Source organism: Schistocerca serialis, chromosome 7 (assembly GCF_023864345.2).
Source record: "Schistocerca serialis cubense isolate TAMUIC-IGC-003099 chromosome 7, iqSchSeri2.2, whole genome shotgun sequence".
Classification (NCBI taxonomy): Eukaryota; Metazoa; Arthropoda; class Insecta; order Orthoptera; family Acrididae; genus Schistocerca; species Schistocerca serialis.
Genome location: NC_064644.1, coordinates 460,843,836 through 460,915,924, shown reverse-complemented (window position 1 = coordinate 460,915,924; position 72,089 = coordinate 460,843,836).

Sequence of the window (72,089 nt, the reverse complement as noted above, 5' to 3'; positions counted from 1 at the left end):
AACAAGCATATCTTTGTCTCGTAACTTTCCTTTTGTTATGTTTCGAACTAACAAGATTTGGGCTTTTCCTGTGGGTACTGCAGAAAGGTCCATTCGGAAAGAACGGCCATAGCATACAGCTGGTTTTAGAAGCCGCACGATTAAAGGACCCCGTAAACGATCAAACGTGCTTGACAAAATCGCTCTTTTCTAGCCAAGGATTTGCCAAGAAAGCCCGCCCACATTCAAACAACGTTTGTCAGTTTAACCTCACTTTGAAGCAGACGCTGTCCGTAATTACTTTGACAGTAGTGAGAACGGTCACAAATGCAGACAAACCAGTCCTGGCATTGACTTTGGCACTGTGTTTAAAGAAGAAGAAGAAAACAAGACTGTGATCCAGGGAACGGCTTAAATGAGAGATTTGCTCATGAATATCTGCTAGAGGAAATATTATTCTCTGAACCCGATGATTACATCAACTTTCTTCGAATGGATATTTGGCCGTTTCCTGTGGGTAGTCCAGAAACGTCTATTCGGAAATAAATTTTTAAAATCTTGTTAAAGCCCTCCTAAAGTAGCAAACTTGTCTGTAGAGTTACTCTTACCCAGCCACGGATGTGTCAAACAAGCCTGTATACGTACCACGAAAGCTTGTCAATTTAACCTTACTTTTGAAGCAGAAGCTTTTCGTGTATGCTTTATTTTGGCGCTAGTGCAGATAAATGCAGATAAAGCATTTGTAGTAGCATGGAGAGCTGCGTCAAACCATTCTTCAGACTGGAGACCACAAAAACAACGTCTCTGGCCCTGTGTTCAAAGAAGAAGAAAACAAGACGCTGGTGCAGGGAATGGTTTAAAATGTGAGAGAAATATACTACTGAAAACCTGTTAATGGAAATGTTACATTCAGAACCTGATGATTACATAAACTTTAGACGGATGGACTGTGAAATGTTGAGTAACTTGTTTAGCGTTACTTCGTTCTCACATTGAAAAGAAGTACACAAGTACGAGGGCAGTTCAATAAGTAATGCAACACTTTTTTTTCTGAAGCAGGGGTTGGTTTATTCAGCATTGAAATACACCAGGTTATTCCCCAATCTTTTAGCTACACAACACTATTTTTCAACGTAATCTCCATTCAATGCTACGGCCTTATGCCACCTTGAAATGAGGGCCTGTATGCCTGCACGGTACCATTCCACTGGTCGATGTCGGAGCCAACGTCGTACTGCATCAATAACTTCTTCATCATCCGCGTAGTGCCTCCCACGGATTGCGTCCTTCATTGGGCCAAACATACGGAAATCCGACGGTGCGAGATCGGGGCTGTAGGGTGCATGAGGAAGAACAGTCCACTGAAGTTTTGTGAGCTCCTCTCGGGTGCGAAGACTTGTGTGAGGTCTTGCGTTGTCATGAAGAAGGAGAAGTTCGTTCAGATTTTTGTAACTACGAACACGCTGAAGTCGTTTCTTCAATTTCTGAAGAGTAGCACAATACACTTCAGAGTTGATCGTTTGACCATGGGGAAGGACATCGAACAGAATAACCCCTTCAGCGTCCCAGAAGACTGTAACCATGACTTTACCGGCTGAGGGTATGGCTTTAAACTTTTTCTTGGTAGGGGAGTGGGTGTGGCGCCACTCCATTGATTGACGTTTTGTTTCAACTTCGAAGTCATGAACCCATGTTTCATCGCCTGTAACAATCTTTGACAAGAAATTGTCACCCTCAGCCACATGACGAGCAAGCAATTCCGCACAGATAGTTCTCCTTTGTTCTTTATGGTGTTCGGTTAGACAACGAGGGACCCAGCGGGAACAAACTTTTGAATATCCCAACTGGTGAACAATTGTGACAGCACTACCAACAGAGATGTCAAGTTGAGCACTGAGTTGTTTGATGGTGATCCGTCGATCATCTCGAACGAGTGTGTTCGCACGCTCCGCCATTGCAGGAGTCACAGCTGTGCACGGCCGGCCCGCACGCGGGAGATCAGACAGTCTTGCTTGACCTTGCGGCGATGATGACACACGCTTTGCCCAATGACTCACCGTGCTTTCGTCCACTGCCAGATCACCGTAGACATTCTGCACGCGCCTATGAATATCTGAGATGCCCTGGTTTTCTGCCAAAAGAAACTCGATCACTGCCCGTTGTTTGCAACGCACATCCGTTACAGACGCCATTTTAACAGCTCCGTACAGCGCTGCCACCTGTCGGAGGTCAATGAAACTATACGAGACGAAGCGGGAATGTTTGAAAATATTCCACAAGGTTTTTTCAACCAAAATTGGCCGAGAAAAAAAATGTGTTGCATTACTTATTGAACTGCCCTCGTATGCCAAAATATATTCTCTTCTGCTTATTCCTCTAAGTCAGTTCATTGACATATCACAACGTAGGGATATAAAGCCCACATCGTCCCTAGAAGAACCGGAAAACTCCGATGTCCCTTGTGTATCGTTGTGTGCGTAAAATACTGATTTTGTTCATGACCTTTTCATGCGTAAAATATGGCTAGGAACGGTGCTATATCTCTACCATTTTGGTAATTGTCAGTGCTATTTCATTTTTATACTTGACCGCACTTTCCATGGTTGTGGAAACTCACTATATAATGAGACTAATTGCAATAAAACAATTTTTCACTAAACATATGCGGCGAAACGTCGTCACAAATTACATCCCCCATTTTGTCGAACTTAACGCCAATCAAAATTTCTGGCAAACGCATCAAACACGATCTATGCTTGACAAGCACGTCAATCAGCACCGTACACGGTCAAATATTTGGCAAGCATAGTTAAGTTTGACCAAATGTTTGATCGTTTACGGGGGTCTAAAGATGCGAGCTGCGCGCCGTGTAGAATGACCTTAAATAATTGAGAGTCTGCGAGCATAGGAGGTCAGAGTATAGAAACTTATCTGTAACTGTAATTTATACGATGAATTTAATGTACTAGCATCGTAAGAGTAATATATGTGAACTGTCGAATGTGTGACTTCGCAAGGGTACGTTTGTGAAATGCCTTGTCAGCAGATTATGGCTTTAGCTACTACATATGTGATAAAAAAATAAGAAAAAGACATTGACATTCCAGTTAACTATGTAAATTCATTTTGTAGCGTGGAGCCTTAGACAGCTTACTAGTAAATTTCACGGTTCCACATCAAGACCACCCTATCTCCAACTTCTGTGCAGGACAAGGACGTCTTTAGATGATACGAGGCGTGTTTTTTTAAATAGGTACCGTTTTGAAACTAAAAAAAGACGTGCTAAGATATCTCAATATTTTTATTTTTACATGAAAGCCTGTACCGTAATCTACTTTTCTACATAATTTCCGTCAATATTGAGGCACTTGTCATAACGCTGTACCAGTTTTTAATACCCTCCTCATAGAGGTGTGCCGCCTGACTTGTTAACCACTGCATCACCTCTGTTTTGACTTCGTGATAGTCTTGAAGACGCCCAAGTGTTTCTTCAAGTACAGGAACAGATGGTAGTCACTGGGCGCAAGATCTGGGCTGTACGGAGGATGATCTAGAGTTTCCCATTGAAAAGATGTGATGAGATCTTTGGTCTGATTCACCACATGCTGACGGGCATTGTCTTGCAGCGAAATGACGCCCTTGCTCAACTTGCCACGTCCTTTGCTCTGAACTGAACGACGCAGACTGTGCAATGTCTTACAGTAAGCTGCTGCATTGATTGTCTCATTACCAGGCAGAAATTCCACAAGCAATACTCCTGTCCCAAAAAACTGTGCACATGATTTTCCGGGCAGAAATTGTTTGCTTAAACTTCACTTCTCTGTGTGAATCTGAATGCCGTCATTCCATGGACTGTTGCTTTGATTCTGGTGTGACGTAGGCCACCCATATTTCATCGCCCGTAACAATTTGACTCAAGAAATCATCACCGTCGTTGTGGTACCGCTCAAGAAAAGTCAAAGCACTGTCTAAACGTTTAGTTTTGTGCACACCCGTCAGCACTTTCGGTACCCAACGTGCGCACAATTTTCGATAATTCAACTGCTCGGTCACAACGCCATACAAAACACTACGAGAAACATTAGGAAAGCCATTCCCCAAGGAGGAAATCGTAAAGCGCCCGTTTTCTCTCACCTTATTGTCCACTTCCCGTGCCAAACTTTCATTAACGACCGAAGGACGCCCACTCCGTTGTCCATCATGCACATTTGTGCGGCTCATAATGTTTTCTCCGTAAACTGCACTCATCTCACGATGAATATCGATCGCTTTTAGGCCTTTAGCACAAAGAAATCTTACAACAGCCCGTACTTCACAGTCGGTGGGACTCACGATTATCGGAGACATCTTAAACACTCTGTACACAACGTAAGCAAGGAAGAATCAGACTGTAATGGCGTCAGTGCTTTGACTAAGGTACAGGCTTTAATGTAAAAATAAAATTACTGAGATATCTTAGCACGTCTTTTTTTAATTTCAAAACGGTACTTACTTAAAAAAACACGCCTCGTATTAGGTGCATAGACAGTTAAAGAATTTCAATGGCCTGCTTTGACGCGACAGAATACAAACAGGCTCCTCACATGACCTGCATTCCCTGTGCTTATGGCAGCAGTTCCATGCTGTCTGCGGTAACACGGAGCTAGGAATGAATACGCAGAGTGCATGTTTCTCTGAACACTGACGTCACGTTAGGTTGCTAGCGTTGTGTCGCTTTTTTTCTTTTCAATCGCGTTAATCGCAGGCGTAAAAGTAATTTCAGCAGTGACCTAAGGAAGTGTGATAGTGTCATCAGTGTGTACAATATAGGTAAATGACATAGTGGGTAGCGTCGAAGACCTGAGACTGTTCAGAGGCGATGAAGCTGTTTGAAGGAAATAAGATGTACAATCAATGTAATGTATTGCGCATAAACAGGCGAAGATCTGCTATTACGAAATAACACTATTGGCAACAAATCACTGACTGCAAACAGTAATATCGTAGAATACCTATGAGCAACCGCCCATAGCGGCCTAAAGTGGAATGATCGCATAATACGAAATTTCGGAGAAGCAGAGGCCAAATTCACTGGCAGAGTGTTAATGACACGTAATTCATATACAAAAAAGTAGGCTACCTTACAAGACATTTGTTTCATAGATTTCTGAGTACTGCTCATCACACTGGGGAACCTTACCTTGTTGGACTAAGAAAATAGATAGAGAACATCCAAAGTAGAGCGGTGTGTTTAATCACGAGATCGTTTATTCGTTGGGATACCCTCACAAAAATACTCAATATATCACTGTGATGTTTATTCTATCAGACACGTCCGAAAGAACAGAAACTACACATACAGGGTGACAATTATAGAACTATATGACAAAGAAACACAAATCAGTTACAAACTACGGCGTGTACACACTTTATTCAACATGTAAACGTCACTACAGATATTCGGATTTAGGTTATCTACATCTACATGGATACTTTGCAAATCACATTTAAGTGCCTGGCAGAGCAGGTTATGACATGTTCGATATGCTTGCTATCGTTGGCGATGATATGGCGCAGACGAATAACGAAATTCTGCATGACCCGCTGAAATGTCGGAACATCGATGCTGTCTGTGATCTCCTGAATTTCTGTTTTTCGCTTTGCAGTGGTTTTGTGGTTGTTACTGTACATCATGTCTTTAATACAGCCCCATAAAAAGAAGTCGCATATGTTTAGATCCGGAGAATAAGATGGCCAATCGAGGCCCATGGCAGTGGCCTCTGGGTACCCCAGAGCCAGAATGCGGTCCCCAAAGTGTTCCTCCAGGACATCACTCTCCTGCTTCGATGGGGCCGGTCTCCGTCTTGCATGAACCACATCTTGTCGAATGCAGGGTCAGTTTGGATAATAGGAATGAAATCATCTTTCAAAACCTTCACGTACCGCTCGGTAACACCGTGCCATCAAGGAAAATCGCACCGATTATTTCGTGACTGGACATTGCACACCATACTGGGTGAACAGACTTCGCGATTGTGAAGTGCGGATTCTCAGTCCCCCAAAGTGGGCTTCGTCGCTTAACCAAACCACATACTAATTCGCACCATGCCTCGCAGCCAACCGTGTAGTTGGAACCTCCTAACGCAAACCGTTCCAAAGTTAAGACTATTTTATTTCATTGTTGTCGTCTTCAGTCCAGAGACTGGTTTGATACAGCTCTCCATGCTACTCTGTTCTGTGCAAGCTTCTTCACCTCTGAGTAACTGCTGCAACCTACACCCTTCTGCTTAGTGTATTCATCTCTTGGTCTCCCTCGACGGTTTTTAGAATCCACGCTTCCCTCCAATACTAAATTAGTGATCCCATGTTGCCTCAAAACGTGTCCTACCAACCGATCCCTTCTTTTAGTCTGGTTGTGCCACAAATTCCTCTTCTCCACAATTCTGTTCAGCACATCCTCAATAGTTACGTGATCTACTCATCTAATTTTCAGCACTCTTCTGTAGCACCACATTTCGAAAGCTTCTATTCTCTTCCTTTCCAAACTATTTATCATCCATGTTTCAATTCCATACATGGCTATGCTCCATACAAATAGTTTCAGAAAAGACTTCAATCTGTACTCGATGTCAACAAATTTCTTTTCTTCAGAAACGCTTTCCTTGCCGTAGCCCGACTACATTTTATGTCCTGTCTACTTCGACCATCATCAGTTATTTACTCCCAAAATAGCAAAACTCATCTACTACTTTAAGTGGCTCGTTTCCTAGTCTAATTCCTTCAGCATCACCTGATTTAATTCCACTACATTCCATTATCCGCGTTTTGCTTTTCTTGATGTTCACCTTATATCCTCCTTTCAAGACATTTTCCATTCTGTTCAACTGCCCTTCCAGGTCCTTTGTTGTCTCTCCCCCAGAATTACAATGTCGTCGACAAACCTCAAAGTTTTTATTTGTTCTCCACGGATTGTAATTCTTACTCCAAATTTTTCTTTTGTTTCCTTTACTGCTTGCTCAATATGCAGACTGAATAACATCGGTGATAGGCTACAATCCTGTCTCACTCCCTTCGCAACCACTGCTTCTCTTTCGTGCCCCTCAACTCTTATAACTGCCATCTGGTTTCCGTACAGCCTTTCGATCCCTGTATTTTACCCCTGCTACCTTCAGAATTTGAAAGAGAGTATTCCAGTCAACACTGTCAGAAGCTTTCTCTACCCCTAAAAACGCTAGAAACGTGGTTTGCCTTTCCATAATCTACATTGTAAGATAAGTCGTAGGGTGAGTGTTGCCTCGTGTGTTCCAACATTTCTACGTAATCCAAACTGATATTCTCCAAGGTCGGCTTTACCAGTTTTTGCATTGGTCTGTAAAGAACTCGTGTTAGTATTTTGCAGTCGTGACTTATTAAACTGATAGTTTGGTAATTTTTTCGAGCAGATGCGCGTTAAGTTTGGACTCTTAACGAGAATCGGCGAGATGTCTCGAGTAATGAGGCTAGTGAGAAGGGACGCTACATCAGTAGTTGTTGTACAATTTGAGAATTTGGGTCTGACGGGAGGCGTGGTAGGGTAGTGCTTGCTGTCGTGGTAAGCATTCTGTCCAAACGGCATAGGCAAAAAATTTAAAAGAATAAAAATCACTCCCCAAATGTTAAAGCTAATAATATTCTTATGAAAACAATGGCCGTGCGGTTCTAGGCGCTACAGTCTAGAACCGCGAGACGGCTACGGTCGCAGGTTCGAATCCTGCCTCAGGCATGGATGTGTGTGATGTCCTTAGGTTAGTTAGGTTTAAGTGGTTCTAAGTTCTAGGGGACTGATGACCTCAGATGTTAAGTCCCATAGTGCTCAGAGCCATTTGATCCATTTGAACCAAACGGCATAGTGATCAGCGCATCTGCCTTGTAAGTAGGAGTCGCGGGTCCGAATACTGGTGCTACACAAATTTCCATCTTGCTCCATTGATGTAAAGCAACGATAACTAGCAGTTAATATCCTTAATTCCCTTGTGTCTTCAAATATTCAATAAACTCTTGTGTCAGGCACTGAAAGTGAGGTGTTACGCATCACAGATGGTTTAGTATTGAAATTCCTGTAGAGTACGTTCTGTGACGAGTCGGCAAATGTATCACTTCTTCCCACATACGTCTGGTCAAATGTCCACAACGATAAAATAAGCAAAACTAGACGTCGGAAGAAGGGTTGCGGGAAGTCATTCGTCCCACACGCCATTCGCTTATGAGACAGGGGAGGGGAAAAGGCAGTACGACCAGACTGACGATACACACCGTAGAGTCACTTACGTGACATCCCACTGACAGCGGAACAGGTGGCTGAGAAATGCGCATAGTCATCCCCCTCCTCCCCCCCCCCCCCTCCTGTGATCGAGGAATGCCGACCCACGCTCTGTGGATGCCCCCTAGCCGCTCACAGCGCGGCTGCTTCACCCATCGGTCGCATCACGTGACGCAGCAGCCTGCGTGTGTCGCTGCATCAGCAAGTCAGCGCGGCCCGTCATACTCAGGGATAGGCGCGTGGGCGCCCAGCTGGTGTGTCGTAAATCATCTCACTCGCTTACACGCCCAAATCCGCCCCTAAGCCTATCTGCACGTTAAGTGCCTACCTGTTGACACTACATGTTCATCGCGTCTCTCAGTTTCACTAGTATACTAAATCACTTGAACGGGTACCATAAAGCTATATCTACTCTCCTCTTTCTCCTCTCTTACTCGTTCATATTTTAGTTTCTTTTGTTTATAATCCCACATTACGATCGGCAGAAGTGCTCGGGTTACACGGGGAGTAAGGCTGGGATATACAAAAGCACAGAGACGTTAAGAAACTGGATTAAATGTACAGACGGAAGGATATTTGCCTGTATAACAAGATTCGGTCATGACATTACTGTCATCTGTGAAATTGACATAGAGTTATTGGATGAAATAGACAGTCTGCTGATGGGATAGACGTAAGAGTAGAGGAGCAGCAGAATTAAGATTGGTGGTAACTCTGAAGTGTAAAAATTGGGAACCACGTAGCATATTAATTGAAGGAAACCGAATAAACGTTGGACCTTGACCCAAAATGGTCATAAAGAGATGACTAGGATAGGCAGAGAGATTTTTGGGCAAGAAACATCTACTAGTATCCAAATGTCTTCTTTTCCAGTATTTATCTCGCTGGATGGGGTACGCTCTTTTCTTACTTTGGCAAATTTTGTATTGCTTTATGACAGCATGTCATTCTTGTCTCCAGTCACCACGTATACTAAAGAGGTCCTCACAAGCGCAATACTGAGTACTGCACAGTAATATTGACCATCTGAGAGTGGTATTGACGGCCTGCGCAGTTTACTGAAGGAGACTGCAGAGCTTTAAAAATATTGAGGCTCGCTCAGTAGATTGCGCTATATATTGCACTGTGTAAGGGTGATAATGCGCAATACGCGGCACCTCTCTCGTGGTTTGCGGACACGCCAACAACTGATACAGCGACGCCATGTGATTATTAATAGATTAGGAAAGGCATAAGGGGAATCATCTGTTGAAATGCATCCGGGGGAGTATCTTGATTACATATTTAACACTTATTCAGTAATTAGCTGTAGAAATATCCGAGAAAAGTGTTTAAGTGGAGGGAAATAACAATACAACTGCTTATTTGTTCGTTTCAGAAGCTTGAATTAATACTGCAGAAATGAATAACACCACTGCCTTACCGATCCTTTACAATAATGTATCTTCCTTTTCAGGTTTATTGGTGGTTTGTGGCATTGTGCAAAGTGAAATGAACAATAACCGTTTTGTGATTCTTGAGTTTCTCCCGGCGTATTTGATAATCAAAGTATCCACGGGTGTGCTGCCGGTCTATAGTGTCCAACGGGCACAATATTTCAGCGATCATACATGTCGCCATCATCAAGGGAACTGACGGACTGAGCTCCTGTGAACGTGCCGGCACGGAGATCAGTACGCCATGGCTGCTCAGAGGGAACTGGGTTCGGTCACGGCGGCGGCCGATTTAAATACCCTCCGCCCGCGGTGCACTCCCTCCGCCGTCCGCGCCCCGCGCCACGGTCGCGCGGTGGAACAGATTGCGACGGCGTCTGAGATGACGTCGGTGTGATGGCTCTGTCCGCCGTGGTCGTCACAACTATACGTTTGCTCGATTTACTCTTGATTAACCCAATCGCTGGTTCCCAAGCCTTGCTAAGATTGTAGCCACAGTCACAGTTTATGAGGTCATCATTGGTGCGAATTTCAATGGCCTCTCTAACAACGCTGTCCCAGTATCTCGACGTCTGTACCAGAATCCTCGTGCGGTCATACTCCATGGCGTGATTTTCCGACAAGCAATGATCAGCTACCGCCGACTTGCTCGGATACATCAGTCGTGTGTGCCTCTGGTGTTCACGGCATCGATCCTCGACGGTACGCATCGTCTGACCAATATACGACTTGCCACATTGACACGGAATCTGGTACACGCCGGCCCTTCTCAAACCGAGGTCATCTTTGGCGCTCCCCACCAGTGCACGAGTTTTATTTGGAGGACAAAACACAGTTACGACCCGGTGTTTCTTCAGAATGGGGGCGATTTTCCCCGAGAGTGCGCCTGTGTATGGAATAAATGCAGTACCTACTTCCTCCCTCGTGACTTCATCCATCTCAACAGGTTGTGCTGCAGTGGTTGGGCGGAGAGCACGTTGAATCTGCCACTCTGACTACCCATTTTTTCGAAATACAGTTCTCAGATGTTCCAATTCCTGGGGTAGACTCTCTGCGTCAGAGATAGTGCGCGCCCTATGTACTAGAGTTTTAAGTACCCCATTCCTCTGTGAAGGGTGGTGGCAGCTGTCTGCGTGCAAATACAGATCAGTGTGCGTTGTCTTCCGATACACCCCATGACCTAGGGTGCCGTCAGCCCTTCTCTTGACCAAGACGTCAAGGAAAGGTAATTTACCCTCCGTTTCAGTCTCCATAGTGAATTTGATGTTGGGGTGTATGGAGTTTAGATGTGTAAGGAAGTCAAGGAGTTTATCCATACCATGTGGCCAGATGACGAACGTGTCGTCCACGTAACGGAAAAAGCAAGTAGGTTTCCATACGGATGACGACAGGGCTTCCTCCTCGAAGTTCTCCATGTACAAATTCGCTACCACCGGTGAGAGTGGGCTACCCATGGCGACTCCCTCCGTTTGTTCGTAGTATTCCCCATTAAAAAGAAAATACGTGGAAGTCAAGACATGCCTAAAAAGTTCAGTGGTCTTCTCGTCAAACTTCTGACTAATCAATTCTAGTGACTCTCGCAGGGCTACCCTCGTAAACAAGGAAACGACGTCAAAACTCACCATGATATCTGACTCATCCAACCTGAAGCTTTCAAGGCGTTTAACAAAATCCACGGAATTACGGATGTGATGAGGGCATTTACCCACATAAGGACTTAATATTCCCGTCAGGTATTTGGCCAACAAATATGTAGGTGCCCTAATGTTGCTGACAATGGGGCGTAATGGTACCCCCTCTTTGTGAACCTTCGGGAGTCCATATAGTCTAGGTGGTACCGGACCTTGGGGTAACAATTTCTTAGCGTCACCCTCCGGTAAATCTGCGTCCTTGAGAAGCGCCCTCGTCTTGTTCTCCACCTTCTTTGTAGGGTCAACGCTGATCTTCCGATAGGAATCGTCATTTAGCAGGCTCTGCATCTTATCAGTGTAGTCCTTATGGGAGACAAAAACTGTAGCATTGCCTTTGTGAGTCGGTAAGACAACAATTTCAGAGCGCTCCCTCAGATCACGAATGGCCGCCCTCTCTTTACTGCTGATATTTGACTTCATCGGCTTGGATTTCGTCAACGCACGACAAGTTTCACGACGTATTTTCTCGGCTGATTCTGGCGGAAGTCGAGCTGCAACCTGTTCAACAGTACTAACAATTTCTGCGACCGGACTGAACTTTGGGATGGGAGCGAAGTTGAGACCTTTCTGCAAAACCGAGACCGCAACATCACTCAACACCATGCCACTCAAATTGATGACAGTCTTGCACGGAACCTGCAGAGATGGTTTGTCAAGGAGACGTGAGAACTTAGCTGTTTGACGTCCCGTAGCCATCTTATGGGCGGAATCAGCTGACACCCAGGTGACACCATCAATCCAATCCCAGGAACAAGAAATGAACTTACTAGCCAGTTGCAAATGTAGTTTGAGTAATTCCTGTGAGATAAACTCAAGGCTCCGGCGGGTGAATTGCACTCTCTCACGTACCAATGCGAGGCTGGCTCGTTTCTTGATTCTCTTAGCTGCTGCAGAATCGATGTGATGCATAACCTTAGCAAAATTTGGAACAACATTCTCGGAACGATATCTCTTTAGAAAAGCAAGAGTACTTAGCAAACGACATCTACGGTGGCGCAACTTTTCAAATTTCTTCATGCTGCGATACATCTTTTTAATGGAGAATACTACGAACAAACGGAGGGAGTCGCCATGGGTAGCCCACTCTCACCGGTGGTAGCGAATTTGTACATGGAGAACTTCGAGGAGGAAGCCCTGTCGTCATCCGTATGGAAACCTACTTGCTTTTTCCGTTACGTGGACGACACGTTCGTCATCTGGCCACATGGTATGGATAAACTCCTTGACTTCCTTACACATCTAAACTCCATACACCCCAACATCAAATTCACTATGGAGACTGAAACGGAGGGTAAATTACCTTTCCTTGACGTCTTGGTCAAGAGAAGGGCTGACGGCACCCTAGGTCATGGGGTGTATCGGAAGACAACGCACACTGATCTGTATTTGCACGCAGACAGCTGCCACCACCCTTCACAGAGGAATGGGGTACTTAAAACTCTAGTACATAGGGCGCGCACTATCTCTGGCGCAGAGAGTCTACCCCAGGAATTGGAACATCTGAGAACTGTATTTCGAAAAAATGGGTAGTCAGAGTGGCAGATTCAACGTGCTCTCCGCCCAACCACTGCAGCACAACCTGTTGAGATGGATGAAGTCACGAGGGAGGAGGTAGGCACTGCATTTATTCCATACACAGGCGCACTCTCGGGGAAAATCGCCCCCATTCTGAAGAAACACCGGGTCGTAACTGTGTTTTGTCCTCCAAATAAAACTCGTGTACTGGTGGGGAGCGCCAAAGATGACCTCGGTTTGAGGAAGGCCGGCGTGTACCGGATTCCGTGTCAATGTGGCAAGTCGTATATTGGTCAGACGATGCGTACCGTCGAGGATCGATGCCGTGAACACCAGAGGCACACACGACTGATGTATCCGAGCAAGTCGGCGGTAGCTGAACATTGCTTGTCGGAAAATCACGCCATGGAGTATGACCGCACGCGGATTCTGGTACAGACTGTAAGTAGGCTGTTTAGGTTTTTTTATTGGTAACGCCATCTCTGTATGAAAATCACTGGCTGTGCTGTGTGCAGTCTGTGGCTGCTTTGCATTGTTGTAATACTCGCCATTGTAGTGTTGGGCAGCGGCAGCTGGATGTGAACAGCGCGTAGCGTTGCGCAGTTGGAGGTGAGCCTCCAGCAGTGGTGGATGGGGGGAGAGAGATGGCGGAGTTTTGAAATTTGTCATGAACTGCTATATTTATATATGATGATATCAAGGTAAATACATTGTTTGTTCTCTATTAATATCTTTCATTTGCTAACTATCCCTATCAGTAGTTAGTGCCTTCCATAGTTTGAATCTTTTATTTAGCTGGCAGTAGTGGCGCTCGCTGTATTGCAGTAGCTTGAGCAGCGAAGATTTTTGTGAGGTAAGTGATTTGTGAAAGGTATAGTTTAATGTTAGTCAGGGCCATTCTTTTGTAGGGAATTTTGAAAGTCAGTTTGCGTTGCGCTAACAAAATATTGTGTGTCAGTTTAAGCACAGTCATGTATAATTGTTCAAAGGGGAAGTTTCATATGTCGACCCTTAGCCGAGGATACCTCACTGGAATCTATTTTTTCTTGTAGTTTGTGTAATTAGTGTAGCTATTGTTTATTGCTAGCTCGTAATTGTAGAGAAAATCTCCTTTGTAGTTGCAGTCTTTCATTGTTGTACAGTAAAACAGTTGTGGCATGCATGTAGATTTGCACCAAGTATTTCGCAGCTGCAATTAACTAGATATTATTTTCAGTGCTATGTTAATGTGTTCTTTTATTTTTGATCTTCAAATTGTGTTTTTCTGTGTTGTCGTGTGAAATACTGTGACAATAATGGCGTGTGAAAAACGTAATACTAGGCTCAAAGTAAACTGAGAAATGACAGTGAAGACGAAAGCAGTGTGTTAGCGCCGCAGAGTAATGAATTAACAGACATTCAAAGTAGTAATTTGGTAACTGTGCATAGGGAAATGGAGCGGGCGGCAAACAATGGCGTGGACAGTGAAACAGGTAGTGAACAGGGAAGCATTATCGATCGATCGGTCGGCAACAGCTCGCCTCAGGAATCCGAAATGACAGGACACAATTTCGCAAATACTGTAGATTCAGGTTTTGGGTCATCACCGTTTTCTCAAATAAGTCAAGACACATTTTTCTGCTTGTCAAAATGTGAATGTTGCCGGTGCAAATGCACTGCCGAAAAGCGTAGAGAAACAGATTCCAGACACTAATACATTATTATTGCAATTAATGCAACAAATGGAACAAAATCAGAGACAAATGGGACAAAATCTTAAAAAGTTAGACACAGTGGAACAAAATCTTAAAAAGTTAGACACAATGGAACAAAATCTTCAAAAGTTAGACACCACACTTGAACAAACACGTGAAGATTTAACTACTGAGTTACATAACATTGAATCGAAATGTCAAAAAGTCTGTAATGACGTAAAAACACAAATTTGTGAGCATTTTCAACCTATTTTTTTGCGGCATGCATTACAGAATCACGAAGCTGCCATAAAAGAACTGCAAACCATTGTTCATGAAAATCATGAGACCTTGTGGGTTAAAATTGACTCAGTTGCATCTACCGATTCGGTTAAGCAACTTGCAAAAACTCAGGAAAACTTAAAGGACACAGTAGATTCGATTTCAACACAAATGGACACTCTGAAACTTGGTTCAGAAAAACACACTGAGGAAATGTGTTCACTATCGGAGAAAGTAGCCGAACTTTCGGATCAGGTCACTAACTTATCTACAAAGGTAGATGATGATCTGAATGACACAAGACCTGTAGCCTTCACTGACACAGAAGAGTATGAACAAATTAGAAAATTCAAACAGAATCAAAATCAAATCAATACACAGTACAAAAGAGAAATCCAGGAAGTACAAGATCAGCTGACACAGGTAATACAAGAATTACGTATTTCAGAGGATACTCGCGCCCCAATACGGGAAGAGGGACACAGAAATACGGAACAGCCACAAAATAATAACACAGGGCATTTCGGAAGTTATGAAAGAAATTGGCAAGGTGCACCGAATTTTGAGATGGAACAGCCGACACGACCTAACAATGACCGATATGCGACTCGCCGACATGATGATTTTGACTATAAGCTGTTCATTACTACACGTAAATTCAAAACATTTAAGAATTCTGGCAACGACATTCATCCACAAGCATGGCTCCACCAATTCTCGCATTGTTTTCCTCTCAACTGGTCGTTAGAACACAGATTAGAATTTATGTGTGGCTACTTGGAGAATGAACCAGCTGTAAGAATGCGAACGGTAATTCACGATTGCCACAGTGAGGGAGAGTTTTACCATGCCTTCCTCTCAGCATATTGGTCTCAAGCCACACAAGACCGAGTAAAACATAGCATCATAATGATGAAACGTTTCGAACAATCTGAATTTTCCAGTCTTATGAAATATTTTGAAGACATGTTGCATAAGAATCAGTATCTTTCAAACCCATACAGCCCTTCAGAACTCATCCGCATTTGCTTAATCAAATTGCCTGAACATTTACGACATATTATTTTGGCAGGACGTTGCAAAGACGACATTGAAGCTTTTCAGGGACTCCTACAAGAATTAGAAATTGACACAGACAGTCGCCGGATGCGAAAACAGGAAAACAATCACTACAGGTCACATACGTCACAATTCCGTGATGACAGAAACAATAACTGGACACGAAAAGGCTATTCTTACAACGCAAATCGTGACCAAAACAGACACCATATGACAACCGCTGGCAGAGTAATAATAGTTACAGAGAAAGATCGCATTTCCGTAGTAATGAATATGACAGAGATAACCACAGAAACAGACAATATGAGAACCAAAACAATTATTACCAGGGGAGACAGAATAACTTCAGACGCAACAGTTCAGCGCGGAGTTACCACTCAGGGAGAAATTCTCCACCACGTGATCGACAAGGAAGAAACTACGGAATCTACCGACATGACGACTGACGATATAATCATAACGACAGACGTCAATTTCATCAGAACTGGCGGGATTCTAACACGGCTGGGCCCTCTCGGCTAGGCGAATTTGTAGAAGTTATGTCTCCTAATCCCAATAACGACGCGCGCCAACAAAGGGACAGACAATGACTCGCACCGCAGGCAGCCACTTGCGCCGGCTGGCTCAGAGAAAAATGACATAGACGCTAACCTTAAGAAAAATTCCAGTATTGTTTAACGACGTATACCACATGATAATTGCGCTGAAGCTGAAACTCTGCGTACTAGGAAGAGTAAAGGTTTACACCACATTTCACATGTAAAACCATTTATTAGATGATAATCTGCTGTTTAACTTAGTCTTTGCCATAAAACTTTTCACTTTACATTGCTAGTATGCTTTGTCAGACTTAGAATCTATTAACATGCAACAATGTTTGAAGTTAAATATCCAGTCTAGAACCTAGGGAACATTTTTAAACAGAAATTATGAATGCATTGTTATAGTGAACAGACGACACAGTGCTGTATTTGTACATTCTTGCTTGTTAGTTGCACGATTACGTAACGACTATCAGGCTTACATACTGAGGACACATACTGGTACTGCTAATGATATTTTAATGCAACATTTTGGTTTACTTGAAAATACATTCTGGGTTTAAAGTACTTTCTGTGAGATACCAGACGACACAGTGGTTAGTTTATGTGACAACTACACGGTTTTATCACGACGCTACTAATAAGTAACAATTTACAATGTTGCTTTTGCGGTGTATCTGTTTTATATCTGCACAGTTTTTCTGAATTCTTCTGGAAAGTAAAACAGGTTTTAGTAGTATCTTTTGTAGTATAGCTACAATGAGACAGGGTTTTCCGTAGCACAACAATACGTTACAGTACAGTACTTTCCTCATCATGGCAATAAGCGTAATAACTAAGACATTTATACGCAAAGCATTTTACTTTTGTGTATTATGAGGTAAGTACATTGACTTCTGCAGAACTTAGCTTTCGGAGGACGATAACTACGACACTTCCACACAGATTATGTTGCAACAAGACGCACATTTAGCGCTACAGTACACGTATTTGAGTGATTAATCTTATACTTAAAACATTTATTTTTAAAGATTTTTGAATTACAAAGAAAGTTTTTTGTGATACATTTCATTCCATTGCTATAATTTGTAACACCTGAGGGTACAATTACATTTATCCTCAGGGGGGTACACGCTTACTTTGTGTACCATGTGTGTGGCAACCACAAGGAACCCTAGCTAATATGGTATTTGCTTATACAACTTTACACATCGGTACCATATTTCTCTAACACACAAATTACACAGCTATCTGATAGTGTAACTGAGAGATAAACTTTTTTTTATTACATCAGTGACAGATCTTTACGCAATTACACAGTTGGATAACTTCAAAATTATGAAATTGTATTTTGTCTGTACTTTGTAAACTGTTAATATTTTTTCGGAACCATTGTGATACTATGAGAGCTTTGAATGATATATTTGGTAAGGGAGCATGATTTTAAAGTACGTTTGAGGTAGATGACACTATTGAAATGAGCAGAGAATTTTTTTTAGGTTTTGAAATTATTGGAGGAAGCTACGACGATTTTGAGAATTGACTGAGATGTTATGATATTATTACGACGACGATGTGTACTATGCTGTTGAGATGTGTTTATGATCAATAAGATGATGCTACCGTATATGAGGAATAAGAAGTGTGTCGGAAACCAAGAATCGTACTTTAAGAGTTATGAAATGTGTGTAAATGCGTGACTGTATCACAATGCTGATGAATATTTTTTTTTTGGACACTTATATTTATAGGATTTTGTTTCTACAGATTTGCAACGCTAATTCTTGACCTGTGAAATATTTTTATGTGAGACTGTCACTGTAGCGGAAACTGCTGTCGTAAATATTTCCGTAAGAAAGTTAAGTGACCACCTGCACGTAATGCGTCGCGGGCACCCACCTGGGCGACAGCCGCCCGAAAAAAAGTCATTAGCCTTTCAGAAGCACAGGTAGAAAAAAAAGAAAGGGGAGGCCATTGTCCTCGCTATTGACATTTCCTTGTTGAAAGCATACTGTGGAGCTCATAATTTATGATATTTACTAAAATGCCTAATGAAATGATTAGAAACATTTTACATCTATTGTCTTTGTAGTTAAGAGATTGCTCATTTTGTTTAATATCTGGGTTCCAGCTGTGTTGCAGCATTGGTTTTATAAAATAAACTTAAACGCATCTGCTAATGTGAACACTTTCTGTCAACAGATTTATTAAATAATTATTTTCTGATCCACATTCTTCGAAAAAGGAGCTCTTGGAATGGAGAGAACAATAAGAAGGGACTAATAACAGTAACTGCATCTATAATTTTCTTTTCAAGTACTTGGTAACTTTTTTGGTAGAATGACTTCTTGTGGTGCACCACTTTAATTACTTAGACATTCAGATGTGATTATACGTTTCCCTTATCTGCATTGTTATCTTTAGTGTACTATTTTTTCTGCTTGAGCTATGTCATGTTTAGATATAAGCTGCTGTTTGCCAGGCATAGTGCTACTGAACTTTAATTTGTGTTACTCTGCTAAGCCAGATTTATTTTTTTGTTTGCTGCGCATTGCCTCATATTAGTTGTAATGTTGAATTGCTTGGTAATTTAGATTTACTGTAGCTTGCTTTGCGATTTTCCATTTTTTTTTCATTGCTGTTTATATTAATTGTTTTATGTGCTGCTGCATTGCCTCGTCCCTTAGTTTAGCATCTAAGCTCAGTAGATTTAAGTTAGCTTAAGAGGGGGTAGACTATATAAGAAACTGACTATGGAGAGTAGGTAAAGAATGCATTGCGAAGTTATATGAAAAAGATTTGGGCCCAAATGAGTATTGTACAATCAGAAATAATTATTTTGAAAGAAATATGAACAGAATACAGAAAGCAGGCTTAGATAGGACTTTTTGGGAATAATGATGAACAAAGGGAGATCTCCATGCAAAATACTACAGTAAAACAAACCCTGTCCTTTCCCTTTTGTGTTATCCCACTATATGTTTGTGTACCCTTGTGTATTTGTTTTCTTCCTGTCTCTGTGTACTGTTTCATAGAACTTTTTTCTCTTCTAATACTAAGTTACATTCACTATGATGAGGAATACTGTTATCCTCAAATACAATTGGCATTAATAATGTGTTATTTACTTTGCAAAGATGTTTAGACATTATTTATTCTGTTTTGTTTTAATGCTCATGTGTGAAATTAATGTTTCGAAACTATTCTCATTATTTTATGTATTTACTTATTTCATAATTCCTGTAACACTGATGTATACGTTTATTTCGATTCTTTTGTAAAGCCCATATTACCACAAATGTTATCTAAACTATTATGTTCTTTAATGATGTATTTTGTACCTTTGTAATTGTATTTTCATGTTGTAAATTTATAAAATTGTAATTGACACCAGTTCATCTTATTATTAACTTGTAAGTTACATTTCGCTGCACACGTTTCTGTTGGTCATAGTATATGAACAATATGTGAGAAGTAGGGACTGTTAGTGTTTGCACGTTTGTTAATAATTCAGCAAGGGACTGGATAACAGCATTGTTGGTTCTAAGGACAGTTCCAAAAACTTTGTGAGTGCACAAGTGGTGGTTTATGGACTTGCTATATTATCTGCAAGACTCTTCAGTGGTGATTGTGCACCTGCACAGTCACAACAGATGGCTGCTGGCTATCTCTACAAGGACTACAGTGGGACTACATCTTTGATGATCCATCAATACCATTATTTCTACAAGGACTGCAGTGGGTCTGCACCTCTGGAGGCCCACCAATACCGTAATCTCTACCAGGACTACAGTGGGTCTGCTCTGTGATGACCTACCTACCAATACTCTTCAAAATTTCGACTGACTCTGCTGTGGGTTTGCTCTGTTGTGGCCCATTACCTGTATGCATGTCAAGAGTCAGCACTGTCTTTCCGTTGGAAGGACAACACTACTTCTTCAAGACTGCATGGAAATCCATTACTTCTGTGTGCATTTTCTTTTACTGCGCAGACTTTGAGAAAAACTCTGCATTTTTACTGTGATGAACAATCTGGACTGTCTTTATGGACTGTGAGAAATTTTTAGCTTTTGACCAACTTTGTATCAATAAGTGCGTGCATTTGATTTCTTTGTTATTGTAATTATGAAAAATGTTTTTCAAATCTGTATTGGCCACTGCCCAATCCAATTTGTAAAATTTTTTTGTGGGGAGCATGGGGGCTATGTAAGTAGGCTGTTTAGGTTTTTTTATTGGTAACGCCACCTCTGTATGAAAATCACTGGCTGTGCTGTGTGCAGTCTGTGGCTGCTTTGCATTGTTGTAATACTCGCCATTGTAGTGTTGGGCAGCGGCAGCTGGATGTGAACAGCGCGTAGCGTTGCGCAGTTGGAGGTGAGCCGCCAGCAGTGGTGGATGTGGGGAGAGAGATGGCGGAGTTTTGAAATTTGTCATGAACTGCTATCTATATAAATAAAAATGAATTGCCAAATGCGTTGATAAGAGTAAAACTCGAGAACGGCTGGACCAATTCGGCAATTTTTTTTTTGCTGTGTTCGTAATTCTCAGGACAAGGTTTTTATGAAATAAAATTTTTCGAAAATCGACCGAAAATTTGGAAAATTTCAGAAAAACTGAAAGTGTGTTTTCATTGAGTCCGTGTGTTTGTATTGCATACAATCTTGATGAAATTTTGTACACTATACCTTGAAACCAAGAGGAAGGTCACAGTCTACTTAAAATTTCGTAGCGTGCATGGCAGAGGTTACTTTACCTAACGGAATTCGACAAATTGTACGTTTTTATTCCGATCTTGATGAAATTTGGCATACTTGATATTCAAAGCAGGATGAAGGGCGCTGTCTGCTTAAAATTCTGAATGGTACATGGCGGAGGGTACTTTACTTACACACTTCTACACCAACCTACAGTTTTATTCCGATCTTGAAGAAATTTTGCACACTTGACCATCAAGAGGAACATTACTGTCTACATAATATTTCGGACAGTGCATGGAAAAGAGTACCTTACAAAATATTTTGACATCGATTGCGGGTTACCAAGAAATCCTTCTCCCTCTATACTGCTAAATGGTCTCAGGTCCTTAGCACACATTTCGACGCCATTTTCGGCCACTAAATCTTTGTCCTCTTTCAAGAAATTTCCGGAGTGAGGGAACTGCTTGTATTTATATATGATGATATCAAGGTAAATACATTGTTTGTTCTCTATTAATATGTTTCATTTGCTAACTATCCCTATCAGTAGTTAGTGCCTTCCATAGTTTGAATCTTTTATTTAGCTGGCAGTAGTGGCGCTCGCTGTATTGCAGTAGCTTGAGCAGCGAAGATTTTTGTGAGGTAAGTGATTTGTGAAAGGTATAGTTTAATGTTAGTCAGGCCATTCTTTTGTAGGGAATTTTGAAAGTCAGTTTGCGTTGCGCTAACAAAATATTGTGTGTCAGTTTAAGCACAGTCATGTATAATTGTTCAAAGGGGAAGTTTCGGCGGTCGCTGAACATTGCTTGTCGGAAAATCACGCCATGGAGTATGACCGCACGAGGATTCTGGTACAGACGTCGAGATACTGGGACAGCGTTGTTAGAGAGACCATCGAAATTCGCACCAATGACGACCTCATAAACCGTGACTGTGGCTATAATCTTAGCAAGGCTTGGGAACCAGCGATTGGGTTAATCAAGAGTAAATCGAGCAAACGTATAGTTGTGACGACCACGGCGGACAGAGCCATCACACCGACGTCATCTCAGACGCCGTCGCAATCTGTTCCACCGCGCGACCGTGGTGCGGGGCGCGGACGGCGGAGGGAGTGCCACGCGGGCGGAGGGTATTTAAATCAGCCGCCGCCGCGACCGAACCCAGTTCCCTCTGAGCAGCCATAGCGTACGGATCTCCGTGCCAGCACGTTCACAGGAGCTCAGTCCGTCAGTTCACCTGATGATGGCGACATGTATGATCGCCGAAATATTGTGCCCGTTGGACACTATAGACCGGCAGCACACCCGAGGATATTTTGAATATCCGTTTTGTGTACTAAATGAGTAACGAAAGTGACCAAGTCGTTGAAAGATTCCTCGTTCATCGTCAGAAAATTCCGATATTCATTTGGGTCTGTTGCAAGTTTTTTAGCGGCTTAGTATGACCGCCTTTCAAGCCACGTTTACGCCCATCGCCGCTTTCTCTTGCTTTTATTTTGAAAATGCAATATGTGCAAGTTCTACAACATCGATCGCCGACATGTTCGCTACGAAGGCAAAGTTTTAAGTGACGCATCCCGGGCATAAATATTACGCAGTAAAACTGTGTCGTTTTTGGCCTCGTACTTTCGTGCAATATGACGAAACAATACTAATTCGCAATAAATACTGAGCGTGTAAGGGCCCTTAAAGAAAGGCAAACGTTTGCCCCACATCTCTGTGAATCCGTGTAAATGTTACTTCGTTGTCGTCTGGTAACAATTTCGGTATCGTAATTTCTGAGGAAGTAATTGGGGACCATTCCAGCATTTGTCAAAATGACCATGGAAAACCTTGTAATAACCACATCCAGACAACTGACGTAATCCGCTTCGCAGATACGATCTGCGTCTTACTAATCTCTGTGTCTCGTAAACCACAGCGTTGAGCGCGCTAAGTTAAGTGAGCAAATTCTCTGCTAGCAGAGATTCATTTGAGGAAGATATTGGATCCTGGGCGGTGGGAAACCCGGAACCAAAAAAATGGCTCTGAGCACTATGGGACTCAATTTCTGAGGTCATCAGTCCCCTAGAACTTAGAACTACTTTAACCTAACTAACCTAAGGACATCACACACATCCATGCCCGAGGCAGGATTCGAACCTGCGACTGTAGCGCGTAGAACCGCTCGGCCACCCCGGCCGGCAAACCCGGAACAGATTCGAAAAAAAATGGACACATGATGTTACGGAAGGGTGCTGTAATTGGGTAGACTGATGTGGAATTCGTAGGTCTCTGCAGAACAGGAGAGGACAGGAATATGAGCAACACGCTAACTAGAATAAGGGACGTGTTAAGACGTACTTTCTATCGTTCTAGAGAAGCACTGAGGGGGATATCCTGTACGAAAAGGTAGACATTGGAAACATCCAAAAAATAAGTGAGAACCATATGTATAGGTGCTACTCTGATATGAACGGACCGATACAGCAGTGAAAGTTGTGTTTAGTTGAATCAACCCGCAATGGACCTTGATGATATAATGAAAAAAAAAGAAGTGCTTAGCATGCATTTCCTAGCTGTCTTCGTGGTGTTTACAGTCTCATTTTTTCCTAGAAGTAACAACAATTTGGGGGAAATTTTGGACTGAATGGCAATTTGTGCAAATTACCCAGGCTAAGTTCTTTGATTGCCTGACACAACATCAATGAGCATTGTAGTTTTGGGAATTTGGATTTTTCGTCAGGTTAATTTCTTTGGTGTTAAGAATTCTTGGAGTCGCAGTGAGGTATGGGTTAGAGTCGTGCATTGTGATTTCAATGCAGGGTAAAGAAATAATTGATATGAAACATCAGAACAGTGTATATAATAGGTCAAGCAGTGAAATATGCTAAAAGAGAAGGAAATTAATACCTAATACCTGTGAAGCGATTGTGATGGGAAGTTATTGAGAAGCAGCATTGTGATGAAGGTTGATTGAAGTAATTCAGGTTAAAAATAACTCTTGTTTAGTAAGAAATGGTAGCCTAATTTGTTACAATGTTTGAACAAAATCCTCTGGGTTTAGTGGTGGGAGCACATATTTCAGTCCAGAGGAACAGTACACTCGTTTCGATTTTTCAATAATTCATAATGACGCCGACTACAGAGAAAGTTTTGCCGTTTCTTCTGTAGTATGAAGGGTCGAGTTTATCAGAAAATAGCCTCAGTCTTCAATTCCAAAGCGTATCGTAAAAGTTTCGAAGTTCATCTTGTGTGAACCTGCAGTATTAGGGACCTAACATAAAACTGCCCTGAAAATGTTACCGTTCCATGACTAGGGTCCTAAAATATGAATCTGACTGCATAATGAAAAGTTCAGTTCACTGCTGCAATCAAGTTCCACAGCTGCGGGCGTGACTCGTAAAAGCAAAGAATATTCCCTGTTACTACTAAGAATAAATTAACATCGTAGTTCCACATAGCAGTTGCGAATAAAAAAAACTGCAATAAAGTCAGTTGGAACTAAAAAAATCTCCCTTATACTTCAACTCGTTCGTAAAGAAAACATTGACACGCTGATAACGGATAAGATACATACTGCAAACAGTAATACAGTCACTGCGCCTAGTAATATCGCCTCTCTTATTGTTTTTTATAAGAAATAATGAAAAATAACTACAATAGCTGGGGGGGGGGCAAAAATATATGGGAACACCAAAAACGCAACACATTACCTTGTGTAATGCGCTGTAAGAAAACGGTTGTCTTCCAATAGAGCTTCCAAATGGATAAACACAGATCCTGTATGCTTTTCAATCGAATCTTAAATTATTGTTTCTCTAAAGTAAACCACAAACTCTAAATAATGTTGAGATCTGACGACTGTGATGGCCAACGGATATCAGACAATTCATCCTCGTGCTCACATTTTAGTCCTGGGCAACATGAGCAGTTTGAACAACGGTCATGGCGTCTAAGAACACTGCGTCACCAGTGGATAAGAAACGTTTTACCACAGGATAGTCCTGATCAGCCAAAAGGGTCACATGATCCTGGGCAGTAATGCGACCATGCAAAATAATCGCGAGGCCCACGGAATACGACGATACACCTGTTCAAATCGTCGGTGAACCCCCGCCATGCTTCACTCCTGGGACGTAAACTCGCCTAGAAGTTGCAAATGGCGTGCAGCAAGACTCATTCGAACAAATGACATTTTTCCATTGTTCCACAGTCCAGATTATACTACTTCGGCATCACGTTATGTGCATTTGCAACACTGATGATTCGTTTTTGGATTGCATCTGCCCTGAATTTCCCTGCTTCGGGAGCTCCATTGCGTTGTTTTGGTGCGAGTGAGACATTGCGACATTGCAGTGACTTTTGCACCTGTCCTCGTGTTATTTTTCGTCACAATCCTCTCCAATGACGGTTAGTAATGATCACTCAACGTACATTTTCGCCCGCGTTGTAACTTAGCTAATGATGTTTTTCCGCTTGCTTTCCCTGTAAACGGTACAGATACTCGATATTATGCCTCTTGGAACGCAAAACACTTTGGCTACCTTGATAGCGGTAGCACCTGCTATAGGAGCCAACAATTTGCCCAAGTTTCCACTGAGCTCCGTTTAATACACTCATAATTGCACTGCACGCTATTATTGCGCAAGTCCCGTTCGTGGTCAAATGCAACAGAGCAACCTGCAAGCTCGGATAGCATCTCCATTTATGTTCAGATTTGTCTTGTCTTGGGCACAGCAAACGCGTATTTCGAACTTCAGGCAGTTAGGTGAGAGTTCCGAGCCTACGTCGTTTTCGCATATGACCCGGTTTCTTCTTTCTCCTGGGCTAGAAGCTGCTTGACGGCTCGAAAGCTCTTAGTTGACGATCTTGTGAAGCAGTCTTTCACAAAAACGTGGATGGAAAGATTTCGTTCCCACTTTCCACCCTTCTTCCATCAGTCAGCAAACCTTTTTAACTCACTATCTTATATCTACGATAATAATAGAAGCTGACGAAACCGGGACTGCTTCTTTACTAGGCAGAAATATTGACCATTACTCCACCGCAGCACTATGGTCAAATTGCGTTTCTGATTAGTAAGCAAAGAACCCAAATTCTAGTCCCGGCCGTGGCACAAATTTTAATTCATTTCTTCACCTTCCATCATTAATGTAGATAAAGATGAGACTTAAATGTCTCGGTAAAAAAATAAATTATAAGATCATTATCATTTGTTTCACATTTAGAATTTATACATCAGGGGAAAAACAGTGAGGAAAGGAAGGGCAAACTTGAATTCTTCCGGATGAGGAGTCATGCATGTCGAATGAACAGTAACTTTATTACGCACTTGATGTGTTCTTGATTATAGGAACTGACCATTCCACACTACTCATAACCTTAATTAATATGACGGATAATCAAACGACATTTAAATTGAAATAGGGACAACGGTACCGCTGCAAGCCATCGGTAACAGCTTTTAACGTTCCCGTATTAGCCTGCACCTGACCTCTATAATCAAATTCTGATTGCCTTAACTAAATTTGCAAGCGGAACCTTCAAATGTAGAACGATTGGCATTCGAATTTAAATAAAATATTTTAATAAATCATCTCATCTTTTTTATGTAACAATAATAGATTTCAGTAAAGATATGACTATGATGAGAAGTCTGATTATGGATTTTGATACAGAGCACTGAGCAACAGTCTGATTGTTTCAAATAAAATATGTAATATTATAGACTTTAAATGACGTAAATAGTAACTGTTGTTGTTATTGATAAACTGTGTTCAGAGCATCATGGATAACTAAAATAAAATACTGCATAAATTTCTAAGTTTTAATGAAAACACTAGAGACAGTACGTTTATGCACGTGTTAAGAAATCATCGGATTATGTCACATCCACGAAACACAGTCCGTGTTTGTGAAAGTGGAATTTAATCCTATACTAATAAGAACGTAATGCCATCTACAGCTGTTGATTGGAGAAATGAACTATTACTGGAAACCTTGTGAAAAACGTTGGTGACTGAAGCACTCACCTCTCCTTGACGGTTATTTGCAATAGCAGATGCAGCCCCTAGGTCACAGACAACATTATCATAAAATTCAGCAAGTTTTACTTGGAATACAGTGATTTAATATCACGGATCTACAGTATATAATAAGTGAACGAACTATTTTTCATGTTACTCAGAAATATTTGAGACTCACTTTCAAAAATGGCTCTGTGCACTATGGGACTCAACTTCTGAGGTCATCATTTCCCTAGAACTTAGAACTACTTAAACCTAACTAACCTAAGGACATCACACATATCCATGCCCGAGGCAGGGATTCGAACCTGCGACCGTAGCACTCGCGCGGTTCCGGACTGTAGCGCATAGAACCGCTCGGCCACCCAGGCCGGCAGACTCACTTTCAAACACAGCAAAATGAAAAATACATTTTTGGTTTAGCTGTGGAACTGATTCTAACTTCAAATCTTATTTCAATGTAAAATGCCAAAATAAGAAATAAGGCAGCCATCTCTTTACGTAGTCCACAAGTTCAAGACACACACGCTTAGGCACATTCTGCTCACGGGAAAAATTTGCAAGAAGCTGTCGCTACAAGAAAAAGAGACTGAAGCTAAGTGTGGACTGGTGAAAGCATTTAAACCCAGTTCTCAACCGCTACACAAACTGTTTCACGAAGCAAAGAAGAACAAAGACAAAGAAGAACAAGGCATTAAAGCCAATGAAAACGATGAATTTACGAAAGCACAATGCGGAGAAGGAAGTGGATACTTTATAGAAGAAGTAGATGAAGACGAAGCTGAGAACAATGAGGAAAAAGACAAAGAGGAAGAAACAAAAGAAAATAAAGAAGAATGAAGGAAAATTATAACAGCATCATTTTTAATGGACCGTTAGACTAAACGCATGAAATGGTGTATGGCATTAAATTTGATCTGATAACAAAAGTGCGCATGATAGATCAGTGGAGACGATTTAATAATCCACAGAGTGAGACTCCAAGGAATGAGAAGATTATATAATCTCTTGATTAAAATTAAAACCAATAATAAGATTTTTGTAGCACAAGACCTTCAAATTTACGCTAAAATTCTTGGGGCTAACAATGGTAATAGTCATAACCTTGTCTCTTTTGTCTCTTGCCACGCGGGGTAGCCGCGCGGTCTTAGGCGCCTTGCCACGGCTCGCGCGGCACACCCCCCCCCCCCCCCCCCCTCAGAGGTTCGAGTCCTCGCTAGGGGAGGGGTGTGTGTGTTGTCCTTAGCGTAAGTTAGTTTAAGTTAGATTAAGTATTGTGTAGGGACCGGTGACCTCAGCAGTTTGGTCCCATAGGAGCTTACCACAAATTTCCAAATTTCCTTAACCCTTGCACATCAGGAAATTCCAACAGAGCCTACAAGTCTACCAAAATCGTTAAGCCTGCAATAGATAACAATGTTGTGTTATCTTTGACAAATGCTGAAATTCAGATTAGTATGCTCAGACACAAAGAAAACTAAAGTAAACAAGTATGCATGTGCAATGAAGTTACTTTCGACATGAACATCCAGTAACAAAGAAGGGAGAAGCAATGGTTTGCAGAATATTTGAATGAGAGGCAGAAACACCGTAACCAATTAGCGCGCAAACTTTAAAAAGGAACTGTTCTCTTTAATCCAAACCAAAAATATACAAACATATATATCCATTATTACAGAAGGATAACAGAAGATGCTTTTTTTAAAAAAGCGAAACGCGTCTAGATTCAAATTCCCTCTAATTATTTTCAGTGAGGTTAAGGCGGAGAAACCAATAATAACTGAAAGCGAATTTGTAGTTAAAAACTGGCCTGCAACAAAGCAACAGCACATATCGACTGTCCACCGGAATAACCCGAATCAAGTGATAGATTGATTAACTTTCTTGTTAGATGCAAGGTGGAGGGTAATAATTCATACATTAATGAAATGATATCTACTGAAGAGCAGCTTTGGGAAGTGGCTGTGGAAAATGAAGTCAAAGAGACAAGTGCACAACGGGAAAAACTTTAATGGTAGCCAGAAAGGTGTGATTCACAAAGACAAAATTATTGCGTGGAATTTCGTATATCGATTAACCCTTAACTGCTCTAGTGGTGTTCTGAAGAACCCCAGGCTATATGAATACAATACATAGTACGTGATCGGAACAACAGATGCTGCCTGTGTTCTTGGTAGTCCTCAGTGAAGTTATGCCGTTTGACGCGGAGAGTTGGATGCGGTGTTTCCGGTAATATTTTGTGAGGTAAAGAGAAAGAGGTCTCAGAATACCCCACCAGAGTATTAACGTAAATTGCTTTTCATTATTTCAAATAGTGTTTTAATCGCCGGCAGCTGTGGCTGAGCGGTTTTAGGCGCTTCAGTCCGAAACCGCGCGACTGCTACGGTCGCAGGTTCGAATCCTGCCTCGGGCATGGACGTGTGTGATGTCCTTAGGTTAGTTTAAGTAGTTCTAAGTCTAGGGGACTGATGACCTCAGATGTTAAGTCCCATAGTGCTTAGATCCATTTGAACCATTTTGTTTTATGTGGTAAGGTTTTAGAGTACTTCGAAAAGAACAAAGTTTCAATGATAAGGTAAATTCTTAAGGCTATGTGGGTATATATGCATTATTTTTCAGAATGGCATCATCGAAGTCATTAACAGATGACGAGTTGGAAAGAACAGTGAATGATCCTGCGTGTTTGCAATCTGATGAGGAGAGCACAGCAGATGAGCATGAATTTATACTAAGTGATCATGACTCCACCTCTGAAGTTACATCAGAAAGTAGTCATGAAGAATCAGATGTAGAGGCGTATATTAGGCCTTCCGCTGACAAATATTTTTTGGAAAAAGCAGTGCTACAAGTGGTCAAAAGCAGCTGCTCCTAGAACTCGTACCCGTGCTCTCAATATTGTTAGGCGCTAGACGTGAAGCAAAAACGCTTGATTCAACTGGCATATTATTTGCTTGGGAATTGTTCATTACTGAAGATTTATTACAAGTAGTAGTCACCAATATAAACGTCAAGATACATGACATGTCAAACAAATACAGAGCTCCTCAATTAGAATTCATAGAGCCGCTAGATATAATAGAACTGAGAGAATTTCCAGGTCTGCTTTATTTATCTGGAGTAATGAAATCTAATCCCGGAAATGTTGTTGGGCTCTATTATAATTATGTAACTGGTCGTGATGTGTTTCGAGCCGCTATGAACGATAGCTTTTTATTCATGTTGTCTTGTTTGCGTTTCGATTGTGCTACTACAAGAGATGCCAGGAAGGCTGATGTCAGACTTGCATCTATTAGAGATGTCTGGAAACTCTTTATAGACAAATGTCATAAGTATTATATTGCTGGAGCGAACGTGACAATCGATGAAATCCAATTAGAGTATTAGCGTATGAGCATTTCAGTAGAGTAGTTAAGAGTTAATATGCCTCGGAGCTTGGTAACGGATAGTGAGAGGTCATATTTAGTTCCAAAAGAGTACTGAACACACAGCTGGAGTTTTAGAACAGATACTATAAGACAGTCACAAAAAGTAATATGTCTGTTGTGTCTGGAGAGGTTAACAGGTACACGTGTGTGTTACCTGAACAAGAGTCGGCTGCCATGCCTGCGTGCTACAGTACATATATCCACGAAGCGCATCAGCTGGGCTGTACGTCACTGCGAAACGATCTGCTCCAACCTTCATTGTGTCAATCAGTTACGCTATTGTCATAGCCATTGGATGAGAATGATATCAAGCCTCACAGTAGTCAGTGCGTCATGGAGGAGTGTCACAGGCAAGGGGAGGAGAAATTGTAGGGGGAGTTTGGTAGGAGGTCAAGGCCCAAATGAAATGTGAAATTTTGTCCAAAGTCCCGGCTGTTCCCCAATGGAAGAAATAAGGACTACATGTTGAACATAAATGTTGCCTCCCCGCACACTTATGCTGAACAAACGAATATCAGACAGGCTGAAACCAAATGCCAAGAACAACTGTAAAGACGAATGTAAATAAAGAAGCATGTCCCAAGTGCAATGGATACTCAGGTGTCACTCCAGGGAACTCCTTACGTTACTCGCTAATGAGGGATTTTGGAGCCTTGTTCATATTGACTGTTGTCGTGTTTGGTGTTAGCAACAGGCCCCTACATTTCTCGACACAAATTTATAAACATCCTGTAGAAGGGAATGCATTTGCTTATGAAATGCCCCTTAGAAAAATTTATGAACGACTGTGCTGATAAACCTCTTACATTATTTGATTTTTAAACAGCCGAGCAGAACTGAACGTACTCAGACATTTCTCTCTTTACTTATTCTGATCAACAACACAATATTTTTAGCGCAACGCAATCTGACTTTCAGCAATGCCTACAAAAGAATGGCCCTGACTAACAATAACCTATAGCTTCCATAAATCACTTACCTAGCAAAAATCTTCGTTACTCGAACTACTGCAATACAGCGAGCGCCAATTCTGGCAGCTAAATAAAAGATTCTAACTACTGAAGGCACTAGCTACTGATAGGCATAGTCGACAAATGAAAGATTTTGATAGAGGACAAGCAATGTATTTACCTTAATAATGATCCAAAGTCATCATATATATCAGTTCATGGCATCCAATATTAGAAATTTACTCTTTCTGATGGACACACGTACAGATCGTCCGCTCTCAAAATTCTGCCATCTCTCTCCCCACATCCACCACTGCTGGCGGCTAACTTTCAACTGCGCAACGCCACGCGCTGTTCACATCTAACAGCCCAAGACTACAATGCCGAATATTCCAAAAATGCAAACCAGCCACAGACTGCACACAGCACAGTCAGTGACTTTAATACAGAGCGCTAGGTGACGTTACCAACATAAAAACCTAAACAGCCTACTTACATGCTGTACGCAAGGTGTGGAGAAGTATCAACACGAAGGCAAATTACTTGTCACCTTCATTCGTAATCACGGAGAAAATATGCAGTTTGAACGCTAAGTAAGACCCAGTGATGTGGAATACGTCGTGCCGAAAATCTGTGTAATGTGATCAGTGTGACTTTTTACACTAGACTACTGCAGAGACGATAAGATGGTTCAAATGGCTCTGAGCACTATGGGACTTAACTTCAGAGGTCATCAGTCCCATAAAACTTAGAACTACTTAAACCTAACTAATCTAAGGACATCACAGAGACCCATGCCTGAGGCAGGATTCGAACCTGCGACAGTAGCGGCCGCGCGGTTCCAGACTGTAGCGCCTAGAACAGCATGGCCACACCGGCCGGCTATCGGCCGGCGCCTGAGCCAACGTCTAATTGCATCAATGAAATTTACACAATCAGCATCGTAAGGCGCAAGCAAATCAGCACAGGTAGTTTTTCGTTGCTCTTTAAACTCTTGTGTTATACGGCGATGATTGCAGCGAGCACACACACTTGAGATCCCAACTGACGGACGGGTGTGTCAGCACTACCAACAGAGACATCTAGTTATGCAGCGAGGTATTTGATTGCGATCCGTCGCTCACATTGAATGGGAGTGAGAGTGTCCGCACGTTCGAACATTGCAGGAGTCACATATCGTCGCTAGGCAATGAAAACCTCTTAACTCCATCTGACAATGAAATCCACGTAACTGCATTACCAAATGTAGAAAATTATGCCACATAGGCTGTTGAAACTTTCCTTCTTCGAGTTGAACGGGTTGCCATCTAGCGGCAATAATGAAAAACTCACATCTCCAGCGATATGTAGTTTGTGCTGAAAACCTCGCATCTCCGGTAATCGCCATTGTTAGTGTGCAGGGCGAACACATGCTCCGAGATTAAAACGTTTTTTGATGTGATAGTAACTTTTTTGACTGACAGACCCAACACTGCTTTATTGCTACAGGTACGTGTTAGTATTTCTAGGTATTTATGTATTGTATTTTAATATACAGAATTAATAATGAGCTCGTTAAATACAATGTTGACTTACGAGTTTTTCATCGCGCGTAAAGCAGACTCCACTCGGTACATACGACAACGGATCATATCGTATAAAATCACCGGAATAAGATTCTAGTCAGGTTCCTCCTTGTCCTGTACCAAAAGAAAGGGTAGACCTACAAAATGAAGGTAAACCGTAGTTTATATTGTTGTAACTGGAAGTAAGATCCTTGTTTGGAAGTTGAGGTGATTAAATTATTTAAATGTTATTGATGACGTTATGGTTTACACTACAGAGAATGCAGAAAAAGAAGCCAATACAGAGGCGAATTCCACTTCTGAGTTTGAAAGTCTTTTCGAACACAGCAGCGAGGATGATATCTCCAGTGGCAGTAGTGATGCGTACGATCCAGATAAAAACAAAAATGACCATAGCAGTAATAACAGCACGGAAGACGACGATGACGAAGTTGATGTGGGACTAAAAAGTACTAAGCAGCGCCGTAAAAGGAAAAGCAATCAATCACTTCAAAGTTTGCAGAAAGAAAAACGTATGAGGGGACAGGATTATTTAGGAATGCAAAAAGGTGAATTTGGCAAGAAGAGACCAACAATGAGCAAAAGTAGGAGGGAAATGAAACCAAGATGTACTTGTAAACATTCTTCCTTAAATCGGAACAGGAATTGCAAGGATATTACAGAAGAGCAGAGACAGCTAATATTTAATCATTTCTGGCAGGATATGTCTTGGGGTGAAAGAAAAATTTTGGTAAGAAGCCATGTCTACTACGTTCTAGTTAAAAGACGCAGAAATAATTCAGAATCTAATAAATCTCACCGTTCTAACACACTATATTACAATTTTGTAATAGGACAGAGAAAAACTGCCTGCAAGACTATGTTTCTGAGTACTTTGTGCTTAGGCGAATGGAGTGTCAGAACATGGGCATCTAGTGCATCAGGAAGAACGCTTGCAGAAGGGCCTCAAATGCAGGAGAGACCAACGAAAGTTTCAGGTGGACGACAATCAGCATCAGATTTTTTTGCAGAGTTGCCGAAACTGGAATCGCATTACTGCCGTCGTTCTTCCACAAAACTCTACTTGGAACCTAACTGGCAGAGTAAATCAGAACTACATAGGGAATACATACAATTTTGCAAGAAAAGAGGACAAATCCCAGCTGCTTACAAACACTTCTGCGAGGTATTCGATGAAAATAATCTTAACTTCTTTTCGCCTAAAAAGGACCAGTGCGATCTTTGTTGTTCTCACCAGACAGGCAATCTCTCAGACAATGAATATTCTTTGCATATGGCCCGAAAAACTGAGGCAAGGGAAGCGAAAAATAGTGATAAATTAGGATCAGCTAGAGTGTTTACAATGGACCTTCAAGCACTTCTCCTTTCTCCCAGGCTAAAAGCATCTGCACTGTACTATAAAAGCAAACTGAAGGTCCACAACTTTATCATCTATGATTTAAAAAGTAACGATGGTTATTGTTACGTTTGGCACGAAAGTAAAGGTGGACTAACAGCTTCGGAATTTGCCAGTATACTCGTGCATTTTATAGAAACGTACGTCCAAAATGATTCAGAAGCTATTTTCTATAGCGACGGATGCACGTACCAGAATCGAAACTCAGTCATGAGTAATGCACTGGCTTATCTCGCCAATCAGAAAGGCATTACAATAGTGCAAAAATTTCTGGAGAAAGGTCACACTCAAATGGAGAGTGATTCTATGCACTCCACCATAGAAAGGAAGTTAAAAAACAGACACATTTATACTCCTGCTGGCTATGTAGAAGTTTGTGCTACCGCAAGCCAAAGTCCTAGACCTTATGTTGTCAATTATTTGGACCACACGTTTTTCAAGTCCTATGATAAACTCTCGTTGTATTCGTCTATTCGGTCAGGATCCAAAATTGGGGATCCAACAGTGACTGATATCCGGTGTCTCAAGTATGATGCCTCCGGAAAAATGGAATATAAATTGAAATTCAGCGATACATGGGAACCACTTCCAAGAAGGATGTCAAACATACCCAGCTCATTTACAGTGCCCCCTCTCTACAGTTCACCACTAAAGATCAGCGCAGAAAAGTTTACGCATTTGCAACAACTAAAGCTAGTCCTTCCTAAGGATGTGCATTCATTTTATGACACACTGCCTCACATTTGTAATGAGAGAACATGTCCGTGTCTAAAAAAATGCAGCCGAAAATAAACTTGTTTACAGCCACCTATGACTGTCAGTGTAGCAGCAATAGTAACAATAATAAATGCTAATAAACTGCACAAATGTTTACAGTAAGAAAAGGTTAATTAAAGCTAACAACATTGTTTCTATGTTTTTTAAACACTGTAATTTATTAACATCCAGATTCCAATATTTTGATCAAAGTGAAATTATTCATTTCACTTTATATCTGTAACAATGTATCGTTACAGACGTTACATAATACACAACTAATGCAAAATTTAAGTAAGTTTTTTAAAAAAAATTCATTTCAATACTTAACCGTGCGCTCGTTATATGCCTCTTATCTCCATCACTACCAAAAAAAAAATAACCGTGAAAACCTCGTAACTCCAAAAGCCGGCAGACAATTTGAAGTGCATAATAAAGTCTTATGTACCAATGACCGGATCCATATTGTGTAGCAGAAACCACTACATTTGCCTAATCAGGTCCTCATGTGATTTCTATAATCAGTTTTTTGTTTCTCCTGTAAAATTTGACCAATTTGAGTTACGAGGTTTTCATTGCCTAGCGACGATATGGGGGTAACCGGCCGGCATGTGGAAGGTCGGATAGGTTTGTACCTTATTGTGATGATGAGAGACGTTTTGGCTGGGATGCTCTGAATTTTCTCCAAAAGAAACTCAGTGACAGCTCTCTCCTTGAAACGCACCTCTGTCAGTGACGCCAATTAGAAGGCTTCCTATAGCGCCTCCACCTACCGGAACTTAATGAAACCATAGGGGATGAAGCGGGAATATTCCACAATGTCCCACAACAAATTCTGCTGTTTTCAACCGAAACTGGCCAAAAAAATATGTTGCATTAATTACTGAACGCCCCTCGTATCAAAAGTGCATAATGTTGTTTTATTCGCGGAATATTACATCCATTACGACTTATGAATCTGCTGAAATATAAGTGCCGGTCCGTTTCCGAACTAGTTGCAGACAACCTTTTGCCGCCTGTATTTTACCCACGGGAACCTGAAGGTGAGTGCATTATTCGGCTGGGTTTCGGTTCGTGCACCACTTTTCCGCAAGGCAGCCTCTGTCCTCCACTGCGCAGTCGCGCCGTCGGTTTTACGCGCACGGGTGTCGTCTATTTTCAACCGCGGAGGACGGTCCGTGTCCGCGGCGGTGGCAATAGCTGTCAGTAACGAATTCGAGACATGCGCCGCCGCCGCCGCTGCCGCCCGGCGCGGTTAAATACGGCGCCGGCGCGCGCGGTCTCGCACATCGCACCGCCAGCATTTATTTGGGATCCTCGCTCGCCCACTGCGCGCGCCAGCACGCAGCGCGGCGCGACGGAAGGGGGCGCAATGGTGGCGCGAAACGGCCTCCACGCCCGGCACTGTGCGAGTCGAACAGCTGGCGGTAGAATGGGGCAGGACAGCAGAGGGGCAGGGAGGTGGGAGGGGTGGCGCTGCTGACGGGCCCGTATTTCGGTCACGTCTCTCCAGCTGACAGCGCGCCTGGTGGACACCTTGCAATTAAAACTCACTTGTCCGGCCGCACCAGAACCGCCCACGGAATAATTCTCGCCATCCGGGAGCTCGCGTTCCGTCCCCTGGGAGATGAAGAAGGGCACGTATCGCCCGTGCAGATCGATAAATCCGTTTCATTCCCTAGTCGTTCTTTTTTTTTCGGATTCCCAATTGCGGATAGCGCGCACCTTTATATGCTTCGGACGTATATCGCTCGTACTCATTCACCTCACTCCACTCCCTTCCCCTCTTTTTCTCCCCACGGGAACAGAACTAATTTACACGTCTCGCGTTCAGACAAAGATAGAACCTTTTAGGAAAAAGCATTGTGGTTAAATTAGTAACACTTCTAAACCTCATCTCTCCTTGGAGTTTTTCCGTTCTAGAAACAGGTTACCCATTTCTCAACTGCCCGCTGGCCTAAAGGTATGTAAGTACACACTCGTAAACAAAGTCGAGCGATTGCCTATAGACATTGTAGAGAGACTGACTGTAGATCTGTAGCTAGACAATGTATATAGACAGTCTAGATATTTTATCTCGTGTACATACTTGAATGCAATGTTACTTGATATTTACTATACGCGACCCATCTCTTGGGATCTCAGCTTGTGCAGTGGCAATAATGGAAAGTGAACAAAGTGAACATCGGCGACTCGTGAGTATACATTTTGGATTTCACCAATTTTTAGATTGAGATAAGTTAAAAAAAAAAGGTCAAATGGCTCTGAGCACTATGGGACTTAACATCTGAGGTCATCACTCCCCTAGAACTTAGAACTACTTAAACGTAACTAATCTAAGGACATCACACACATCCATGCCAGAGGCAGGATTCGAACGTGCGACCGTAGCGGTCTCGCGGTTCCAGACTGTAGCGCCTAGAACTGCTCGGGCACTCCGGCCGGCCTGCCGTAAGCAGTTATGCTTATCAGTATATTTATACCGCTACAGCCACTACCAATAACAATAATAACAGTAATAATAATAGTAGTAATTATTATTATTATAATTATATGCATAGCCTTTCAAAAATACAACAGCAACAAATCGCCGGAAACCCTATAACATTTTCTCGATATTCGCAAAAGACAAACAGAACAATCAGGAAAACCAAACGCAACTGCATCAACAAACAGCTCAAATCAATCGAGGACAACTTCAGAAATTAGAACAGCAGAAGTTTCTATAGAGATTTCGCTAACGGAACTAAACATTACTCATCACAGAATCTGACCTTTAAGAACAAAGATGGGAAACTCGCACTCGCCGATCAAGAAAACTGCAAAGAACTGACACACTACTTTTCCTACCTTCTTAATTGCCCTGAACCACCCGAACGATTCCCGCACACATCCCCCACTCACATGAAACCCGACGCCAATTCACTGACACAAGAAGAAATGTGACACCACATCAAAAAACTGAAGAACGGAAAGACATCAGGAGAAGATGGAATCATCGAATTACTGAAAAATCTCGGAACACTACCATTACAGGAAACCACACAGGTCATTCAGGACATATGGCGAAGTGAAGAACTCCAAGACGACTGGAAAGATGCACTTATCCACCCACTCCACAAAAAAGGAGACAAATCTGATGTGAATAACTAGAGAGGAATCTCCCTCCTTTCCATTCCTTACAAAGTTCTCTCCGCTTGCCTCTTGCAACGCGCACAAGAACAACTACAACTCTAAAAGGTGAATATCAAGCAGGTTTCAGACCACACAGATCAGGCACCGAACAAATTTTCAACATAAATCTATCCTGAAAATTCAAGCTACACGGAATCTCCCAACGAGATGCACATTTTTTGACTTCAAGAAAGCTTTCGACTCCATCGCCGTCCTTTATAATATACTCAAAGAAAACCATCTGGATCCAAAAACACAACGGCTCATCCAACAAACCGGAATAGACACACCTTGCGAAGTCAAATTCAACGGAGAAATCTGATAACTTTTTTTCATGAAGACTGGCGTGCGGCAGGGCAATAGCCTCCCCCCACTACTTTTCAACATAGTTTTAGACAAAATCACCAAAGAATGCGAACAAGAACCGAAAAATCGAAACATTTGGAGACCCACCAGGCTAGGAAAATGGAAGTATAACGTCGAAGTCACATGCCTAGCCTTCGCTGACGACTTCAGAAAAATGGTTCAAATGGTTCTGAGCACTATGGGACTTAACATCTATGGTCATCAGTCCCCTAGAACTTAGAACTACTTAAACCTAACTAACCTAAGGACATCACACAACACCCAGCCATCACGAGGCAGAGAAAATCCCTGACCCCGCCGGGAATCGAACCCAGGCGTGGGAAGCGAGAACGCTACCGCATGACCACGAGATGCGGGCGCTGACGACTTCGCGACCCTTTCTGGTGATGAACAAACAGCAATCCATTAGTACTCGAAGAACATGCCAAGAAAGTTGGACTGCAAATTTCTTTTTCTGTATCGAATTCATCGCTACAAAACACATCAAAACACAAAATTTATTCACAAAAAATGGCGCAGTATACAAGGTTAACCACTTCAAGTTTTTGGGAGAAATTATGGAGTGTACAGGTACAGGAAAAATAGCACAAAAAACACTGTAGCTGAATATGCGGAAAGCATATGGGAAAGCATCTACAGTAAAAATGCATAAACATCAACACAAAAGTTCGACACTACACCACTGTTATCAAACCTGAAACACTCTACGCCAGCGAGACGCTACAAATTACAAAGGATTTCTCGAAAATATCAAAAAGGCTGAAAGAAAAATTATCCGAAAAATCCTTGGCGCAAAACCCACAGACGAGGGATGCCATCTACAATCACACACAGTCATAGAAAAATATTCCAACATCGAAACAGATTTCCGCAACGACGACTGAAATTCTACGGAAACATTATGAGACTAGATGACAATCGAATAAGAAAGAAAATTTTGAAGCACTTACAGAAACAGTAAACGACAACACTCTGGATAAAACAGGCCCAAATTGGTCTAAAATGCCAAAATCTCACTGACAGACATCGAAGATCGAAACGTCTTCAGACATAAGGTCTACAGCTGGGAAATTTCATCAGAAGACAAACCCAAGTTACCTAGGAGAAAGTGGCCAGATGAACGTAGAGCTAAGCATAGCGAGATGATGAAACAATTCTGGAAGGACAAGAAACATAACAGCCGCAGGTCATAATTTGCTTTATGTGATCCTCTGTGGGTCTAAACAACGTAAATAAATGAATAAATCATACGCATAACTTGTCTAAAAAAAGAGCAAAAGTGTTTTTGTGGAATTTTGTTGTTTTGTACAAAATTAAATACAATTTAGGGCAAGAACTAAATAATATTTAAACTATCGCTACTCTCCACTTCGCATTTTGTGTAAGTGGGAATTCCGTGATGTGCAAGAAGGTAGAAATCAAAGAATTAACTGCCAAGCTGAAAATCAGACATTCTTAAGTTGCCCCCATACAACATACACTTTTTTGGTAAATGTTCGCTTGTTCTCAAGTTTATTTGACTTCGTCACTTTGTGCGTCAACAGATCACGCCTGGAAGTCTCAAATCCTCTGCGGTTAACTTTTCCTGATAATTTTCCTTTCTGTTGGCACTTAAAACAAATTCAGCAGAGTTAATGCTGACGCTGCACACGAAAGGCGACTTCTGCAAGGCAAACAACCGACTCCAAACACAAACCGCCATTTGTTGAATTAATTAAATTCAAGTAGTACTGTCAACCAACATGGTCACTCAATGAAAAATTATCAGTAAATCTGCAAGGTGTTCACGTGCTCTTGTGCTCTTATACAACAGCTGCCACTGATACTGAAAGAAACCGAAAGAGGAGATGTCTGTGGTAACGTGAACTGTAGCACTGAAGAAGAACTGACGAAGTAGTATTTTCACGGCATTGAGAACCATAAGGGCCAAAAGCACACCGTCCTCGAACCCATATTTAAGTCAGTATCAGAGAAATCAATGAGACAACTTTCCGTGAATGTTGGTATATCCAGTGCGGACTTACAGCACAGATAACCCTAACCCAGCGTAAGATCAATAGATCTTAGAAGCATGAATAAATAATACAGTCTCACAATCGACGATCATGTGCCATGATTCTCAGCAGCTCAAATGGATTACTGTGTGGTAAAATCCACAACTTAATACACTATATTTCATTCAGAAGACCACAATCTAGTTTTTTATTTGTATAACTATTACATATACTGACGTCCGATCTAATTTTACTGCATAGTGAGTGAACTGGCATACCCTAGGAGTGTGCTACCGCCTAGCGGGATTTAGGCGAAGCGAACGGGGAAAAAAGTCTGCTGCGGTGTTCAAAATTGTTCAAATGGCTCTAAGCACTATGGGGCGTAAAATCTGAGGTCATCAGTCCCCTTGACTTAGAACTACTTAAACGTAACTAACCTAAGGACATCGCACACATCAATGCTCGAGGCAGGATTCGAATCTGCGACCGCAGCAACAGCTTGGTTCCGGGCTGAAGCGTCTAGAGCCACTCGGCCACAGCGGCCGGCTGCTGCAGTGTGCTACCATCTGCTGGCACTGACGTAAACTTGAAGATGAGCTGTAGGGGCTAACTGTGCGTGCCATGAATCGTGCATTTTGTTTATCAAATCCCAAAATTTGACCCGTAAGGCAATTACGTCACGCGACCTGCGCTTGCGCAAAAATTCCTTAAAACGTGCACAACTGAAGGTGTGCTCGCGACTCTGGTGCGATGTTCCACGGAGTCTAAAGGAGTAGTAACGTAGCATAGCGTGGTAGATTTAGTGCTGTATGTTTCAGATTACTGCATCTACATTACGTTTAACAGCACCCATTGAAAAATAATCAATAAATCTGCAAGGTGTTAATAGTCAGGGCGTTCACATACTCTTGTGCTCTTATACAACAGCTGCAGCCGATACTGAAAGAAACCGAAAGAGGAGATGTCGGTGCTAACGTGAACTGTAGCACTGAAGAAGTACTGACGAAGTAGTATTTGCACGACTGCATGCCCGAAATGTAATGGATTATTCTATACGCCACGAGAAGTTAAAAATAAACATCGCTATCTATCTATCTATTTATCACTTGAGCCTTGTCCCGCAGTTACGCAGGGTCAGCCATCGTTAATCGGATTGGGCATGTTAATATTTAAGCGGTGGCCGGATGCCCTTCCTGCCGCTACCCCGTACCCCCCCCCCCCCCCCCCCCTCCCGCCCCCCGCGACGGAATTAGTGTACCCCAACTGTCTGCGTCGAGTGTAATCAATGCAATAGTGCGAATGTGTTCAAACGTCTGCGAGCCGTGGAACTGAGGCGGAACATGGGGACCAGCCCGGTATTCACCTAGCGGGATGTGGAAAACCGCCTAAAAACCACATCCAGGCTGGCTAGCACATCGGCCCTCGTCGTTAATCCGCCGGGCGGATTCGATCCGGGGCCGGCGCGCCTACCCGTCCAGGAAGCAGCGCGTTAGCGCTCTCGGCTACCCTGGCGGGTGTAAAAATTAACATCACTCACTGACACTTAATATTTTTTGGTCAGCTTTTGAATAACTCCTCTTGTTGTGAGTTTTATTTTCACAATTGCTAACTTCCCACAAACACAATGGAATGTGAAAATCTTCAATCAACTGCAACACTTTCTCCATTAGTACATCTTGATAAGTGATGTTTAACAATAATAAAAGCAAAATCTTAAACTGGAACGAGCACACAGATACTGTCGTTGGGAAAGCAAACCGAAGTCTGAGGTTTATTGGCAAAACACTTACACCACGCTTGTCCGTCCATTCCTGGAATATTGCCGTACGGTGTGCGATCTGCATCAGATGGGACTGACAGAGGCAGCACAATCTGTATTATCGCGAAATAGGGGAGAGAGTGCCACCTACATGATATGTGTACTGGGATGGAAATCATTAAAATAAAAGGCGTTTTTCGTTGCGACAGTATTTTCTGGACATGATATGTGAACTGGGGTGGAAATCATTTAAAAAAGACGTTTCTGTTGCGACAGTATTTTCTCGTGAAATTTCAATCACCAGCTTCCTCCCACGACTGCGAAAATATTCTGTTGGTACCCACCTGCTTACGGAGAAATGAGCAGCTTGATAAAATAAGAGAAATCAGAGCTCGTAGAGAAAGATTTCAGTGCTCGTTTTCCCCGCACGAGGTTAAAGAGTGGAACGATAGAGAAATATCTTGCAGGTGGTTCGATAAACCCTCTGCCAGGCACTTAATTGTGAGTTGCAGAGTAATCACGTAGATGTAGATGTAATAAAAATCCGACGAAGTGTTCTCCATGCCGCAAAGAGAGTAACTGGGGGCCATTTGTACCCACACGTCTGCACTACGAAGTGTTGCGCAACGTTGTATGACAGTTGTCTCATGTCTCCTATTTCAGATGGGAGTCAAAATTTCTGAGATTTTGTTGCAAAAGAGTGTTTATAGACAAGAAATGTCTCTCAGTTGTCTATGTACAAAATCGCTCAATTGTCCACAGGCAGTGTCTAGGTACAAAAATTGTTCTACCTTGTATTCTAGTTTTTACGAGGCCTTTTAACGCTCTAGTCAGGATGTGAATGTCATTAGCTGAGACGTAAATCTGAATCCGTAGGTCCTCTTTCTTTTATGTAGTAGGCCAGCAACAAACTACTTCACTTGCTTGGGAGATCCCTAGTGGAAGCATGAGCCGTCTAATTGGAAAGAATACCTTTCTGCATGTACATTAAATGATGCGCAGTGCATGGTGCAGGATAATTAGGTTTATTCAACATGCAAGGCTTTCTCCCAGTTTCAGCCGCGAATGGATCACTGGAATAATAACTGCTTAAATGCATGGCGCACGCTGTAATTAGTGTAACCTTTCCTTTGCAGCCCCTGCGGAACCGATACCTAATGTTCTGAAATCAATTTGTAGGTCCTTCACTTAATACTGATTCTTGCAACTTTCTAAATGGTTCAAATGGCTCTGAGCACTATGGGACGTAACACCTGAGGTCATCAGTCCCCTCAACTTAGAACTACTTAAACCTAACTAACCTAAGGGCATCACACACATCCACGCCCGCGGCAGGATTCGAACCTGCGACCGCAGCAGCAGCGCGGTTGCGGACTGAAGCACCTAGAACCGCTCGGCCACAGCGGCCGGCGCAACTTTCTAAGTAGGCTTTCACGGAATAACTAGCTTCCTTCTTGAAGCGGGTGCCAATTAAGGTTTTCTAACATTTCGATGAAACTCCCCCATGAGCCACAAAAACGCCTATGGCCATTCGTGCTTCCTTCTTCGAATGCGTCCCGTTTCCCTTGTTAGTCATATTTGGTATGGCTCCCACGCAGCTCAGGAATATTCAGGAAATATTCTGGCAGTTCGTCCACAATTTCATCTCGAAATCCTGTTGAGTGTGGGAGACGCAACGTGTGCGTGTAGAGTTTGCTGTGATGATTTTGTTCTTGATGAATATGAGCGACAAAGGAGACGGTGAAACCCGGTGCAGGGGAAGGCTATATAATATTTATATTTAAGGATCATGGAAAATCAAGCGTAACAAAGGAACTGGGCTAAAATTAAGTATATTAAAATTTGTTAATTAATAATTAAATTTTAATGCTAATTTGCAGTCATCTTCTGCTTTTATTTTCATTAAAAAGGGGTTACTTGTAGTCACGTAACTGCTTTCACGAACACTGATTCACCAGAAAGATGAAACTGTCAGGGCTGTACAACCTGTTATTGTTATGTTGGTCGTAGCAAGTAGCTCTTCCATTATTCAAATGCTTTCCTATAGATAAGAGTTTTGAGACTGGACCAGAGACAGACAGAGAGAGAGAGAGATAGATAGATAGAGAGAGAGAGAGAGAGAGAGAGAGAGAGAGAGAGAGAAAGAGAGAAAGAGGAAAGAAAGAAAGAGAGAGAGACAGTTTCGGCATGACTTGGAGAAGACAACAAAAGTGTCCGCAATCAGGATTATCCACAGTCAGGCTAACTGGCCCTAAAATTCAGACGCTATATTGGTTTAAGTATCCATTCAGTGTTGAATCCTCAGAAGAACAGCTACTAATTCGGCGAGCAATTATTTCGTTCGTTTTATTACTTGTTATTGGTGGTACACCTGAGAATTTAACGCTGGTAGCACGAACGGTTTACCATCGTCAATCCTCGAGATAAAGCAAGCTGCCGCTTAGATATCCGCTACATACGTTCCACTTGCGCTGACACTTGATAATCCAGGCTCTCTCTCCCGTTCTTTGTGCAGTTGAGGACCATAATACACACATAAAAAAAGTATTGCATCAGTCAGGTTCCCAGAACTTCTAAAGACAGACGTTGACTGTGGATATTGTGTCACAGACACAGTCCCTCTGACTGCTCAGAAATGTCACTAAACCCGCACAAAGATGTAAACAACAATCAGTTCCAGTCATTCTACCAGGAACGAGGTACGCGGCTCGTGTTGTCTGTAGTTCAACCATGCCTAAACGGTCAATACCGCGGCTAGAACGCGTCCGCATTGTTACTTTGTGCCAGGAAGGGCTCTCAACAAGGGAAGTATCCAGGCGTCTCGGAGTGAACCAAAGCGATGTCGTTCGGATATGGAGGAGACACAGAGCGACAGGGAGTGTCGATGACATGCATCGCTCAGGCCGCCCAAGGGCTACTACTGCAGTGGATGACCGCTACCTACAGATTATGGTTCGGAGGAACCCTGACAGCAACGCCACCAACTTGAATAATGCTATTCGTGCAGCCACATGCCGTCGTGTTACGACTCAAACTGTGCGCTATAGGATGCATGATGCGCAACATCACTCCCGATGTCCATGGCGAGGTCCATCTTTGCTACCACGACATCAATCAGCGCGGTACAGATGGGCCCAACAACATGTCGAATGGACCGCTCAGGAAGGATTGGCATCACGTTCTCTTCACCGATGAGTGTCGCATATGTCTTCAACCACAGAATCGTCGGAGACGTGTTTGGAGGCAACCCGGTCAGTCTGAACGATTTAAAGAACTTTCCAGCGAGAGCAGCAAAGTGGGGGCATTAAGTGGGGCAGACGTACGCCGCTGGTGGTCACGGAAGGCGCCGTAACGGCTGTACGATACATGAATGCCATCCTCCGGCCGATAGTGCAACCATATCGGCAGCCTATCAGCGAGGCATTCGTCTTCAGGGAAGACAATTCGCGCCCCCATCGTGCACATCTTGTGAATGACTTCCTTCATGATAATGACATCGCTAGAGTTGGCAGCATGTTCTCCATACATGAACGCTATCGAACATGCCTGGGATAGATTGAAAGGGGCTCTTAATGGACAACGTGACCCACCAACCACTCAGAGGGATCTACGCCGCATCGCCGTTGAGGAGGGGGACAATCTGGACCAACAGTGCCTTAATGAACTTGTGGATAGTATGTCACGGCGAATACAGGTATGCATCAGTGCAAGAGGACGTGCTACTGAGTATTAGAGGTACCGGTGTGTACAGCAATGTGGACCACCACCTCTGAAGGTCTCACAGTATGGTGGTACATCATGCAATGTGTAGTTGCCATGAGCAATAAAAATGGCGGAAATGATGCTTATGTTGACCTCTATTCCAGTTTTCTGTACTGTTTCCGCAACTCTCCGAACCGAGGTGATGCAAAACTTTTTTTGATGTGTGTACAATGGAGTTCAAAATGTAAGGAAAAAAATAACTTGCATGTGATGTGTCACTGCCAAGTAACAAAGGTCGATGAAACTATGACCATACATAGAAAATACATAGAAAGAACTGCTTCATTACAGTGCAGAAGTCGGCTGAAAAAAATACAGAATGAAACCAACAGAAATGACACTTTTATTAAAGACAGTGAATATCCTGAAGTCGCCTTGATTCATGACGTTGTCTTGTACATTACAAAAATATGTTTCTTAATAGGATGTGGGATCATCATGGGCAGCAGTGAATGTTCTCCAACGTGGTCTTAGGCTGGACACGACGTTGGCAACGAGTTCTTACGGTAGGTTCAAAGGCTCAAATGGCTCTGAGCACTATGGGACTTAACATCTAAGGTCATCAGTCCCCTAGAACTTAGAACTACTTAAACCTAACTAACCTAAGGACATCACACACATCCATGCCCGTGGCAGGATTCGAACCTGCGACCGTAGCGGTCGCGCTGTTCCCGACTGAGCGCCTAGAACCGCTAGACCACCGCGGCCGGCGATCTTACGGTAGGTCGTCGCATTCCTTCACCAACGCGGTTGACAATTGTTGGATGGTCTTTGGTGCCTACCCAGCGCGTCCGATACATGTTAGACGGGATTTAACTTATGGGAACCCGTTGGCCATTCGCAGAATGTACTCTCGTAACAATTACTCTTGAACGCGCTCAGTTCGATGCGGTCACTCGTTGGTAACTATAAAAAATGGAGGCAGGGCCAAATCCACCTCTGAAAAGACGCACATATAAAGGAGTTAAGGTATCACAATGACAGTGACAGGTGAGTGTACCATGTTCAAGATCAGTACGCTCATGTTACAAGTGGCTGCTCACACCATAACACCTGGGCCACTAAAACGATCAAGTTAGACAACACTCGTAGTACCCTTTATAATATAATAAAATAAATATATAATAATAAAAAATAAAGTGTGTGGCTTTTTAGGTATATTGAATTAATGAGATAATTTTTTCCTCACTGGGACAAGCACAATAAGCTGGGCTATGCCTGTAAACGGATAAAGAATTGCTTCGTATTAGTTTCACATAAATGAGTGTTTCTCTTGTGGTATATTTATGCTTAGCAATTAATAATATTATGTCCGATCGCCGTATCCCCCTACAAAATCTTGACCGTGTCCATGTTGCGTTAATCGGATCTTCGTAAATTTTCCGAAGTACACAGGTGGGCTTCAGTTCTTCTTATTACATTACTTGTTGAAACAATAACTCATACAATCTTTGAGTTAATAAAACAATATTATATTCTTCTGTTCGATGCACACAGAAAATACATACATATCGCCTAAAATGGCTGGCTCGTTTACGCTCTTAGATACTTGCGTCTGCCTTCCTTCACTAGCAGAGCGCGAATCCCTCCTCGTACTGAGGAACCGGGAAACATCTTACGTTTTTTAACATCTGAAAATCAAAAATACATGACGATAGGCTCAGGTTCTACGCTGGGCTACCGCTTCACCTTTTCTCTTTGCCTTTAAAGAAAACGAAAACATAAAAGCAAGAAATGCAAGACGTACATCACACCTTATATAGTGTGGGAACATTTACTTAAACCTAGCAACACAGTCGAACATGATCGCTTTGATATCATAGGTGTTACGGAGAGGACAGACGTATTGTTGCCTAGGTATACTGATCTCTAAATTTTTGCACTAATTAGTGCAATTGTGACACTGTATTCTTTTCACACGTGCGTGTTTTCAGCCGCGCATTTGGCCCTGACTTTATTTTTACGTACGACAACGTGTGACCGTATCGCACGAGCAGGCGGAGGAACTCTTCGTACGAGACGGTAATGTGCTAATTGCAAGGAATGCTGAGAACCTGGGTCACCGCGTGTATCAAACACCGACACATGCGTACCGATACGTGCACATACCGTCAAATGATCTCCCGAGCTGGAAAGAGGACTGCTGAAGACCGTTGCAACGCACGCAGACCGATCCGAGAGCCGTAGTACCTTGGACAAAGATCGTAGCACCGGGAATGAGTTCTGTGTAGGTTGGTTGGTTTGTTGGGGGAAGGAGACCAGACAGCGAGGTCATCGGTCTCATCAGATGAGGGAAGGATGGGGAAGGAAGTCGGCCGTGTCCTTTGAAAGGAACCATCCCGGCATGTGCCTGGAGCGATTTAGGGAAATCACGGGAAACCTAAATCAGGATGGCCGGACGCGGGATTGAACCGTCGTCCTCCCGAATGCGAGTCCAGTGTCTAACCACTGCGCCACCTCGCTCGGTTCTACACTCCTGGAAATGGAAAAAAGAACACATTGACACCGGTGTGTCAGACCCACCATACTTGCTCCGGACACTGCGAGAGGGCTGTACAAGTAATGATCACACGCACGGCACAGCGGACACACCAGCAACCGCGGTGTTGGCCGTCGAATGGCGCTAGCTGCGCAGCATTTGTGCACCGCCGCCGTCAGTGTCAGCCAGTTTGCCGTGGCATACGGAGCTCCATCGCAGTCTTTAACACTGGTAGCATGCCGCGACAGCGTGGACGTGAACCGTAAGTGCAGTTGTCGGACTTTGAGCGAGGGCGTATAGTGGGCATGCGGGAGGCCGGGTGGACGTACCGCCGAATTGCTCAACACGTGGGGCGTGAGGTCTCCACAGTACATCGATGTTGTCGCCAGTGGTCGGCGGAAGGTGCACGTGCCCGTCGACCTGGGACCGGACCGCAGCGACGCACGGATGCACGCCAAGACCGTAGGATCCTACGCAGTGCCGTAGGGGACCGCATCGCCACTTCCCAGCAAATTAGGGACACTGTTGCTCCTGGGGTATCGGCGAGGACCATTCGCAACCATCTCCATGAAGCTGGGCTACGGTCCCGCACACCGTTAGGCCGTCTTCCGCTCACGCCCCAACATCGTGCAGCCCGCCTCCAGTGGTGTCGTGACAGGCGTGAATGGAGGGACGAATGGAGACGTGTCGTCTTCAGCGATGAGAGTCGCTTCTGCCTTGGTGCCAATGATGGTCGTATGCGTGTTTGGCGCCGTGCAGGTGAGCGCCACAATCAGGACTGCATACGACCGAGGCACACAGGGCCAACACCCGGCATCATGGTGTGGGGAGCGATCTCCTACACTGGCCGTACACCACTGGTGATCGTCGAGGGGACACTGAATAGTGCACGGTACATCCAAACCGTCATCGAACCCATCGTTCTACCGTTCCTAGACCGGCAAGGGAACTTGCTGTTCCAACAGGACAATGCACGTCCGCATGTATCCCGTGCCACCCAACGTGCTCTAGAAGGTGTAAGTCAACTACCCTGGCCAGCAAGATCTCCGGATCTGTCCCCCATTGAGCATGTTTGGGACTGGATGAAGCGTCGTCTCACGCGGTCTGCACGTCCAGCACGAACGCTGGTCCAGCTGAGGCGCCAGGTGGAAATGGCATGGCAAGCCGTTCCACAGGACTACATCCAGCATCTCTACTATCGTCTCCATGGGAGAATAGCAGCCTGCATTGCTGCGAAAGGTGGATATACACTGTACTAGTGCCGACATTGTGCATGCTCTGTTGCCTGTGTCTATGTGCCTGTGGTTCTGTCAGTGTGATCATGTGATGTATCTGACCCCAGGAATGTGTCAATAAAGTTTCCCCTTCCTGGGACAATGAATTCACGGTGTTCTTATTTCAATTTCCAGGAGTGTATGTAGGACTGTTGACATTTTAAAAATATTGGGAATCCGATATACACTCCTGGAAATTGAAATAAGAACACCGTGAATTCATTGTCCCAGGAAGGGGAAACTTTATTGACACATTCCTGGGGTCAGATACATCACATGATCACACTGACAGAACCACAGGCACATAGACACAGGCAACAGAGCATGCACAATGTCGGCACTAGTACAGTGTATATCCACCTTTCGCAGCAATGCAGGCTGCTATTCTCCCATGGAGACGATCGTAGAGATGCTGGATGTAGTCCTGTGGAACGGCTTGCCATGCCATTTCCACCTGGCGCCTCAGTTGGACCAGCGTTCGTGCTGGACGTGCAGACCGCGTGAGACGACACTTCATCCAGTCCCAAACATGCTCAATGGGGGACAGATCCGGAGATCTTGCTGGCCAGGGTAGTTGACTTACACCTTCTAGAGCACGTTGGGTGGCACGGGATACATGCGGACGTGCGTTGTCCTGTTGGAACAGCAAGTTCCCTTGCCGGTCTAGGAATGGTAGAACGATGGGTTCGATGACGGTTTGGATGTACCGTGCACTATTCAGTGTCCCCTCGACGATCACCAGTGGTGTACGGCCAGTGTAGGAGATCGCTCCCCACACCATGATGCCGGGTGTCGGCCCTGTGTGCCTCGGTCGTATGCAGTCCTGATTGTGGCGCTCACCTGCGCGGCGCCAAACACGCATACGACCATCATTGGCACCAAGGCAGAAGCGACTCTCATCGCTGAAGACGACACGTCTCCATTCGTCCCTCCATTCACGCCTGTCGCGACACCACTGGAGGCGGGCTGCACGATGTTGGGGCGTGAGCGGAAGACGGCCTAACGGTGTGCGGGACCGTAGCCCAGCTTCATGGAGACGGTTGCGAATGGTCCTCGCCGATACCCCAGGAGCAACAGTGTCCCTAATTTGCTGGGAAGCAGTGGTGCGGTCCCCTACGGCACTGCGTAGGATCCTACGGTCTTGGCGTGCATCCGTGCGTCGCTGCGGTCCGGTCCCAGGTCGACGGGCACGTGCACCTTCCGCCGACCACTGGCGACAACATCGATGTACTGTGGAGACCTCACGCCCCACGTGTTGAGCAATTCGGCGGTACGTCCACCCGGCCTCCCGCATGCCCACTATACGCCCTCGCTCAGTCCGTCAACTGCACATACGGTTCACGTCCACGCTGTCGCGGCATGCTACCAGTGTTAAAGACTGCGATGGAGCTCCGTATGCCACGGCAAACTGGCTGACACTGACGGCGGCGGTGCACAAATGCTGCGCAGCTAGCGCCATTCGACGGCCAACACCGCGGTTCCTGGTGTGTCCGCTGTGCCGTGCGTGTGATCATTGCTTGTACAGCCCTCTCGCAGTGTCCGGAGCAAGTATGGTGGGTCTGACACACCGGTGTCAATGTGTTCTTTTTTCCATTTCCAGGAGTGTATCAGTACTTAAAAAGCATAAATACCTGCACTCGACGTATCGATACATGTTATCGATACATGGATGGAGGAATGGTAGACTACCTGAAAAAAAATATCGGCTGCACACTGTAAACATACTGACAGTTTTAGAGCTGTATATCTAAGTATTGATTTATTGTTAGATATTCTTTAAATCAACGAGCTAGAAGCCTGCGTATCCCCCTTAGAGCAAGAACTGAAAGGAAAACGACGCACGTTCACGCTTGGCGATTTCCACTTTGCTAACAATAGTAACTGCAGGTAAGTGGCACAATAAATGGTGTCTGATGGATATATCATTCGTTTTCGTCATATAACGGATTTGTCTGGAATACTTCATGTCGACTTCCCTGTTTTTTTTTTTTTTCATTTCTGCAAAATTCAGCGACCTAGCAGCTGTAGTGTCAAAATTACGTGGTGAAATAAAAAATTGCAGTTTCTGTTGGGAGCGCCGAGCGCCGATTACCTTAGCATTTCCCCTCACACGTCTCCGACCACCGCAAACACCAATCGTGTCATTTAGATTTTTGTTCATCAGCTTCAGCAACTGTTTTTGAAGAAAGCTGATGTGAGGAAATAGCACACAAGTTAACAATTGTTATTCCAGACACACTGCCACCCGCAGTGCAATCGGATTTCTTCTATGTGCCATCTCTACTTGCTTCGCACAGTCAAAGAGAAAGACTGGACATGACGAAAGCTCAAAAAGTCGTAAGATTACTTCACACAGTGAAAGTATAATTATATTCTGCTACAATTTCAAAAGTACAACTTCAAATGTTTACCGAAAATTGCGAGAAAATGTAATATAAAACGAAAATATCAGCTCCTGTATTGCCATTTCGATATCGATAATCAGTGAATAAAATATCGCCGCCAAATGTCGATATTTTATTGAGAGACTGTCGATATATCGATATTTTATACACAGCCCTTCTTCTAAGAAGCGATGTATACTCCACGAGTTGAATAAGATATGCGACTGAACCTAACACACTACAGAATGGCATTTTGAAAGAATAAATATTGGGAACGGCCTTCTGCCGTACGTACCCAGTGTGGTAGCCATATCGGCCGTATATTGTGCAATCACGACTTAAAGGCTATTTACAAACTGACCAGATTGGCACGGGACAATACGGAGCCACTCACAATGTCGGAAATATAATTCATACCGTGTGCACGTTGAAAAGTCTGTGTTGGAATAACTTGATGGTTCATCAGTATCAATATCACGAAACAAAGTTATTTCAGGCTGGTGCTTGGGGAGAAATCGGGGGTGACGGAACACATGCTGCGTTTGACCGACTGTGTAATAAAATCAGCCGGTGTGGAGGTTCTTGTTGTGGAGAAGAGCTACCACGCTCAATTGTTCAGGGAAGCCGTGGAATTCACAACAATGTAGCTCCAACAAGAAGGAAGAAAGGCTTGAGGTAAACGGATCCTGGACTCCCTTGGTGTATCGGACGAGAGTTGCAGGTAGCAAGTGGACAATCACAGGGACGTTTCCATTTGCAGAGATTATTCACCAGTATTGTCGTTGAACATAAGTAGATTTTTTCGGCCATATTTGCGTGATATGTAACGTTTATTTACGTTCAGGGTCAACTGCCAGACCCTACACTATTCATCAGTCGTCTGTAGGTCTTCGCGCAGTTCGCTACACTCTTCTGACGTAACTATCTTCAGAGACAACCGCATCGCCTGCAAGCAGCTTCATGGAGCTCCCGACGTTATTCACGCGAAGTGAATACCCTGAAGACAAGATGGCATCCAGCGCTCTGCCTTTGAACGGGAGTGTGTCACAAAGTGCGTGACCTATGAGATGCAATAAGGTTATGACCACTGCTGGTGACGTGTGAGTCAGTGTTCTCCGCAGCAAGTGGATTTCCGTGGGAGCTGCAGCTGTGTTTCTGTGAACTACCAGCGATGTAACTGGTTGTGGCCGTGGCATCTCTCACAGTGTTGAGTCGCAGTCTCTGCTATTGTAACAGATGACATACATCAAAACCGCATATGCCACACACCGTGGAGAATTAAACCCTATGAGTCAATTCAAAGTAGTCCGATACACAGGGAAAGAGCGTAGAATAGCAGCGTCAGGAATCCTGCACCGTCATTTTCTGCCTGGTATTAGTGGAACTGATTCGTCGTGGCCTTGCTCCGACGTGTTATGAAGTGTCTGTGAGCTGTAGAGGACGGTGATGTAGAGTATAGACCGTTGTATTGAGTCTGTGTTGTTTTGGATGTGGGGGAGGAGGAGACTGAAACACAGTGACAGCACATAGCCTATTGTTCTCGGATAGCACCAAGGGGGGTCGCCGAGTGTAACGTCCCCGTCCAACGAACTAATCACCATCGACAGCGTCACAGGAGGTTTGGAATGCCGGCCGCGGTGGCCATGCGGTTCTGGGCGCTCAGTCCGGAACCGCGCGACTGCTACGGTCGCAGGTTCGAATCCTGCCACGGGCATGGATGTGTGTGATGTCCTTAGGCTGGTTAGGTTTAAGTAGTTCTAAGTTCTAGGGGACTGATGACCACAGATGTTAAGTCCCATAGTGCTCAGAGCCATTTTTTTGAGGTTTGGAATTGGGTATAAGACATTAGGGCAAAGATTGGTTATTCCACCACTAGGATTCGAACTGGCGTACATCCGAGTCGAATGCGACCGCGCGAGTGTACGTTAGCGATGTCGACTACGGAAGTGGATGCTACCTTGTAAGTAAAGGAGAACGCAATAAACTATTTCATTAAAATAGAATAAACGTATTTTATTAGAAAAAGTTATATTACAAATTTAAAGGATTATAATCAATCTTAGAATGATAGAATGTGTGAAATTTGTATATTTATTGTCAGTTTACAGATACATAGTTTCTGCGTTTTGGGTGTGGCACAAGGAGCGTGGATTGAGAGTAATAGTAATAACAAACTAAAATATTTCTTTTAACGGTGTAATTTTTTTGCCCAAACTGCGTAAACTTTTCGAACAGGAACTGAGACAATAATTGGCATTGCTGAGTGGCAACTAATCGAAAATTAGATCATTTACTAGACAACATGAATGTCAACTAGTGAAGAATGCATTTTTTTTACATAAATATTGTGTTCCTAGCGAGTGCCAGATAGCTTTACAGTACAGCAGAGCATCGCTGGTTTCATTCTGAGAATGGAAAAGTAGGGTCCCAAGTAGGAGCACCATATAATAAAGGAAGAATGTAAAATACACGCCAAGAATACTTTCGTTCATGTTGTTGTAGTCTGCAGACTGATCTGAAGCCTCTCTCCAAGCTATTCTAATTACTGTTGTCTTTTCGTATTTGCGCAACTACTGCAACATTCACCCATTTAAGCAATTTCAAATACACTCCATTAATATTTTTACTATTGTTTCTGTTTATCTTACAACCTCTTTTCAAGACACTAGCCACTCCATTTAATTGCTTATACTAACCCAAAGAAAGTTTTAATCTCTCCTCCTCGAACTGTAATTGCATTTCACAGAAAGACACAGAGATTACTGTTGCGGTCTTCTCAGGTAGTCATAATACGAAACCCACCGTTAAATGGCGGTTCCCTCTGTTGCCAATTCTTCCTGGATTTCTTTTCCACCAAAAGTCTTCTTGAATGCTGAGTCCGAATACCTGTCGGAAAACCCTAACGGTACTGACCGAACACCGTGCCATCCTGAGCCCATCGGCGTCACTAGGTGCGGATATGGAGACTGGTGTCAGTTTTCGAGTCCAGAGCCGTTACTTCTAAATCAAGTAGCTCCTCAGTTGCCTCACAACGGCTGAGTGCACCCCGCTTGCCAACAGTACTCGGCAGACCGGACGATCACTCATCCAAGTGTTAGCCAAGCCCGGCAGCATTTAACTTCGGTGATCTGACGGGGACCGGTGTTACCACTGTGGCAAGGCCCTTGGAGAGACAGAACTCTTCTAGTTCTCCCAGATCTATCAACTATTGCATTCCACTTTTTTCCCTAAATCTCTTGTCTCATCCACTCTAATCCTGTTGAGCTTACTAATTTCACCCCCCCCCCCTCTTCCATATCACATTGAACACTTCCAGATTTCCTGCACTTCCCACTTACCTGATAGGAACCATCCCATCCTTTCTTCTCCATTATAAAACCTTCTACTCTTCCACAGTTTATCAGAGCTTCCTACCAACACTGAAATTCGATACTTCCCTCGTCATATCACAACGAAACTCTAACCACTACGCGCAAATACAATACGATTTCCCTGCAGCAACACTAGTCTAACATACACAGCATGCCATGTTGTACTTACTCTTCGCCGTGCTTCCGCCAGGTGGTTGGCGAGTGTTTATATAATCGTGATGTAAGAATTTGCATTTTTACGTTATATGTGATAACTGGAATTCTTAAGCCATTGTGCCGGCTGGTGTGGCCGAGCGGTTCTAGGCGCTTGAGTCTGGAACCGCGCGACCGCTTCGGTCCCAGGTTTGGATCCTGCCTCGGGCATGGATGTGTGTGGTATCCTTAGGTCAGTTAGGTTTAAGTAGTTTCTAGAGGACTGATGACCTCAGATGTTAAGTCCCATAGTGCTGAGATCCATTTGAACCACTTGAAATCTTAAGCAATTGTATTCCCACAACTCTCTAAATATTTCTTATGAAAACAGAGTTTCAGCGTAACCTGATGATGTTCATTCGAACAAAACCGGTCATGACATAATACGTGTGTATCAATGCAGCTTTATTGGTTTCTTACGATATTAACAAAAATCACGTATGGGGATGATTATTCCCACAGTCTTGCTCCACAGCCCGAAATCGTGTACAACGGTGGGGGATATTATTCGAATGCCACAAGGAAGTCATTCTTACTACGAGTAACACTACATACTGTTTACGAACTCGTAATTTCTGGTTCACGTTTCCCTGTATTCAAAAAATGGCTCTGAGCACTATGGGACTCAACTGCTGAGGTCATTAGTCCCCTAGAACTTAGAACTAGTTAAACCTAACTAACCTAAGGACATCACAAACATCCATGCCCGAGGCAGGATTCGAACCTGCGACCGTAGCGGTCTTGCGGCTCCAGACTGCAGCGCCTTTAACCGCACGGCCACTTCGGCCGGCTCCTTGTATTCTATCAATGACATGGCTGTTTTATCGTTATTAGTGTACTTACAATTTTACTAGTGTTTTAAGTGTGACTGCTCTCGTGTTCAATTATCTGTATTATGCACACATCATTACAATAGCTATTTACTTTGGACGCTGTGGATACGAGAACTGGACACGAAGAGGAAACCTAGAATGGCCCGTAAATATACTATCTCGCAAAAGTGAAGGAGGAAAGAAACCTCTTCATTATGTATCACTGCCAAGTAGCATAGCTAGATGAAACTTGGACCATACATAGAAAGAGGTGTTACAGTTTAGAACAGAAGGTAATTGAAGGAAACACGCAATGAGACGAACAGACATAGCACTTTAATTCAAAAACAACAATTACATGATGTCACCGCGGTTCATGATGGCCTTCTGGACATTACACAACGTGGAACATCGTTCTTAATAGAGCGTTTGACGACCACGGGCGGCAGTGGGTACTCTGCAATGTGTTCCCTTGCTGGGCGTGCAGCTATACTGGACGTGCTCCAGTATAGCGAACCGAGATGCACCCACGTACACTGTTGAACATGATAGTTTTGGTGGTCCACGTGTCATGGTGTGGGGCGGAATAATGTAACATTGACTTGATGACGTCCAAAACTTTGAACGCAGTACACTCACCGCTCAACGTTATTGTGACACTGTACTCCTCCTCCATGCGTGTCTTTTCCGGAGTGCATTCGGTCCTGAGTTAATTTTTGTAGATGACAATGCGCTACCTCATCGAACTGCGCAGGTGGAGCAGCTGTTTGTCGTAGAGGATAGTCGGCGAACGGACGGGCTGCCTGTTCCCCCGTCTTAAATCCCATCGAACTAGTGTGGAAACCGTGACCATCCAGCAGTTATCAACCGCCGGCCGGGGTGGCCGAGCGGTTCTAGGCACTACAGTCTGGAACCGCGCGACTGCTACGGTCGTAGGTTCGAATCCTGCCTCGGACATGGATGTGTGTGATGTCCTTAGGTTAGTTCGGTTTAAGTAGTTCTAAGTTCTAGGGGACTGATTACCTTAGAAGTCCCATAGTGCTCAGAGCCATTTGAAGTCATCAATCTCGCTGGTTGAGGAATGAAAGGCCATATTACACGAACTCCTTACCAACCGTGTAACCAACATGGGAGCACGTGGCAGGGCATGCACTGGCATCCGCGTGTAATGTGTCAACATTAATTTGGAACAGTTTCTTGTCATTACGTAAATAACATGGTCGTTTCAGTCTATTATGACAGCACAAATCAGATAAAGGGTGTAAAAATATTATATTTCTTGTAACTTTGTATGTTATAGAAAAACCAGTATTGTTACCAGCTGCACAAGTGTTCACATACAAGCGGCAAAGACCATCTATGCGGCGGTGGCTGACAGCAGTAACGAGCGCCAAAGACCATCCTGGACCAAGTGGCCGCTATATAAGGAAACGACAGCCGCAAGAAATTATACACTCCTGGAAATGGAAAAAAGAACACATTGACACCGGTGTGTCAGACCCACCATACTTGCTCCGGACACTGCGAGAGGGCTGTACAAGCAATGATCACACGCACGGCACAGCGGACACACCAGGAACCGCGGTGTTGGCCGTCGAATGGCGCTAGCTGCGCAGCATTTGTGCACCGCCGCCGTCAGTGTCAACCAGTTTGCCGTGGCATACGGAGCTCCATCGCAGTCTTTAACACTGGTAGCATGCCGCGACAGCGTGGACGTGAACCGTATGTGCAGTTGACGGACTTTGAGCGAGGGCGTATAGTGGGCATGCGGGAGGCCGGGTGGACGTACCGCCGAATTGCTCAACACGTGGGGCGTGAGGTCTCCACAGTACATCGATGTTGTCGCCAGTGGTCGGCGGAAGGTGCACGTGCCCGTCGACCTGGGACCGGACCGCAGCGACGCACGGATGCACGACAAGACCGTAGGATCCTACGCAGTGCCGTAGGGGACCGCACCGCCACTTCCCAGCAAATTAGGGACACTGTTGCTCCTGGGGTATCGGCGAGGACCATTCGCAACCGTCTCCACGAAGTTGGGCTACGGTCCCGCACACCGTTAGGCCGTCTTCCGCTCACGCCCCAACATCGTGCAGCCCGCCTCCAGTGGTGTCGCGACAGGCGTGAATGGAGGGACGAATGGAGACGTGTCGTCTTCAGCGATGAGAGTCGCTTCTGCCTTGGTGCCAATGATGGTCGTATGCGTGTTTGGCGCCGTGCAGGTGAGCGCCACAATCAGGACTGCATACGACCGAGGCACACAGGGCCAACACCCGGCATCATGGTGTGGGGAGCGATCTCCTACACCGGCCGTACACCAGTGGTGATCGTCGAGGGGACACTGAATAGTGCACGGTACATCCAAACCGTCATCGAACCCATCGTTCTACCATTCCTAGACCGGCAAGGTAACTTGCTGTTCCAACAGGACAGTGCACGTCCGCATGTATCCCGTGCCACCCAACGTGCTCTAGAAGGTGTAAGTCAACTACCCTGGCCAGCAGGATCTCCGGATCTGTCCCCCATTGAGCATGTTTGGGACTGGATGAAGCGTCGTCTCACGCGGTCTGCACGTCCAGCACGAACGCTGGTCCAACTGAGGCGCCAGGTGGAAATGGCATGGCAAGCCGTTCCACAGGACTACATCCAGCATCTCTACGATCGTCTCCATGGGAGAATAGCAGCCTGCATTGCTGCGAAAGGTGGATATACACTGTACTAGTGCCGACATTGTGCATGCTCTGTTGCCTGTGTCTATGTGCCTGTGGTTCTGTCAGTGTGATCATGTGATGTATCTGACCCCAGGAATGTGTCAATAAAGTTTCCCCTTCCTGGGACAATGAATTCACGATTTCAATTTCCAGGAGTGTATATTGATTGTTAAAGAATACCTGTAGCGCCCTACGTTTCTGAGTCGCTAAGACGACTGTTGTGTTACAGCAGGTGGGTCGACACACGTTTACATGTGTCACTATCGATACTTTGCTATGAGAATTCGGTATCGACTATCAAGACAGTTGGAGATTTTTCGTGAATTTTGTTGGAAAGGTTTCGGAAGCTTATAATGACTGGATTTAGATTTTTAAATGCAAGGTTAGATTATGCATTAACGATAGTAGGGCACAATCAGTGGAACTGCTTGGTGAATTTCATTGGAATGTAGCTCCTAGTAATTTTGTTCTGTATTTGACATGTGGTCAAGCGATATAGAGTGACGGGCTTAGTGTAGCGTTGCTCGCAAGCTGGGTTAGTTGGAAGACTGGTATTTGTGTGTCGTAGACACGACCGCAAATGAAACTTTTAATGTGAGCCATTGTGTCTGAAGAGATCCGGTTTTGTTACCTGAGATAGTTTGTTGCACACGCCAAAGAATTTGGGTTTTGCGTATAGCTTGAAGATTTTGGGGGCCAGGGGTTACTACTAGGTAGTAACTAGTTATATACTAGGGATTATTTACTAATCGAGCGTCGTTCTCCAGTTTTTCTTGATCGGTCAAGTACAGCAACAAACGGAGAGAAAGTGAATTGTGATTACCTGAGTATTTAGCCCGTCCTCATTGTTAGTGACGCAATTATAGAGATTCCCTTGCCCTAGCTGAACCATCTGAAGACGGAAGACCCAACTGCTACCATTATTCTAGTAGTTAAGTGACGAGTGACATTGAATTAGCTTTGTAATGGGGACGCGAGAAGCCAACGTCTGAAGTGGCTGAGTTTTGAAAATCCAGTTTTAAGTTGAGCTTGAATGTGATGTAGTGCAGCTGAAAATTTAGCGATTTATCGAATAAAAAGTGGAACAAGCACGTTCAAGTCAGTGATGCAATATAAATAAATCAATGACGATTCTTTAAAAAGAAAGCAGAGAATTATTTTATCATACTTAAATGACGCAAAGTTAACTATTTACGTAATGTCGTGAAAGATAACATTCGAGCTACAGTTAAAAAATATTGATAGTTATAAACCATATGAAAAGATTTACTTAAGAAAGAATTCTATTTTAGTACAGAGGACTGTTTTTAAACTTTATTGGCAGAGGTATCGTTAATCAGAGGATGTAAATAACTGTTGTTTGTTTCCATAGTAACCAATACATCTTTGGCCTGAGAAAACAACTGGTCTGTACAAATTATTAACTGCAGAACCTTTTATACATTTTGGAATGCGTAAGTACTGTAATTAAAAAGTACGATTAATCAAATAAATAGTTTAATGCCAAGTACAGCGTTTTGAGTAACGTTTTAAGTCGTGTCGGTATTACATAGTAGAGTACGACTGTCCCGTATAATTTTTATTAATAGTGATTTGTACGGTACTCACGATTGTTGTGTGTTGATGATCTCTATAACGATTTTTGAGCTTAACTCAGAAAGATCCATAGGATCATTAGAATATTGTAGTGTTGGAAAGCTTACTTACTAATTCGATCACGTACATGTGTGGTGATTGTTTACTGAATTGCTCATACAGTTTTTTTAAGAACCTGTTCTCTTCTGAGACGTTAGATGGAGATCTATTGCGCCTCATCTCACATTTGTAGCAATTTATTGCAACTATATTTAATTTTTTTTCTCGATTTCCTCTTTTACTGTGTTGTGGTGTCGCTAGAATGTTTTATCACGGCTAGATACGTGTACACTCGTAGGCAGCAATTCCAGCACAGTACAAGTGGTGACCTCACATCTCTCCTTTTGTAGTATCCAGGGGACCATCAAGAATCTCAGGGACGTCAGTGTGATTATTGTCTTTGAATGCAATTGTAATTTCTGTTCATCTCATTGCTTTTCTTCACGATAGAGAAGCAGTTTTTTCTATGTATATTTCAAGTTTCATCGAGTTATGTTACGTTACATTGACACATCAGGCGAAAGTTACTTTCGTCCCTAAGTTCTGCACACCTGTGTAGCTGCAGCAGACATGTATACGATAATGAGATGGCATACGTCCACGATGCCATCTACATCTACATCTTCCTGGATACTCTGCAAATCACACTTAAGTGTCTGGCGGAGGGTTCGTCGAACCACCTTCATAATAATTCTCTATTAATATTAAAGAGGAAAAAAACTTCCTAATGTTCTGCAAACTTTATTTCCTCGAGTACCGGCTTTCGGCTTCTCAGGCCATCTTCAGGTGACAACTGAATGTCACAAAAACAGATAAACATGATGTGCGACTTTCACAGACATTATTTGTACAGGAAATGCAAAAACGACGAAGTGTTTACATAGGACACATAAGAAAAATATTGCAATAATCACATAAACTAAAAAAGTGGCTAAACAAAAAAAATGTATGTGGAGATGCAAGTGACAAACGACGATAAATAAAATGAATTTACAGTCTGAATCTAGTATTTGGACCTAAAATTTAATTTAAAAAGGAAGAAAATGGAAACTGAGTGTGATATTTAGTACTTGGCTAGCACTCTGTGTCACGTGTTTGTTGATTTCCATAATTTCCAGTAGGGTCATCTTCCTGCTTTTTTGGACAGAATTTAAAAGTTAACAATCTACTACATATGGATGGTTCAGTGCTAGAAGATGATCTTTCTTCTTTAATGGCCAGCTTCTGTCATGTTCACGTAATCTGTCACAGCTCTGCCTGACTTACAATATACGCTTTTTTGCAATGCTTGCAAGAGATTTTATATACACGACTCTGTAACAAGGGTTGCATTTTGGCTTTACTATTGAATAAAAATTTTAATATGTTATTGTTGTTATAAAATGCTGGCCTGTAGTTGCGAGACTAACTGTTTTGCAAGATTGTCTGAAATATTTCCAAAATATGGAACTTTGCACCAGGCATTGAAACTAATGAGTGATAATTATTGGCCAGCTCACATATGTGGTGTAATTATCCATTTCCTTATTTCCTAGAATATTATCAATCAGGGCAGAGCTATAGTCATTGATGGAAGAATTTGTTTGATGGTTTGTAGTTCCGTTCGAAAGGTTGATTTGGACAGTGGATCAGGTATGAGGCGACGCACCACTAGAATGAAAAGCTGAATGTTTGTGACTGTGCGGCTGCTGGGAGCTTAGTGGGGATTACCGTATCAGTAACTTAGATTTTTTCTGTAAATGCTAAATACGTGTTTTCTTGTTCTTCGTTCTGTCGTGCCAAGATGATAAATTACTGAGTTGCCTTTGTGCTAGCGGTGGACGTAATTACAACCAGTTACATACTGTTTCTCTTGTATGTTTCCTAATCTCATCGACCCAGATTCCAGTTGGCCCTTTTCTTATCTCTTGTTATACAGCGAAGGACTTTCTTCGCCCATCCACCAGTCTTGCGCTTGGATACATTTCTGGGCCCTCTCCATTTCCTTTTCATTGCGCTCATTACTACCCCATCAGCTCCAGTTACGAGGCAACCGCTGGAATAAATTTTGTTAACTAACGGTGGTCAATCGGAATCACTGAATTTCCCCGCACTGGAGACGACCGTGAAATTCCACCCCACCGATCGCACAAAAAAGAGGTAGGGCTTGCTTAATTTTCAGCTACTACCCTACTGGCCATTAAAATTGCTACACCAAGAAGAAATGCATATGATAAACGGGTATTCATTGGACAAATATATTATACTAGAACTGACATGTGATTACATTTTCACACAATTTGGGTGCATAGATCCCGAGAAATCAGTACCCAGAACAACCACCTCTGGCCGTAATAACGGCCTTGATACGCCTGGGCATTGAGTCAAACAAAGTTTGAATGGCGTGAACAGATACAGCTGTCCATGCAGCTTCAACACGATACCACAGGTCATCAAGAGTAGTGAGCCAGTTCCTCAGCCAACATTGACCAGACGTTTTCAGTTCGTGATTGATCTGGAGAATGTGCTGGCCAGGGCAGCAGTCGAACATTTTCTGTATCCAGAAAGGTCCGTATAGGACCTGCAACATGCGGTCGTGCATTAACCTGCTGAAATGTAGGATTTCGCAGGGATCGAATGAAGGGTAGAGCCACGGGTCGTAACACATCTGAAATGTAACGTCCACTGTTCAAAGTGCCGTCAATGCGAACAAGAGGTGACCGAGACGTGTAACCAATGGCACCCCATACCATCACGCCGGGTGATACGCCAGTATGGCGATGACGAATACACGCTTCCATTGTGCGTTCACCGCGATGTCGCCAAACACCGATGCGACCATCATGATGCTGTAAACAGAACCTGGATTCATCCGAAAAAAATGACGTTTTGCCATTCGTGCACCCAGGTTCGTCGTTGAGTACACCATCGCAGGCGGTCCTGTCTGTGATGCAGCGTCAAGGGTAACCGTAGCCATGGTCTCCGAGCTGATAGTCCATGCTGCTGCGAACGTCATCGAACTGTTGGTGCAGATGGTTCTTGTCTTGCAAACGTCCCCATCTGTTGACTCAGGGATCGATTCGTGGCTGCACGATCCGTTACAGCCATGCGAATAAGATGCCTGTCATCTCGACTGCTAGTGATACGATGCCGTTGGGATCTAGCACGGCGTTCCGTATTACCCTCCTGAACCCACCGATCCCATATTCTGCTAACAGTCATTGGATCTCGACCAACGCGAGCAGCAGTGTCGCGATACGATAAACCGCAATCGCGATAGGCTACAATCCGTCCTTTATCAAAGTCGGGAACGTGATGGTACGCATTTCTCCTCCTTACACGAGGCATCACAACAACGTTTAACCAGGCAACGCCGGTCAACTGCTGTTTGTGTATGAGAAATCGGTTGGAAACTTTCCTCACATCAGCACGTTGTAGGTGTTGCCTTGGCGCCAACCTTGTGTGAATTCTCTGAAAAGCTTTTTCTTCCTGTCGGTTAAATTTCGCGTCTGTAGCACGTCATCTTCGTGGTGTAGCAATTTTAATGGCCAGTAGTGTAGTAACGGACAATAATGGGAGAACCTCTATATTTGAAATTGCTGCTTGCAGGTACGATATTATAATTTACTGCGGATTTGGGTGTCACAAAAACTGGTATTTATCTTGCTGCTGTTGGGAGAAAGAGGGGTTGGGGGGGGGGGGGGGGTGGTTGATACGCACGTGAAGTGGAGACAGGTGTCAGCGGTCTGAAGGAGCAGCAAGCGCTGCTTTTCCTCTAAAGCTTCCGAGCGGAGACCAGCTACCGTGATGTAACAGCACCATGGGAGCTGCCTGTCTTGTGCCCCTGCTTCCTGGACCCACACTACACAACTACGCCTCGCCGCCGTCCGCCTGCGGGCTGCTGCTCCAATCACTCTCACAGTCAGCTCCAGTCTGCCTCTGCTACGTGGAGCAAGAGTCAACTTTTACTCTCGATTTCACTTTTATTTACCAGTATCGCTTGAATAAGTGATTGCAGTTAGTTTTTTTTTCTGTGTCATTCTTCTGACTGGTTTGATGCGCCTGCCACGAATTCCTCTCCTGCGCCAAACTTTTCATTTCAGAGTAGTACTTGCAACCTACATCCTCAATTATTTATTGTATGCATCCCAATCTTTGTCTCCCCCTACAGTTTTTACGCTCTACAGCTTTCTGTAGTACGCTGATGTCTTAACGCATGGCCTTTCATCCTGTGCCTTCTTCTTGTGAGTGTTTTACATATATTACTATTCTCGTCGATTTTGTGGAGAACCGCCTCATTCCTTATCAATCCATCTAACTTTCAACATTCTTCCATATCACCACATACCAAATGCTGCTACTCTGCTCTGTTTTCCCACAGTCATACGCTATACCTCCATACAATGCTGTGCATCAAAAGTACATTCTGTGAAATTTCGTCCGCATATAAAGACCTGTTTTTGATTTTAGTAGACTTCTCTTTCCCATGAATAGCCTTTTTTCCAATTGCGGTCTGCTTTTGATGTCCTTCTTGCATCATCGGTTATTTTGCTGCCTACGTAACAGAATTCCTTAACATGTTGTACTTTGTGATCCTGAATTCTGATGTTAAGTTTCTGGCTATTCTCATTTCTGCTACCTCTCGTTACTTTTGCCTTTCTTCAGTTTACTTTCAGTCCATGTTCTTTACTCATTAGACTGTTCATTCCATTCAACAGGTCCGGCAAAGCTTTTTCCCTTTCACTGAGGTTAACAATGCCATCAATGAATCTTACAAAAGCAGAAAAAGAAGAAAAAATTAGTGATACAAAATTATTATTATATATAGTATGTTGATTGTTTCCTCTGTTTTTTTTTTCTCTCCTAATAATTGGTCTTTGACTGTTGAGCACACCTGCCTTTACAAAGATCAGAAACTGGCAATATTGCACCGTTCTTAACCTTTCTTTTTAGATGCAACAGAAGTTAAGGTTTGAAAACTGTGACTGAGTTAGTAAAAGCGCTCCATACAAATTCTTCTCTATTGTTTGTTTCGTTTGCACGTAGCAGTTATATTTCGTCGTCTTAAATACAAAATCCTATCAACTGCGTCTGTGGCTATACTGATAATTTACGCTATTCTCTTTTACATACGTTCATTACACATTATATGAGTGCTTTTTTGAGTATACAAAATACCTTGCACTTACAATCAAATGTACGAGTATATAGGAAATAGTAATAGTAGGGACTTAAAAAACTAAATTGCACGTGTCATCCCACACTAAGACCATTACGCAACAATGCTGTCGCTCTTCCAGGTTTCCTCCAGACTCAGTTGTGCTGCGATACGGATAACAGATGAATCACAGTGTGTGATTAAAATGGCAGGGCAACTGGAAACGTACTCCAAAGTTCAGCTCCGTGGCAACAGTACTATTATTGTGGTCAAAACGTCTAAACTGCACACAGATTCACCATGAAATTCTTGTGGTATGTGGACCAAATGGAATGTCACCACCTGCCTAAGTGAAGAGGTGTCAACAAATTGACCAAGGTCGTGCAGACGTTGGTGATGTTGTCTGGGAATTCCAGGTCCTGTACAATGTGGTTCTATCTTTTTGGCAAGCTGGAAGATCATCTGGGGGAAGAGATTGTCCTACAGTGACGACGTTCACCCAGCGGTTCTTGCACGGCTCCGTGAACAAGGCGCGGAGTTCTGCCGTCGAGAAACTGACCCACTGGTAGAACACTGCAACTCTTATTTACAGAGAACCAGTCACTATGTTGAAAAATAATACATCTACATCTACGCTTAGTAGCTCGGTACGGGCTTTTGTTGAAGTTTCGAGAACATACCTTCACCGATGAGTCAAGCTGTATATTGCTCCCTCCTACGTATATCTCGCGAAGAGACCATGAGGATAAAATCAGAGAGATTAGAGTCCACACAGAGGCATATCAACAATCCTTCTTTCCACGAACAATAGGGGACTGGAATAGGAGGGAGAACCGATAGAGGTACTCAAGGTACCATCCGCCACACGCCGTCAGGTGGCTTGCGGAGTATGGATGTAGATGTAGATACAGCTACATAGATATTCCGAAAGCCACTGTACGGTGCATGGCGGAGAGTACCCTGTACCACACCTTGTCCTTTCCCCTCCTCTTTCACTCGCAAATAGAGAGAGGAAAAAACGACTGTGTACGCCTCCGTATGAGTCCTAATTTCTCATATCGTATCTTCGTGGTCCTTATGCGCAGTAGATGTTAGCGGCAGTAGAGTAGTTCGGCAGTCAGCTTCAAACGCCGGTTCTTTAAATTTCTCAGTAGTGTTTGTCGAAAAGAACATCGTCTTCCCTCTCAAGGATTCCCATTTGAGATCCCGAAGCATCTCCGTAACACTTGTTGCTCGAACTTACCGGTTCCTAATCTAGCAGCCAAGCTCTAAATTGCTTCGATGTCTTGCTCCAATCCGACCCTGTATCGATCCCAAGCACTAGAGCAGCACTCAGGAATAGGCCACACCGGCGCCCTGTATGCGGTCTCCTTTACAGGTGAACCAATCTTTCCTGCAATTCTCCCCATTAAGGGAAGTCGTCCATTCGCCTTCCTCACCACAGTTATCACACGCTCGTGCCACCTCATACCGCTTTGCAACGTTACGCCCAGATATTCAAACGACTTGACGATGTCAAGCAGGACACCAGTGATACTGTATCCAGGTTTGATCTTCCTACTCAATCGCATTAACGTACATTTTTTCACAATTAGGGCTAGCTGCCATTCATCACACCAACTGGAAATTTTGTGTAAGTCGTCTAGTAACTTCTTACAGTCACTCAGCTTCGACACCTTACCGTACCCACGGTATTAACAGCAAACAACAGTAGATTGCTGCCCACCCTGTTCGCCAAATCCTTATGTGTATAAAGAACAACAGCCGTCCTGTCACACTTCCATGGGGCACTTTGATGAACACTCGCCGTCGAGGACAACATGCTGGGTTCTGTCACTTACGAAATCTTCGACCCAATCAGATATCTGTGAACTTATTCTATATCTTCGTACCTTCGCTAACAGCCTGCAATTGGGCACGTGTCACATGCTTTCCGGAACTTTAGAAATATGGGATGTCCCTGTTGCCCTTCATCCATAGTGCACTCAGTGTATCATGTTATAAAAGGACAATCTGATTTTCGCACGAGCGATGCTTTCTAAAACCATGTTGATTCGTGGTCATAAGCTTCCCAGTGTCAAGAAAGGTTATTATATTCGAGCTGAGAATATGTTCAAGGATTCTGCAGGGTTATTGGTCTGTATCTGTGTCATTTTGAACTGTAGTGTAGATTTTAATTAAAGTTATTTAGCCGACTATAATAACGAGTAATTTATTTGTTGAAGAACCACTAACACCAAGTTTAAGAGCAGTTGCCATTTGGGCTATACGCATAATTCTGGGGTGGCAGATCGTGCACCTAGGCTAGAGAACCACCAAATTAGATTCCCTGATACTCTAGTCTTCGAAAGTCTACACCTACATCTACGTGACTACCCTGCAATTCACAGAGAATTCCCTGGCAGAAGATTCATCGAACCACCTTCAAGCTGTTTTTCCATAGTTCCACTCTCGAACAGCGCAGAAGAAGAAGGAACACTTGAATATTTCCGTGCGAGGTCTGCTTTCACTTATTTTATTATGGTGTTCTCTTTTCCCTACAGAGGTGGCGTCAACAAAGTACTCTCAGACTCGGAGGAGAAAAGCTGGTGATTGAAATTTCAAGAGAAGATCATGCCACAATGAAAAACACCTTTGTTTTTATCATTGCCACTCCAGTTAGCGTATCAGATCCATGATATTCTCTCCCCTATTCAAAACGATCTGCCCATTTTTGAACTGTTTTGAGATTCTCTGTCAATCCTAAATGTGATCACTCCCGTTTAAGGTATTCATAAAGGTAATCTCTAAGTATTTAGATGAATTTACAGCCTTTAGATTTGTATGTTTTATCCAGTAACCGAAATTTAGCGGATTCCTTTCAGTACTCTCCTAGATGACTACACACTTTTCAGTATTTGGAGTCAAATGGCCCTTTTCCACCATATAGATACCTTGTCTAAAACATATCGCAGTTGGCTTTGATTATGTGATGACTTCACAGGAAGGTAAATGATAGCATTATCTGTGAACAATCTAACTAGTCGACGCAGATTGTCTCCTAAATCGTTAATATAGATCAGGAACAGCAGAGGGCATATATCAATTCCTTCGGCAACGCCAGGTGTTTCTTCTGTTTTAGTCGATTGCTTTTCATCAGTTACTACGGACTGCGATCTTTCTGACACGAAATCCCAAACCCAGTCACACAACTGATATAACAATCCACAGGTACGCATTTTGATCAGAAGTCGGTTGTGAGGAACAGTGTCAAAAGCCTTCTGCAAAGCTAGAAATATAAACTTAGTTTGACTTCCCCTGTCGATAGCAGGTGAGAATAAAGAGTTAATTGTATTTTACAAGAACTGTATTTTCTTATTCCGTGTTGGTTGACGTAAATAATCATTTTTGAGCATAATACATTAGTGATGTGGGTCTGTAATTCAGCGGATTACTCCTGTTTCCAATCTTGGGTGTTGGTTTGACTCGTGCAATTTTCCAGTCTTAGGTAGGTACAGATATTTCGACGAACAAGCGGTTGTCTTTGATCCCGAAGTACGGAGCTATTGTGTCAGGGTACGTTGAAAGAAACCTGACTGGAATACAATCTGGAGCGGAGGCCTTGCCTTTATTGAGTGATTTAAGCTGCCTCACTACACCGATGACATCTATTTGTAAGCAACTCATGTTTGCCGTTGTTTTTGATGCGAATTTTTGAATATTTACTTCGTCTTCTTTGGCGAAAGAATTTCGAAAAACTGTTTAGTAACTTTGCTTTAGTGGCACTATCGTCTTTAACAACACCAGTATTATCACACAGTGGATATTTTGATTGATGCAGTCATTATTATGCTAGAACCTAAAGATAAGCCATAGAAATTCAGAAAAACAAGAACAAATTTATCGGAAAAGAAGAGCTACTAAATAAACACTGTTTTTGGCCTTGTTTCACAACTTTATTATTGCACGACCTAGGTTTCGGCTTATAAGCCCATTTTCAAATACATTACTGATTCCCAAAGATGATAATCAGTAATGTACTTGAAAATGGGCTTGTAACCCGAAACCTAGGTCGTGCAATAGTAAAATAGTGAAACAAGGCCAAAAACAGTGTTTGTTTTGTTAATTTACAATGTTTCACCAAGAACCCACAGCTGATTCAATTAAAAGAAGAACTAATGTACTTAGTGAAGTTTTGTGCCTCAGTACTAAATATAGCAAACAGTAGCAGTTCTGCAGTAAAGACTCCGTAACAGACGCCGGCGCGACCCAGCTATCTTGACGTCGGTGGCATGACGTCACGACACGGCTGTTGCTTCATTACGTTGCTGAGCTTGTCTCACGTAGAAAATCAGCTAACGAAGTAGTCTCTAAGGATGTCTCCAGCATTAGTAGACGTAATGTTAGACAGGAAACATAGCTGAGACCAAGATCATATGACTACGTAATTACGTTAACCAAGAATGTATGCTGATAATTTTATTTTAGTGACTGTCGGCAGACATGTACAATGCGACTGCAGACTGGGAACTTGCGGATCGTTTTGCGAAATAAACAAGAGGGGTGGCATGTCAGCGAACCCTTTAGGAGGGCCCACGAGGCGCGCTGCTGCAGCCTTTCAGCGAAGCACTTTGCTTTGAGAACAAGAGTAAAAATAAACAAACGCTACTCGAGACAGTGCGCGCTACCACAAAGTGAACCACGCTTGGCTCTCGCTGTGTGCGGGCCGAGTCTCAGTGCTGCTCTCTTGCATCTCTCAGTCCGCCTTCCTTTGCGCATTGCCTCAGATAAGGAGTTAAGAGACAAGCACGAAATTCTGTGCCATACAGTCTTTCCTTCTCTTTTGCTTCCATGGCTGCTTTCTAGTCTATTCGTAGGGTTCCGTTGCTCAGTCAATAAAATCGGTACGCTTATGTGGTCACTTTGTTGACCATCTGTCTGTCCGTTCGACCGATAAAAGCCGTTTTTCTCAGGATCGGGTCGGCGTATGTAGTTAAAATTTGTGTCACATAAGTCTACGGTCCCTAGGCGATACAAAAAATTTAAGCCTCTAATCAATGCAACGAAACGATACGGCCATTTACATCACATATTTTAAGACTCTCAGGCTCACTCATCAAAACCTATAGGGTACTTCGCGTTGAAATCATGAAATTAGCCAAGAAGCAACATTTCGCAGTAAAAGCAGAGGAAAACATCTGAAAATAATGGATCTGTAATTACGCCAAACGAAAAAAAATTGTCATTTGTTGTACGACAGTCCTTGTGTTCGTCAGTCAGTCAACACCCTTTTTTCCCAGGAAAGGGTCGGCGTATCATGTTGAAAATTATGTCACATACTAACGTTTATTATCTCTTAGCGGTGTAAAAAACGTAAGCTTGTAAGTCCATGCAGTCAAAAGACACAGCCATTTATGTCAGATATTTTTATTCGGCAACTGAGTCATCAAAACTTACAGGTTACTTCACGTTGACCGAGAATCATCAATTTCGGCAAAAAGCAAGGTTTCACAGTACACGTAAAGGCAAAACATCCGTAAAGTCTTAACTGATAACTACACTGGTGTCCAAAATTAAAGCAACAAAAGGAGATTTTGCAATGTTGCGTTTATTTTGCCACAAAACAGTATAAACAGGTGAGAGAAACAATCTAAAAAAACAGAATGCAAACAGCTGCAACACGCATAAAGGTAGACAAAAATGTTCTTCATTTTTTCCAACTTAACGGATTTGCACACACTTTCCGACAACGGTTAATGTGCCCAGTATGGGGTGTGACCGCCTCTGGCAGCAATGTAGGTCTGACAACGACGGG